Source organism: Triticum aestivum, chromosome 5A, assembly GCF_018294505.1.
Source record: "Triticum aestivum cultivar Chinese Spring chromosome 5A, IWGSC CS RefSeq v2.1, whole genome shotgun sequence".
Classification (NCBI taxonomy): domain Eukaryota; kingdom Viridiplantae; phylum Streptophyta; class Magnoliopsida; order Poales; family Poaceae; genus Triticum; species Triticum aestivum.
The window spans coordinates 362,732,939-362,805,027 of NC_057806.1; the positions used below are offsets into that span (position 1 = coordinate 362,732,939).

The 72,089-nt window shown below is 45.6% G+C and overlaps 1 protein-coding gene across 2 annotated transcripts; it reads right to left on the reverse strand.

Annotated features, from left to right (window-relative positions):
* Positions 1-8,848: 8,848 nt before the first annotated feature.
* Positions 8,849-14,724, reverse strand: LOC123103369 (phosphatidylinositol/phosphatidylcholine transfer protein SFH9). 2 transcript variants are annotated; one of them, XM_044524928.1, is made up of 11 exons: positions 14,437-14,723; positions 14,280-14,308; positions 12,572-12,655; positions 12,400-12,453; positions 12,199-12,276; positions 11,886-11,939; positions 11,570-11,629; positions 11,387-11,482; positions 10,055-10,156; positions 9,881-9,961; positions 8,849-9,606 (listed from the first exon to the last, which is right to left on the reverse strand). In XM_044524928.1, exons 1-11 carry the CDS (start codon positions 14,489-14,491, stop codon positions 9,292-9,294), a joined length of 1,008 nt encoding a protein of 335 aa, XP_044380863.1. In that variant the 5' UTR covers positions 14,492-14,723; the 3' UTR covers positions 8,849-9,291. The 2 variants fall into 2 exon arrangements, with proteins under 2 accessions (XP_044380863.1, XP_044380862.1); XM_044524927.1 differs by having other exon boundaries at positions 12,199-12,453; positions 14,437-14,724.
* Positions 14,725-72,089: the final 57,365 nt, after the last annotated feature.

Genomic DNA, 72,089 nt, shown 5'->3' on the forward strand with positions numbered 1-72,089 from the left:
AGTCTTGTGGGGAAAAGTGCGCAAACCTCTGCAGAGTGTATAAACTGATCATGGTTAGCCGTGTCCCCGGTTATGGACGTCTTGAGTATCTAGTACTTGGATTATCATGTGAATCTCATCATGTTACCTTAATTAATATTGTTGGGTTTTAAAGATGATGCTAAATTGGGATTGAGAGGATGTCTATCTTCTCAATGTTTAACAACCACCATGATAGTTAAATAAAATTTATTCCTTTGCAGTAGGGAAAAATTGGCTTTATGCAAAAACTGTAACCATAGAGCTTTCCACCAGCCATATATGCATGTAGTATAGCATTATTCTTTCATTACTCTCTATGTGTTACATTGACAGCATATTCCATGTGCTGACCCATTTTCGGGCTGCAACTTCATGTTGTAGACTTTTCAGACGACGAGTAAGGTGCCTTTAGGTCGTGGTTCTATATTCAGTGATGCCATTGGAGTTGATGGACTCGCTTATCTTCCAAACCTTCCGCTGTTATCGTTATTAGATGGCCTTAAGCCATATTTATTATAATAAGTTCTCTTTTGAGACATTCGATGTAATAAGTGTGTGATTGCTACTCTGTTATAAATCTTTCAAGTACTATGCATGTCAGCATTACTGATCTAGGGATGACACTGATGCACATAGATCAGACTGGTTGAGGTCTGGTCGCTACAAGATGGTATCAGAGCACACGTTGACTGTAGGACACGACCACTAAACTAAAGCCCTAGATCACTACTCACTCTTCTCATTTCTGACTCCTCATCTTTTTTACTCTTTTAGGATGGCGGATGCAAGGAATAAGTTTACACAACCGGATGAAGATACACCCTTTGGACGTCTCTTAAAGGAAGTCACTAGATACCTGAACATCGGAGTACCAAGCTTCACCGGAACCTACAACGCCACTTTACCGGAAGAGGAGCGCTGGATGATTCAAGTTCAAGTTCCAGGAAGGACGTTCATGCCAGTCACTGAGCCCATAGAATTTTCCTTTGATGCACCAACCTCGAGTCTAGGAAAGAGCATGGCAGCTCACATCGTCATGGGACGTATTGGAGAAGTTTACCGCAATGATCTCAAGGATACTATCTACCAGATTTGTGGGCGTCGAGATGAGCACTGGGAGATGATCAGCACCAAGAAGGATAGAACAATCACAACTTTTATCCAGGAGTTAAACCAGCACATTCGACGTCAGGAGAACCAGATGTGTGCAGACATGATAGATCTGAAGAAGGCGAGGACAAAAATCACGGAACTGGAGGAAGAACTCAAGGCTACACGTGAAGATTATGAGGACGCAATCGTCGTACTAATGGAGAAGAATGACGACCTGATCAAGAAGATCAGAATATTCATGGGAGACCCTACACCAGTAGAAGAATACGAAGAACCCAAGGAGATTCGCCTGGAAGACTACATCATCATCGACGACACTGACTCGGACCCAGACGATAGCGGTGATGACTATGTTGATGAAGCTGGAGCAGATATCATGGAGTCTGCAACCGAAGAATATTTCTAGTAGACCACCCCATCAGTAGTAGTATTCCACCATGTAAATAGAGTGGTCCGAGCACTTTTGTGATAGTTAGACCGATTGTATGCCCTTGTTTGATTGAATGAAGTGAATTGTTTGCTTTTGCCTCATGTGCATATGGGTAGTGTTTTCTCTCTAGACCCCTCTCTATTCTTAAATCTCATCTTTTCTAAACCCATCAGATGCCTCCGAGACGTGACAATGGATTTGCATTCCCACCGGAGCTCACTCAGTTGATCCAGCAGCAGAATACCTTGATGCAGTTGCTAGTCCAGAATCAGAACTAGGGGAACAACAACAACAATCCACCACCACCACCACCACCTGTGGATCACTTAACCCGTTTTCTTAGGCTAAATCCACCGGTGTTCTCTAGTAGCACCGAGTCTATAGTAGCAGATGATTGGCTCCACAAGATTGGAAGGGAGTTAACCACTACAGGATGTACTGATGCTGAGAAGGTGCGCTTTGCCGCACATCAGTTGGATGAACCAGCAGCATCATGGTGGGAGAATTACACTGTCACCTATCCTATAGCCACGGTGACATGGGATCAGTTTCAGCAGGCTTTCCGTACTGCCCATGTTTCAGCAGGAGCTATGGCCATGAAGAAGTTTGAGTTTCGCAACTTGCGCCAAGGAAGACGAACAGTTGGCCAGTATGTGGATGACTTTAGTAAGCTAGCACGTTATGCCCCAGATGATGTTGCTACGGATGCAGCTAAGCAGGAGAAGTTTCTGGAAGGACCGAATGATGAGTTGAGCATGCAGTTGATGGTAGCAAGCTTCAACAACTACCAGGAGTTGGTAGATCGCGCTCTTATGATTGAAGGGAAGCACCAGCAGATTGAGAACCGCAAGAGGAAGTATGGACAAGTGAAGTACAATTCAGGAGCTCAGCAGAAGCCACGTTTTACCCCTAAACCAGGAGGACATTTTCAACATACCCATGAAGGAGGTAGCTCGCACAATCATAATGGCCCCAAGAATGGTAATGGGAATGGAGGAAGCAACGGCCAGAATCGTACCAACCCGTCAACCCCAGCTAAGAGAGACCTGAGCCAAGTCACTTGCTTTAAGTGTCAGAAGACCGGATAGTATGCCAATGAATGTCCTGAAGCCCAGAATGGAAGTGGCAATGGAAGCTCTGGGAAGAAGCCGAACCCTTTCAACAGGGGACAGGTGAACCACGTAAACGTGGAGGAGGTTGAAGACCAGTCGGATGCAGTAATCGGTAAGTTTTTGGTTAAGTCTTTTACTGCAATCATTCTTTTTGATACTGGTGCATCGCATTCATACATATCAAGGGGGTTCGCGGATAAGTATAACCTGCCCACCAAGGTTCTTAGAACATCTATGCTAGTGAGCTCACCAGGAGCGGAGTATATGGCCAGCCGAGGATGTTTTCAAGTGCCATTGACTATAGGTAGGCATGTGTTTCCCTCGGATTTGATCATTTTGGAATCGCAAGGTTTGGATGTAATTCTGGGTATGGATTGGCTGTCGATGTATGAAGGAAACATCGATTGTGCCAGTAAGTCGATTTTGCTTACCACCCCAGAAGGAAGAAGGATCAAGTATGTATCCCGACATGTGCCTAAGAGGACTCAAGTAAATTCCTTATCAGGAGTTGTGCAGGAGGAAGTACCAGTGGTAAAGGATTTCCCTGATGTATTTCCAGAGGAGTTGCCAGGCATGCCACCGGATAGAGACATCGAGTTTTTTATTGAGCTTTTGCCAGGCACTGGGCCAATATCTAAGAGACCATACAGGATGCCTGCAAAGGATTTGGAGGAGATTAAGAAGCAGATTAAAGAGTTATTGGATAAAGGATATATTCGCCCAAGTTCTTCGCCTTGGGGATCGCCAATACTTCTAGTGGAGAAAAAGGATGGATCGTTAAGGATGGTTGTTGATTATCGAGGATTGAATGAAGTAACAATTAAGAACAAATACCCACTATCGATGATCAATAATCTGTTTGATTGATTGCAAGGAGCTAAGGTATTTTCCAAGATCGATCTGCGATTAGGATACCATCAGTTGAAGATTCGAGAACAGGATATACCTAAGACGGCTTTTACCACAAGGTATGGGCTGTATGAGTATACCGTTATGTCATTTGGTCTGACTAACGCACTTGCATATTTCATGAACATGATGAACAAGGTATTTATGGAGTTTTTAGATAAGTTCATCATAGTGTTCATTGATGATATTCTAGTTTACTCGAAGAATGAAGAGGAACATAAAGAACATTTGCGTTTGGTACTTGAGAAGCTCAGAGAATATCAGTTATATGCCAAGTTCAGCAAATGTGAGTTTTGGTTGAAGGAAGTTGGATTCCTTGGACACGTTATATCCGGAGAAGGAATAGCAGTAGATCCCACCAAAGTTTTCACTGTGACAAATTGGGAAGCACCAACAACAGTTGGAGAGATCCGGAGTTTTCTTGGACTTGCAGGATACTACCGGAGATTCATTGAGAATTTCTTAAAAATTGCGAAGCCTATGACGTAGTTGTTAAAGAAGGATACCAAGTTCAAATGGATTGAGGAATGTGAGGCCAGTTTCCAGGAGTTGAAGAAACGTTTGGTTACATCACCAGTGTTGATTTTGTCAGATCAGAACAAGGATTATGAGGTGTATTGCGACGCTTCACGCCGAGGACTTGGAGCAGTGATTATTCAGGAGGGAAGAGTTGTTTCATATGCCTCACGACAGCTTAAGCCTCATAAGTTGAATTATGCCACGCATGATTTGGAGTTAGCAGCCGTAGTACATGCATTAAAGACTTGGAGACATTTTCTCATTGGAACCCATTGTGAAGTGTACACGGATCACAAGAGCTTGAAGTATATTTTACGCAGAACGAGTTGAATCTCAGGCAAAGGAGATGGTTGGAGCTCATCAAGGATTATGATATGAGATTGCATTATCATCCCGGGAAGGCTAACGTAATAGCTGACACATTGAGCCGTAAAAGCCATGTCAACACACTAATGTCGAGAGAATTACCAAAGGAGTTAGCCGAGGACCTTCGTGAGCTATGTTTGGAGATAGTTCTGAGAGGCTATGTAGCAGCATTGGAGATTCAGTCTACTTTGATGGATAAGATCAGAGAAGTTCAGAGGACTGACAAGGAGATTGCTTCTATTAAAGAGAAAATGAGCAAAGGAAAAACTAAAGGATTTCGTGAGGATAAGCACGATACCTTATGGTTTAAAGACCGTGTTTATGTGCCCAATGACCGGAGATCAGGAAGTTGATTCTGCAAGAGGCCCATGACTCACCATATTCGATTCATCCAGCTATAAGAGAGAAATCTCCCCAACCACCCAGCTATATTCTTGATAATCCTGTCTATAATGGGTTGCAAGTCTTCTTTTCTAAGTTTTTTAAAGTGCAGAGGCACACCTAAGTACTTAAAGGGGAAATCCCCCAGCTGACAGCAAAACACCTGAGCAAATTCCTTAGCCATTTGATCAGGTACATTGATAGTATGTAGGTCACTTTTGTGAAAGTTAATTTTCAAACCAGAAGGTTTCTCAAAGCAAGTTAATATCCACTTCAGGTTCTTGGCACACTCTACAGAATTGTCAAGGAACGGGATAGTGTCGTCAGCATATTGCAGGCTGACCACTCCCCCAGGAATTGCATTAGGCAGAAGCCCACATATCAAGTTATTATTAACAGCTTTCTGCAGCATTTTAGAAAAAACATCAGCCACCAAATTAAACAGCAGGGGTGAATGGGGTCGCCTTGTTTTAAACCTTTACCACCAGCAAATTGAGGGCCATTGGTGTCATTAATTCTGACATGGAATGTCCCCTGGTGAATAGTAGACATCACCCACCCCACCCATTTACTGCCAAAGCCTCTAGAAAGAAGCATTTCCTTCAGAAAATCCCAACTTACTCTATCATAGGCTTTCTCATAGTCTAGCTTAAGGATTAAACCACTGGAACCAGACCTATGAATCTCATGAATGACCTCATGAGCCATAACCACACTTTCCAAAATGAACCTACCTTTAATAAAGGCAGTTTGGTTAGATGAAATAAGTTTGTCACACAAAGGGGAGACCCTAGTGGTCATGGCCTTGGAGAAAATTTTAACAGCACAATTGCTTAAACTAATAGGTCTAAAGTTTTTCATATCTCTAGCCATAGGAACTTTAGGAATGAGGGTAATGATGGCATAGTTCAGCTTATACATATCTAGAACACCAATCTCAAAATCTCTAACCATCCACATAAAATCCTCTTTAATTAAATCCCAGAAAGTTTGGTAGAATAAAAAAGAAAGGCCATCAGGGCCAGGAGCACCACTGGCAAAAGAACTCATTATAGCTTGTTTGATTTCATCTTCAGAAAAAGATCTCTCTAGGGTAGGGATGGCAATGGGTCGGGTTTGGGGCGGGTGGAGTTGGTCCAAATCCAACCCATGACCCATCTTCCTACCCTCAGCCCATCCACCAAATTATCCATGGGCACAACTTGTGCCCATGCCCAAACCCGCTGGATACCCACATACCCATGCAGCTCCATGGGCATAAAAAAGTCAGCGTGAAGCCTTTCCAAAGATCAAATTAACTCATCATCATTCACTCACAAATGATAACATAAGCTACATGCATAATTAGGCGACAAGTAATACGATGAGTCCTTAAGTGTGACATACTAGAGGTTGATTCTACAGCATATGGCTCATGGCACAAGTTGCATATTTCTTGCCATTTCCCTTTGATTTGCTCTTTCTACTGTCACGGCATATGGCCCCACATGTCATACAAGTATCCATTGGATATCCATGGAGCACAAACTATAACCATGCCCAACCCGGCTGTTCGTGGGTATCCATATCCACGGACCCATGGGCAGAAATGTGCTCCATACCCTTGCCCAACCGGGTCGGGTATCTAGATCCATGGATAAAATTGCCATCCCTACTCTAGGGCTTCTCTTTCCTCATCATAAACCATTTCATCCACCTCCCAGAAATCAGCATCTAAATGAATGTCAGGTCTAGGTTCAAAAGCAAACAGCTCCTTATAAAAGGAAGTAGCCACATCAAGCATATCTTTGGTGGAAGTAACCACCCCCCCTAGGCTGTTCAGTTCAGTAATATGGTTCTTTCTATGTCCATGGTTAGCAAGAGCCTGAAAATAGGCATTGTTCCTATCCCCCTCTAAGATTTTCCCGTCCCTCGATCTCTGCCATAAGGCAGTCTCTTCTTTTTTCCAAATATCATCAAGCTCCTATTTGACATTTTTCATCCTCTCAGAATCATCCGCAGAAAGCTGTTGAGATTCAAAGAGGACATCAAGGGCATCAAACTCCATAAGGAGTGCCTTTTTTTTTTTTTTCAAAGCAGCTTCTCTGTTAATGTTCCAACCCTTGATTTTTTCCTAAGCACTTTAGCTTTAATCATCCAATTGTCAGCAGAAGACTTAGAGGAGGCCACAGAATTCCAAGCTTTTGTAACCACCTGGTGGAACCCAGGTTGGGCTAACCACCATTTCTCAAACCTGAATGGTTTTGGGGTTAGTTGGAGCCCTAGCACCAGTATCAAGTACTAAAGGTGTGTGATCACTCCCAACCCCGGGAAGAGCAGTCAAGGTAGAAAAGGGAAAATGAGCATCCCAGTCCACAGAAGTGAACACTCTATCAAGGACAGCAAAAATTGGAGAGCTCTGATTATTAGACCAGGTGAAGACTCTATTAGAAATAGAAATTTCCATCAGGGCCCATCTATTGACCCAATCATTAAAGAGGAAGGTAGTTTGTTGATTAACATGCCCACTGCTTTTCTCAGTTTCATTCCTAACTAAATTGAAATCCCCACACATCATAATAGGATAAGAAGCAACATTCAAAGTATCATGCAACTCAGCTATAAAATCCATCTTAAATTCTAAGTAAGCAGAACCATAAACCAACACCATCTGCCAAATAAATCCATCAGTCTTATTTTTGATAGTAGCTACAATAGAAAATCTTTGGTTAATAAAACCAATAATCTCAAAAACATTTTCTTTAAAGCCCAAAAGGATCCCACCAGCAGTATTATCAGCAGGTAAAAAGTGCCAAGCATAGTCATTAAATTTGTCAATAGTTTTGAAGAAACCCTCAGCAATAACTTCTCTTTTAGTTTCTTGGAACCCAATAAAGTCAGGGTTAGTTTTGGCAATAGTATCACATAGGCACTGAATTTTCCCAGGTTGTCCAAGGCCCCTAATATTCCAAATTAGACCTATCATAACTAAGAAATTTTAGAAGGGTGAGATAAGCCACAAGTCTTGGCCTTAGTCAGTACGGTGGGTGTTCTTCTGCAAGCATTAGCAGTGCCCACTGGCTTACAGAAAGAAGCACTCACAGGTGTGCTAACTAAATCATTAACCTCAAGATCAAGATTCTCAGGGAGAACATTTCCGTAAGGGTCTGTCTAGGACACATATAGATGTGACATAGTTATGCCACATCTAAACTGATTTTCACTCTGTTTGTGGTCTATTTTTTTTGTCCTAGTTTTTTTTGTTTCTTGTTGATGCATTATATACTTGTGGAAGGTTAGATGTGACATCCTTAAAAAACATCTAGATGTGAATTAGACACTGTTTCCGTAATTTGTTTGTACAAGCTGATAGTAGGAATATTAATTTTGTTTCCATAATAAGCATATGTATATATACGTACACCCGGTAAAACAAGAACATGCAGTCACGTACATACTGCATATGGCTCAATCATCCATCCATCCACAGTGAACACCTATCTCTCTCTTTCTGTTAGAACAGAAAATTCCATAGAAAAATATCACTCCTGTGCAGCCTGACGTTTCCACGGCGCTACGACCGGCCTGGCGGGGCGGCGGCTAGGGTGGCGGAGACAGTCGCAGAGCCGCCGGAAGAAGTCGACGACCGGCTGGATCCGCGACAGCAGCACGAAGACCGGCCCGAGCACGCCGCCGGTAACCGTCATGATCGCCATCGGCTCCATCGCCCCCCCGCTTCTGGTGAAAGAAAGCTCGCCGCAAGATGCAGAGATTTGGTCTCTGTTGCTAGCTAGGTGAGATGAGGTGAGGTGAATGGAAGGTGACACATCTTATATGCTGCCTTGCTGCGGTAACCGCGGGCAACCAAAACGCAAGTCTATTTATGGAGGCAGGGAGCAGTTATCAGTGCTTGGCCAAGATCCGACTCAGTGCATGCAAGTTGAAACAGACAGCAGATTCTTTTTCAGGTAAACACCAAATACATAATGGTAATACCAGTTGCAACATCAGAGGGCGATTACATATACATACATATACTATATACTGATGATTGATACGATACATAGAGATGGTGCTACTCATGTCTGGGAGCATGGTAATTTCCCTGCCATGAGAAGCATGGATGGAAACAGTAAAACGCAAATGGTACATCCATTAGCCAGGTTAATCAAACTAATTACTACCATCCTCGACAACACGATACAGACTCACTCGGTTATTAGAATCCGTTGTTTTACTACTACTATTACTACTACTGCTGCTTCCTCTACCGATATGATCCTAGTCGAGCTTTTCAGCCAGCGGTTACAATGCAAGCAAGAACTGCTATAAACCCCAGAATAATTTCCTGGCGTCAAATAAGATAAAATAAGCGATTACCTGCTCCGCGCATCTCGAGGCACTCCGATCATCATGGGTCACATCCATGGCGATCTTGGATATGAGCAGGAAATAATACCATCATGGTCCTTCGATGGTGATCCTGCTGAAGGAGCGGGAAATGCCGTCGCCTCCCTTGAGGCTGTGGAGCTCCGACTGGATCGTCTCCATGATCTTGGCCTCTTCCAGGTCCGGCGTCGGCACCCTCACATGCATCGACCCTTGCTTCGCGGGGCCGACGCTGTCCTGGTTCCTCAGAGCTTGCTGCTTCACATAGTTGTACAGCTCCTGGTGGAATGGATGGTCGTACGAGTAGCAGTCGACTTCATCCGACGACGAGCCTGAACCGGACCCTTCCCTCTTGCAGAAGTGCGGGAGTGACGCGTAGTCCATAACCTGCGCGATTGCCAGCAAATACAGTGGGTTTTAATCAGAAACTCGCCAGTGTATCATGTATCATGGCTGGATGGGGCTCATCAGCAGCTACAAAGTCAGATCAGCTGGACCACCCAAAAATCAGGAAGCCAGTTGTTAGCACTACTTTCCGGTCAGTTTATTCGATTTTGCACCGATAGGAAGTGTGTTCTATTCTATCAGAGAATATAAGATGGGCGTGTGTAATGTTGGGCCCACTACCATAAAGAATATAAGATTAATTAAGAATATATACCTTCAGTAATTCATCTCTTCCAGGGCCATACAAGACTTTGATCTTCTTTTTAGTTCGCTCTTGTAAAAGAGGCTTCACAACCTGGCCATCAGTGAGCAGAAACTCCAATCAGTTTACTGGAAAGATGTAGCTGTGGCAACAGCCAAAAAATAAATCAAGTATACGTGCACTGACCTTCCAACATGCCGAAAAAACATATGGAGCGTTCACGATGTAATACGTCTCGGTTTTCTCAGGATAATTAAGGTCATCAACAGCTGTTATCGTGCTCAACATCTGTATCATGCACAAAATATTGATAAAGCACATTAAAATATTTATTTTCCTCGAAAACTAAATGCACTTGGCAGGCAAAAATTCAATGCGTAAACACAAACAAGCGCAGCCCATGGGTTGCTCGATCAAATACAGCAGTGTAACTGGCAACCAGCAAAGATGCAGATCTCAGTCTGATATCAGGTAATTTCCATCCTAGATTCATGTTATTGAGGTTCTGGCATGCACATATGGCACCTTCAGCACATGAATCTTGATCAGTACTAAGGTTGGACTGGATCTCAAATTCTGTAAAACACATCTCTTAGACAAATAAAATCTGGCATAGCTAGGCCAAATGTTCTGTGTTTTAAAATGCTCTTAACTTATAAGGCTGTGTATCTTTGTGGTCCAAATATATTCATTGACATTACGTAATAAATACTATATGTCGTCGTGTTCGAGAAAGAAAAACGATGTCATTCCATGACACCACATCTGACAAACAGTAATTAGGTAGTCCAACACTATCACTGGCCCCATTAAGCAACATGCACATAACTTTCTGACCAGCTGACACCTCACTCAGAATAGACAACTCCGATGTCAAGGATCGGGACAGGATGACCGAAAGAAACCAAATCATATCAGAAATGATAATAGAAGGAGAAGCAAACGAGGGAACAAAAGTATGAGATATTTTATCAGGCCCACAGATGACTTGATGGAGGGAACAAATGTATATGAGAGATTGTATCAGGTCCAAGACAACTGTGAGCAGTGCTTCAGTCTTCATGACTCCATATCTTTTAGTTAAACAATTGGACCACTAGTTCTAATAACGGAGGAATATATTAATAATGTTACTTCCTGTTATCTCAGTAATTATGCAGTTTGGCAGAACTAGAAAAGTACTGTCAACTGTGCCAAGAATTCGGTCTTCGACTAACAGAAACAAGAGGCCTAATGTATTCCTTCAAAGTTCATACCACTCATTGCGAATTGTCATTACAAATGAACTCGATTCTAAACATGATATTGTATTCTTGATTCTATTTCCCCTTCAACTCCTATTATTTCAGACAGCTTGATGACATGTAGATGAATTCTAGGACTGTTGCCAAATGTTTACGCTCAGATATGTTATAAAAAAAACACAGATGCAAGAAACTTATGGAGACTTCAGTTCAGATCCTTCAGAAGTTATACAAAAATTCTGATCAAAATTTAAGAATGCAAGAAATAGCCTACCTTTATTTGGTTCAAAGCAGAAAGCTTCAGGCCAGTCATATCCATAACTTTCAAGCAGGTGTTAATCTGTTTTCCGGACATCTCAGATGCACCTGGCTAATGAAGAGAAACAAATATACTTAGTACTATATGTTTATGTAAATCTGTTCAATGAATATGAATAATGAATAAAAAAGCACTCACCAGGACAACACGATCTCGATACTCATTCATCTGTATGTGAGACTGCAAATAGTAGTTCACCTGCAGCAAAATGAGATATTTTAGAAGAAAAAAGGTCAAAAAATAGTATTGTGTGTCCCTATTAGTTAATTGGTCTAATTAGTAGCTAACTGACAGTCCTGTGTCTCAAGAAAAAAAATCATTTATCTGATCATTAATCTTGGTAGTACTTGATTACTGCAACTCAGTCTCAGAACTAGTGGTATAATCCCTTGCAATATTTTGGATTTAAACCCAAAGACTGTGAATTCCAAGACAGTTAACACTTAACACCTACCGATGCTCTGTCAAAGGTACTGAGCCCAACACCGAATGCATAGACAGGTTGACCCTGCAAAAGGCAACCATAAGAAATTAGAGCAAGGGCATCACCTAGTACAGACGATGCAAACTTCTTGAAAATGGAAAGAATGGTTTATGAACATCTTCAGACTAGTTGCCCGACTAAAGGAAGGCATATTATTACCAGTATTAATTAAATATAATCAGAGATGTAATGTTTGCTCGTAACCAGCTAGTCAGCAGGAACTGATCAAATGGCACCATCAAAAGCATGGAAATAAAGACAAAACTGGGCCTGATTATTGTACCTGCTTGGAATATCCTGTTAATCCAACAAGTAGTGTATCACGAATAGATCTATACAAATCAGCGGGCAATATTGGTTTCTGCATCGAAATAAAATGGTGGTTGCTGGTCAGAGGAATAACATATGCTAAAACAATAGTAGTACTACAGTGCTGTACAACTATAAAAAAAACAAGACTTTGTTGACGGTAAAAGGCAATTACGGCTAGAACGCTGTCAATCTCATTCTGAAGCCTCCAATTCAAGCAATCCATTAGCTGCACCAAACGATCAAATGCTTTATATTGCAGATAACAAGTTGCTTCATCAACAGTACATCATATAAGCTTCTGTAATAAGCTTTTTTTAAGGAATCTGTAATAAGCTTTTATTTACCATTTTATATGCTTTAGGAACGTTCCATTCTCTGGCCTTGAGAAAACGCAGCAGAGTCCCTCGTGGATATCCTTGGTGCACATTCTGTACACATAACAGTAATTAAGCACTATTTGTTACCCACTAGCAAGAAGTTTAATCTCAAACAACAGTGTCAGAAACTAACTGGTCGGCAACGCAACACTATACGGTATAAAAATCATGAAAAAGGCGGTGCTGATATCGTGATTCCACCGCGCAGAAGAGATAAAGAAGATAAGAAACTGTTGTTTCTCAGTGGAGCTATCGAATTGCGATCCATCATCAGTGCTTGCGCGGTGCGCATCCAAACGGTTCCACCCGAGAGGTCCACGACGGCGATGATACTCGTCAGGACAAGGACTCGTCATGGACCGAGTAAAGGTCCAAATCGCAAATTGAGACCCCTCTCTCTCTCCCCTAGAACAGTCAAGACGACATAAAAACAAGGTGTGTCAAGATCAGACGACGGCAACTTCTCCGGCCATAACTCGCGCTCGCCGAGCTCCACACGCTGCCTGGATAGGTGGCCCAAGTTCAGCTTAGTTTAGTCCTCGCGTGTGGAGTGGTAAACGGCGCAGACTGCAGAGTCCAGCTCTCCTACCGGTGTGATCATGGGCTCATGGCGTGCTTGACCTTACAAGGTCTTTGTCACTCTAGAAGCGTGCTTGGAAGCAACACTCCAGCAAGCCGTCAGACACGACTTGAAGTATTGAAGGAGTACGAAGGAAAACAGCGTTGGAGCTACAAATAACGAACATGGGAGGCGCCGCGCCGACAAAACAGTTGTGGCTGATGTACCAAAGCTCCTTTTTTTTCTTTCTTTCTTTCTTTCTTCTTCTTCCCAACCACGGCACGAGTGCCGAAATTGCAATTAGGACCTGACCAAAATACTAGTGCTTTTTTAGATCAAGGAAAGTGCTGGCGCCTCCAACATCTAATGAGGAAAAAAGAATATCTCTATGCGAATAAAAAATAAAATAAGAAGTGATCGCGTATAGCCGAAAGCATAGTTTAGCTACGGATCTCTATCATGGTGACGAACGGCACACAAACGTCAGCTGTATGGGTGGGGGGAAAGGAAAGGGTCATTCCTAAGAACACCCCAAGTGATAATAACAAGAGAATTTCAAGCAAGAGATGCCAGAACCACAATTAAGCTCAAAATCACATAGTATAAGCTGTTAAAGATCCAAAACGTTTCATCGTCTACTAACAAGTAGTAGGACAGCTTTCAAAAAAAAACAAGTAGTAGGACATGATGTTTTTTTGTTTTTTTGTTTTTTTTTTACGAACGGGAGCAAGGAATGAGCTAGGAGAAAGTCACATGGCAAAGAAAATCTCGGATTTGATCAAAATTTGAGCCAAGAACAAGGCAAATCGAAACCTCAGCTGAGCTCGGGCGAAGAAGAGAACCTGCAAGATCCAAACATTATCAAGCTACGAAGTCAGCGAAGTAGGGCGAATCTGCCTAACCACGAACTGAGCAAAATAAAAAGCTTGAGCAAGCAAACCCCCAAAATCCACCAGAAATGGAAAGCAGCACGCGACAACAGAGGCAAAATCTAGACGCAATTCAGCTGCGGCCGACGATGACAACACCAAAACAAGAAATTATGCACAGGAATGCACAGGACAGCAGCGAGAGAACAGAGATCCAGCAAGGGCGGAAGGCGGAGCAGATCGGTACCTGGAATGTGGTCTTGAGCGGCTCCTCAACTGCAGGAAGCAAGGAAGAAAGCAAGGGCGCATCTCAGCGAAACAGGAATGGACGGGGGAGAAGAAAGGTGTGCTTTCATTCCCTTCTCTGAAACGAACAATGGAAAGAAGAGCAAGAGCTGACTCACGCTGCTCCATGAGCACGGAGAACTGCTTGATGGCCTCCTCCGAGGCGGCCGCCATTGCCGGCGACGGTCGTCGCGAGGGGAGGAGAAGGGGGAGACTTGCGGGGCTGGAGCTGGAGGCGAGGTCAAACCTCAAACGGGGAGAAAGCAGAGAGATAGAGAGTCTTGTTTGCCTTTTGAGCTCCCCCTGCCAGCTGCCCTCGCTGGTCCGAGGTGACGCTGCTGCGCTCTGCTCCCGCACGCTGCGTATGTGCGTATGTGTGGGGTGGGAGGGGGAGGGGAGGAGGAAGGCGCTGCTTAAGAAGAAGGAAAGGGACAGCAAAAGCCCGTTTTATTTTCGTCTTCTCGTTTGTTTATTTGGGGTTTAACTTGGTTTAGGTTTGGTTTGGTGCTTTTGTGTAAAAGCTGCTGGTAACCACTGTTACTGCCACGGGGTCTCGTTACTTAGGCTGGCGCTTTTCTGCTAGTACCGATGCAGTGCTGTCTAACCTTGCGAGGCAGAGTATAAACACGTGGAACTCACTGTTCCACTGTTAGGCCGAAAGCTGCACACTCCTTCGTCACAAGATTTTGGGACCAAGGTACTCCCTCCTTTCCTAAATATAAGGCACGTGTTGACTTTTCTGAACTTCGTCACACAATTTTGATTATAATTTTCATTTAGTGTATGCCTATGGAACTAAAATAATTCTATAAAGACAAATACAATGATGCTATTGATGCATGTATATATTAATGATCAAAGTTATGCATCAAAGACCGTACAAAATCAAACGCGCCTTATATTTTGAGAAGGAGGAAGGAATACTTTGCATTATGTTTTGAGATAGATCTGACCATATGGACCGACACAGCCCGACCCACCTACAAAATGGCTTGGCACAACATGGTCTATGTTGGCCCTTTTATAAAAGGGTCGCACGATGCCGGCCCGAATGCCTGGGCTCAGAAGGGATCAGCATGGCACGCGACTTAAAAAGTCAGCCCGACATGACACCGTTGTGGGCTGGCCCGCGTTAGAAGTTGTAAACAATACACGCTAAAAGGACCAAAATTGCTCTAACAAGACCAAAATATTACTAAAAGGGCCTAAATATTTAGATTAAAAAGGTCAAAACAACCCTAAGAAGTCATGACAGTACTAAAATGATAAGGCTTGGCTTTGGGGATCAACATTGATCCATGGCGGCCGAAGGCCGGCCCTTATTCGCATCACGTGCCGGGCCAAAAAACCCTGCCCGCGGGTTGGCCTTACAAGTGCGACCCATATCGCCAGGTTTGTTTCAAGATATATTCACCTTCGTTGCAAAAAATGAAATTTTGGACATACACTTTGTTCATGTATTTGGAATACTAGTAAGGTGGTACTTGCATGGCAAAATTAAAATTCAAAGAAACTCTGTAATAATGATCATAGGAACACTCACTATAGAACTATCGACAAATTGTAGGAAGTTTCATATCCCCCCTTCAAAATATTGAGGACGCTCCAAAACTTTCGGTACTTGGCTGGAAGATATTTTCTACACACCCACCTCCTTCGTACCCCGCTTCCTTTGTCAACGACTCACCATCAAAATGTTTGTCTATCGTCCCTTCCAAATCATCGAGCTCAATTGATGTTGTGAGACACCGCCAAGCTCAACCTCCGCCTACCAACCACGTATGTGACCAGGGACATTGGGTGAGTGATGACCCACAAGTATAGGGAATCAATCATAGTCTTTTCGATAAGTAAGAGTATCGAACCCAACGAGGAGCACAATGAAATGACAAACGGTTTTCAGCAAGATATTTTCTGCAAGCACTGAAATTATGGATAATGGATAGTTTGATAGCAAGGTAATTTGTAACAAGCAACAAATACCAATAGTAACAAAGGTACAGCAAGGTAGCTGTGACGCCCCCGATTCAACCGTACACTAATCATACACGCAAATGTGTACGCTCAAGATCAAGGACTCACGAGAAGATATCACAACATAACTCTAGACACAAATTAAAATAATACAAGCTTTATATTACAAGCCAGGGGCCTTGATGGCTCGAATACATAAGCTCGAATACACAAGAGTCAGCGGAAGCAACAATATCTGAGTACAGACATAAGTTAGACAAGTTTGCCTTAAGAAGGCTAGCACAAAAGCAACAACGATCGAAAAGGCAAGGCCTCCTGCCTGGGAGCCTCCTAACTACTCCTGGTCATCGGCGGTCTCTACGTAGAAAAAGGCACCCTTGGTGTAGTAGTAATCGTCGGTGGTTTCGTCTGGCTCCTGAGCTCCACCATCTGGTTGCGACATCCGGAAATAAAGGAAAAGGAGGAAAAGAGGGAGCAAAGCAACCGTGAGTACTCATCCAAAGTACTCACAAGCAAGGATCTACACTACATATGCATCAGTATCAATGAAATGGGTTGTATATGTGGACCGAACTGCAGAATGCCAGAAGAGAAGGGGAAAGCCTAGCCTATCAAAGACTAGCATCTTCTAGCATCTTGCAGCATCAGAAGAGATAAGAGTAGAATAAAGTAAAGTAGTAGTAGTGTTATCAACCTCGCCCAGAGATCCTTTTTCGAGTCCCTGCGAGAAAGCAATCCCAAAGCCATACTGTCCAGTTATCACCTCAAGTATCCAGTTCTAGTTGTATCGATCGGGATACAACTCCAAGTGTCCGTTACCGTAGGACAGGCTATCGATAGATGTTTTCTTCCCTGCAGGGGTGCACCAACTTACCCACCACGCTCGATTAACTCCGGCCGGACACACTTTCCTGGGTCATGCCCGGCCTCGGCCAAACAATACGCTGCAACCCGACCTAGGCTTAATAGAGAGGTCAGCACGCCGGACTAAACCTATGCCCCCAGGGGTCTTGGGCCATCGCCCCGGGAACTCATGCACGTTGCGAGGGCGGGCGGTGAGCAGACCTAGCTACCTCCTTAAAAAGGCAGGTGCTTACGCAGTCCAACCCGGCGTGCCGCTCAGTCGCTGACGTCTATTAAGCTTCGGCTGATGCATACGATGCAGAACACCCATACAATGCCCACGTGATGGTTAGTGATATCAGGCCAGAGGCCCCTCAAATCAAATATCCAAATCGTAGTGGATTAGGAACGCGCGGTAACAAGCAGAGACTCATGAAAGATGTGACCTCGTCGCCCCGTCTCGAGGACTTTTTTTGACACCTGAAACAGTAGGAGAGGTTCCTACTGTATATATTGGATTGAAGTATATATTTGATTGCGCAAGGGCTAGGAATGCCCGGCCACGCCTCGTAATTATCTCATGGGCACCCTCCAGGTCAACCCGTCTCCACGTCACTCACGGGTACCCCTAAGGGTCGACCCGCCTTTCCAAGTAACAGTTGTAAAGTCCAAGTATCCGTGTGTCCAAACATCAAGGGGAAAACCCGAGGAATCACCCCCGGTGAATTCCACTCGATGTAATCATCAAGGTGAACGTAGGAGGATCCACCCTCGAGGTTAACACTTGAGGGGTTGCACGACAAAGCCGTATCGGAAGTGGTTAAGGATGAAATCACCCTCGATGACCACGACCGGATAGCTACACTACAGAGATCTTATCAGGAGTGATGTATGAGGTTCCACCCTCGGCATTCGATGGTAACTCTGCAAAGTCGAGCAACAAAAGGGGCGTGTTGTGATGTGAGGTGTCGGGCTCTGGTCGTCAATCACACTGATCGAGTCGTCGGTGATGAAGCAGGGGCAATAAGGAACCAGGTGGGGGTCACTGATGGATCACTAACCAACCTATACTAAGTAGTTTAGGATAAGCAGGTAGGTAACAATAAGCAGGTTATAAAAGCAGGCTATGCATCAGAATAGGAGCAATCAATTACAGTAGCAAAATCTAATGCAAGCATGAGAGAATGGAATGGGCGATATCGAGATGATCAAAAGGGAGGGGCTTTCCTGGAAGCTCTGCTGAAAAGGAAGAAGTGTCATCAGTGACCAGGTCAAACCTAACCAGTGGGTCCCACATGTCATACACAGAGGGCTAACAGTGGATTATTTTAATTAAACATGGTTAATTAGCAGCTGGGCCCCACATGTCAGTGACTAATTAGCTTAACTAATTATTTTAATTTTAAAAAATGTTTATTTAACAAAATATGCAGTGGGGCCCGCGTGTCAGTGACACTGTGTGCCCAGTCAGCACAGTTGACCACGATCAACATGGTCAACTGGGGCCAGGGGGCCCATGGGCAGTGACCCAGAGGCGGGCCCTAGGTGTGCCACGTCGGTGGCGTCGAGGTTTCGCCGCCGGCGACCAAAACAGCGGCGGGGCTCGCCGGACTTCGCCGGAAATCACGCAAGGGGGGGGGGTCCTTAGTCGCGGGACTTGGCGCGTTCGAACGAGCAGAGAGTGTCGCGTCCATCTAGGCTAGCGAGAGGCGCCGGGAACGACCGGAGCAGCGTCGGCAACGAGCTAAAGCGGCGTCTGATACATCTCCGTCGTATCTACTTTTCCAAACACTTTTGCCCTTATTTTGGACTCTAACTTGCATGATTTGAATGGAACTAACCCGGACTGACGCTGTTTTCAGCAGAATTGCCATGGTGTTATTTATGTGCAGAAACAAAAGTTCTCAGAATGACCTGAAACTTCACGGGACATCATTTCGGAAATAATAAAAAATCCTTGCAAAAGATGAAGACCAGGGGCCCACACCCTAGCCACGAGGGTGGGGGGCGCGCCTGCCCCCCTAGGGCGCCCCCTACCTCGTGGGCCCCCTGGAGCTCCTCCGACCTCGACTCCAACTCTATATATTTGCTTTCGGGGAGAAAAATCAAGGAGAAGGATTCATCGCGTTTTACGATACGGAGCCGCCGCCAAGCCCTAAAACCTCTCGGGAGGGCTGATCTGGAGTCCGTTCGGGGCTCCGGAGAGGGGAATCCGTCGCCATCGTCATCATCAACCATCCTCCATCACCAATTTCATGATGCTCACCGCCGTGCGTGAGTAATTCCATCGCAGGCTTGCTGGACGGTAATGGGTTGGATGAGATTTATCATGTAATCGAGTTAGTTTTGTTAGGGTTTGATCCCTAGTATCCACTATGTTCTGAGATTGATGTTGCTACGACTTTGCTATGCTTAATGCTTGTCACTAGGGGCCGAGTGCCATGATTTCAGATGTGAACCTATTATGTTTTCATCAATATATGTGAGTTCTTGATCCTATCTTGCAAGTCTATAGTCACCTATTATGTGTTATGATCCGTTAACCCCGAAGTGACAATAATCGGGATACTTACCGGTGATGACCGTAGTTTGAGGAGTTCATGTATTCACTATGTGTTAATGCTTTGGTCCGGTACTCTACTAAAAGGAGGCCTTAATATCCCTTAGTTTCCGCTAGGACCCCGCTGCCACGGGAGGGTAGGACAAAAGATGTCATGCAAGTTCTTTTCCATAAGCACGTATGACTATATTCGGAATACATGCCTACATTACATTGATGAATTGGAGCTAGTTCTGTGTCACCCTAGGTTATGACTGTTACATGATGAACCGCATCCGGCATAATTCTCTATCACCGATCCATTGTGTTGGGGAACGTTGCAGAAAACAAAAATTTTCCTACTCGTTTCACCAAGATCATCTAGGAGTTCATCTAGCAACGAGTGATTAGATGCATCTACATACCTTTGTAGATCGCGCACGGAAGCGTTTAAAAGAACGGTGATGATGTAGTCGTACTCGACGTGATCCAAATCACCGATGACCAGCGCCGAACGGACGGCACCTCCGCGTTCAACACACGTACGGGACGGGAGACGTCTCCTCCTTCTTGATCCAGCAAGGGGGGAGGAGAGGTTAATGAAGATCCAGCAGCACGACGGCGTGGTGGTGGATGCAGGGCGTCACAGCAGCAGGGCTTCGCCGAGACTACGAGGGAGAGACGTAACGGGGGGAGATGGAGGCGCCAGGGGCTGGTGTGAAATCCCTCCTCTCCCCCCACTATATATAGGGGTGCCAGGGGGGGCGCCGGCCCTAGTAGATGGCATCTACTAGGGGGGGCGGCGGCCAAGGGGAGGTTTCCCTCCCCCCCAAGGCACCTAGGGGTGCCTTCCACCACATGGACTCTTCCATGGTGGAAACCCTAGGCGCATGGGCCTATAGGGGCTGGTGCCCTTGGCCCATCTAGGCCAAGGCGCACCCCCTACAGCCCATGTGCCCCCCCGGGACAGGTGGCCCCACCCGGTGGACCCCCGGGACCCTTCCGGTGGTCCCGGTACAATACCGATAACCCCGAAACTTGTCCCGATGCCCGAAATAGCACTTCCTATATATAATTCTTTACCTCTGGACCATTCCGGAACTCCTCGTGACGTCCGGGATCTCATCCGGGACTCCGAACAACATTCGGGTTTCTGCATATACATATCTTCATAACCCTAGCGTCACCGAACCTTAAGTGTGTAGACCCTACAGGTTCGGGAGACAAGCAGACATGACCGAGACGACTCTCTGGTCAATAACCAACAGCGGGATCTGGATACCCATGTTGGCTCCCACATGCTCCACGATGATCTCATCGGATGAACCACGATGTCGAGGATTTAATCAATCCCGTACGCTATTCCTTTGTCTATCGATATGTTACTTGCCCGAGATTCGATCGTCGGTATCCCAATACCTCGTTCAATCTTGTTACCGGCAAGTCACTTTACTCGTACCGTAATGCATGATCCCGTGACCAGACACTTGGTCACTCTGAGCTCATTATGATGATGCATTACCGAGTGGGCCCAGTGATACCTCTCCGTCATACGGAGTGACAAATCCCAGTCTTGATCCATGTCACCCAACAGACACTTTCGGAGATACCCGTAGTCTACCTTTATAGTCACCCAGTTACGTTGTGACGTTTGTCATACCCAAAGCACTCCTACGGTATCCGGGAGTTACACGATCTCATGGTCTAAGGAAAAGATACTTTGACATTGGAAAACTCTAGCAAACGAACTATACGATCTTGTGCTATGTTTAGGATTGGGTCTTGTCCATCACATCATTCTCCTAATGATGTGATCTCGTTATCAATGACATCCAGTGTCCATAGTCAGGAAACCATGACTATCTGTTGATCAACGAGCTAGTCAACTAGAGGCTCACTAGGGACATGTTGGTGTCTGTTATTCACACATGTATTACGATTTCCGGATAACACAATTATAGCATGAATAAAGACAATTATCATGAACAAGGAAATATAATAATAATGCTTTTATTATTGCCTCTAGGGCATATTTCCAACAGTCTCCCACTTGCACTAGAGTCAATAATCTAGTTACATTGTGATGAATCGAACACTCATGGAATTCTGGTGTTGATCATGTTTTGCTCTAGGGAGAGGTTTAGTCAACGGATCTGCTATATTCAGGTCCGTATGTATTTTACAAATCTCTATGTCTCCATCTTGAACATTTTCACGAATGGAGTTGAAGCGACGCTTGATGTGCCTTGTCTTCTTGTGAAACCTGGGCTCCTTGGCAAGTGCAATAGCTCCAGTGTTGTCACAGAAGAGCTTGATCGGCCCCGACGCATTGGGTATGACTCCTAGGTCGGTGATGAACTCCTTCACCCATATTGCTTCATGTGCTGCCTCCGAGGCTGCCATGTACTCCGCTTCACATGTAGATCCCGCCATGACGCTTTGCTTGCAACTGCACCAGCTTACTGCCCCACCATTCAAAATATACACGTATCCGGTTTGTGACTTAGAGTCATCCAGATCTGTGTCGAAGCTAGCGTCGACGTAACCCTTTACGACGAGCTCTTCGTCACCTCCATAAACGAGAAACATTTCCTTAGTCCTTTTCAGGTACTTCAGGATATTCTTGACCGTTGTCCAGTGTTCCTTGCCGGGATTACTTTGGTACCTTCTTACCAAACTAACGGCAAGGTTAACATCAGGTCTGGTACACAGCATGGCATACATAATAGAACCTATGGCTGAGGCATAGGGGATGACGCTCATCTCTTCTATAACTTCTACCGTGGTCGGACATTGAGCTGAGCTCAATTTCATACCTTGTAACACAGGCAAGAACCCCTTCTTGGATTGATCCATATTGAACTTCTTCAATATCTTATCAAGGTATGTGCTTTGTGAAAGACCTATGAGGCGTCTCGATCTATCTCTATAGATTTTGATGCCTAATATATAAGCAGCTTCTCCAAGGTCCTTCATTGAAAAACTTTTATTCAAGTAGGCCTTGATGCTGTCCAAGAGTTCTATATCATTTCCCATCAAAAGTATGTCATCTACATATAATATGAGAAATGCTACAGAGCTCCCACTCACTTTCTTGTAAACGCAGGCTTCTCCATAAGTCTGTGTAAACCCAAACGCTTTGATCATCTCATCAAAGTGAATGTTCCAACTCCGAGATGCTTGCACCAGCCCATAAATCGAGCGTTGGAGCTTGCACACTTTGTCAGCATTCTTAGGATCGACAAAACCTTCCGGCTGCATCATATACAATTCTTCCTTAAGGAAACCATTAAGGAATGCCGTTTTGACGTCCATTTGCCATATTTCGTAATCATAGAATGCGGCAATTGCTAACATGATTCGGACGGACTTCAGCTTCGCTACCGGTGAGAAAGTCTCATCGTAGTCAACCCCTTGAACTTGTCGATAACCCTTAGCGACAAGCCGAGCTTTATAGATGGTCACATTACCATCCGCGTCTGTCTTCCTCTTAAAGATCCATTTATTTTCTATGGCTCGCCGTTCAACGGGCAAGTCAGTCAAAGTCCATACTTTGTTTTCATACATGGATCCTATCTCGGATTTCATGGCTTCTAGCCATTTGTCGGAATCCGGGCCCGCCATCGCTTCTTCATAGTTCGAAGGTTCACCGTTGTCTAACAGCATGATTTCCAAGACAGGGTTGCCGTACCACTCTGGTGCGGAACGTGTCCTTGTGGACCTTCGAATTTCAGTAGGGGCTTGATCAGAAGTATCTTGATCATTATCATTAACTTCCTCTCTAGTCGGTGCTGGCACCTCAGAAACATTTTCTTGAGTTGCGCCATTTTCCGGTTCAAGAGGTAATACTTCATCAAGCTCTACTTTCCTCCCACTTACTTCTTTCGAGAGAAACTCTTTCTCCAGAAAGGACCCATTCTTGGCAACAAAGATCTTGCCTTCGGATCTGAGGTAGAAGGTGTACCCAATAGTTTCTTTTGGGTATCCTATGAAGACGCATTTTTCCGACTTGGGTTCGAGCTTTTCAGGTTGAAGTTTCTTGACATAAGCATCGCATCCCCAAACTTTTAGAAACGACAGCTTAGGTTTCTTCCCAAACCACAATTCATACGGTGTCGTCTCAACGGATTTCGACGGTGCCCTATTTAAAGTGAATGCGGTAGTCTCTAAAGCATAGCCCCAAAAAGAAAGCGGCAAATCGGTAAGATACATCATAGATCGCACCATATCTAACAGAGTGCGATTACGACGTTCGGACACACCATTACGCTGAGGTGTTCCAGGTGGCGTGAGTTGTGAAACTATTCCACATTTTCTTAAGTGTGTGCCAAACTCGTGACTCAAGTATTCTCCTCCACGATCTGATCGTAGAAACTTGATTTTCCTGTCACGTTGATTTTCAACCTCACTCTGAAATTCCTTGAACTTTTCAAAGCTTTCAGACTTGTGTTTCATTAAGTAGATATACCCATACCTACTTAAATCATCAGTGAGGGTGAGAACATAATGATAGCCACCGCGAGCCTCAACACTCATTGGACCGCACACATCAGTATGTATGATTTCCAATAAGTCGGTTGTTCGCTCCATTGTTCCTGAGAACGGAGTCTTGGTCATTTTACCCATAAGGCATGGTTCGCATGTGTCAAATGATTCATAATCAAGAGACTCTAAAAGTCCATCAGCATGGAGCTTCTTCATGCGTTTGACACCTATGTGACCAAGGCGGCAGTGCCACAGGTATGTGGGACTATCATTATCAACCTTACTTCTTTTGGTACTCACATTATGAACATGTGTAGCATCACGTTCGAGATTCATAAAGAATAAACCATTCACCATAGGAGCATGACCATAAAACATATCTCTCATAAAAATGGAACAACCATTATTCTCAGATTTAAAAGAGTAGCCATCTCGAATTAAACGAGATCCCGATACAATGTTCATGCTCAAAGCTGGCACTAAATAACAATTATTAAGGTTTAAAACTAATCCCGAAGGGAGATGCAGAGGTAGCGTGCCGACGGCGACCACATTGACCTTGGAACCATTCCCGACGCGCATCGTCACCTCGTCCTTTACCAGTTTCCGCTTATTCCGCAGCCCCTGCTTTGAGTTACAAATGTGAGCAACTGCACTGGTATCAAATACCCAGGAGCTACTACGGGCACTAGTAAGGTACACATCAATTACATGTATATCACATATACCTTTTGTTTTGCCGGCCTTCTTATCCGCTAAGTACTTAGGGCAGTTCCGCTTCCAGTGACCGCTTCCCTTGCAATAAAAGCACTCAGTCTCGGGCTTGGGTCCATTCTTTGGCTTCTTCCCGGCAGCTTGCTTGCCGGGCGCGGCAACCTCCTTGCCGTCCTTCTTGAAGTTCTTTTTACCCTTGCCTTTCTTGAACTTAGTGGTTTTATTGACCATCAACACTTGATGTTCCTTCCTGACTTCTACCTCTGCTGATTTCAGCATAGCAAATACTTCAGGAATGGTCTTTTCCATCCCCTGCATATTGAAGTTCATCACAAAGCTCTTGTAGCTTGGTGGAAGCGACTGGAGGATTCTGTCAATGACCGCATCATCCGGGAGATTAACTCCCAGCTGAGTCGAGCGGTTATGCAACCCAGACATAGTGAGTATGTGCTCACTGACAGAACTGTTTTCCTCCATCTTACAGCTGAAGAATTTGTCGGAGACTTCATATCTCTCGACCCGGGCATGAGCTTGGAAAACCATTTTCAGCTCTTCGAACATCTCATATGCTCCATGTCTCTCAAAACGCTTTTGGAGCCCCGGCTCTAGGCTGTAAAGCATGCCGCACTGAACGAGGGAGTAGTCATCGGAACGTGCCTGCCAAGCGTTCATAACATCTTGTTCTGCAGGGAGAACGGGTGCGTCACCAAGCGGTGCTTGTAGGACATAATCTTTCTTGGCAGCTATGAGGATGATCCTCAGGTTCCGGACCCAGTCCGTATAGTTGCTGCCATCGTCTTTCAGCTTGGTTTTCTCTAGGAACGCGTTGAAGTTGAGGACTACGTTGGCCATTTAATCTACAAGACATATTGTAAAATATTTAGACTAAGTTCATGATAATTAAGTTCAACTAATCAAATTATTAATGAACTCCCACTTAGATTAGACATCCCTCTAGTCATCTAAGTATTACATGATCCGAGTTAAACTAGACCATGTCCGATCATCACGTGAGACGGACTAGTCAACATCGGTGAACATCTTCATGTTGATCGTATCTTCTATACGACTCATGCTCGACCTTTCGGTCTTCTGTGTTCCGAGGCCATGTCTGTACATGCTAGGCTCGTCAAGTCAACCTAAGTGTTTGCATGTGTAAATCTGTCTTACACCCGTTGTATGTGAACGTCTGAATAAAACACCCGATCATCACGTGGTGTTTTGAAACAGCGAACTGTCGCAATGGTGCACAGTTAGGGGGAACACTTCTTGAAATTAGTATGAGGGATCACCTTATTTACTACCGTCGTTCTAAGTAAACAAGATGCAAAACATGATAAACATCACATGCAATCAAATAATAAACGTGACATGATATGGCCATTATCACATAGCTCCTTTGATCTCCATCTTGGGGCTCCATGATCATCTTGTCACCGGCTTGACACCATGATCTCCATCATCATGATCTCCATCATCGTGTCTCCATGAAGTTGCTCGCCAACTATTACTTCTACTACTATGGCTAACGCGTTTAGCAATAAAGTAAAGTAATTTACATGGCGTTTCTTGATGACACGCAGGTCATATAAAAGAATAAAGACAACTCCTATGGCTCCTGCCGGTTGTCATACTCATCGACATGCAAGTCGTGATTCCTATTACAATAGCATGAACATCTCATACATCACATATAGATCATTCATCATTCATCACAACTTTGGCCATATCATATCACGAACCACTTGCTGCAAAAACAAGTTAGACGTCCTCTAATTGTTGTTGCAAGTTTTACATGGCTGAATTAGGGTTCTAGCAAGAACGTTTTCTTACCTACGTTAAAGCCACAACGTGATTTGTCAACTTCTATTTACCCTTCATAAGGACCCTGTTCATCGATTCCGCTCCAACTAAAGTAGGAGAGACAGACACCCGCCAGCCACCTTATGCAACTAGTGCATGTTAGTCGGTGGAACCGGTCTCACGTAAGCGTACGTGTAAGGTTGGTCCGGGCCGCTTCATCCCACAATACTGCTGAAGCAAGAAAGGACTAGTAACGGCAAGAAAGTTGACAAATCTACGCCCACAACAAATTGTGTTCTACTCGCGCAAGAAGAACTACGCATAGACCTAGCTCATGATGCCACTGTTGGGGAACGTTGCAGAAAACAAAAATTTTCCTACTCGTTTCACCAAGATCATCTAGGAGTTCATCTAGCAACGAGTGATTAGATGCATCTACATACCTTTGTAGATCGCGCACGGAAGCGTTCAAAAGAACGGTGATGATGTAGTCGTACTCGACGTGATCCAAATCACCGATGACCAGCGCCGAACGGACGGCACCTCCGCGTTCAACACACGTATGGGACGGGAGACGTCTCCTCCTTCTTGATCCAGCAAGGGGAGAGGAGAGGTTGATGAAGATCCAGCAGCACGACGGCGTGGTGGTGGATGCAGGGCGTCACAGCAGCAGGGCTTCGCCGAGACTACGAGGCAGAGACGTAACGGGGGGAGATGGAGGCGCCAGGGGCTGGTGTGAAATCCCTCCTCTCCCCCCCACTATATATAGGGGTGCCAGGGGGGGCGCCGGCCCTAGTAGATGGCATCTACTAGGGGGGGGCGGCGGCCAAGGGGAGGTTTCCCTCCCCCCCAAGGCACCTAGGGGTGCCTTCCACCACATGGACTCTTCCATGGTGGAAACCCTAGGCGCATGGGCCTATAGGGGCTGGTGCCCTTGGCCCATCTAGGCCAAGGCGCACCCCCTACAGCCCATGTGCCCCCCCGGGACAGGTGGCCCCACCCGGTGGACCCCTGGGACCCTTCCGGTGGTCCCGGTACAATACCGATAACCCCGAAACTTGTCCCGATGCCCGAAATAGCACTTCCTATATATAATTCTTTACCTCCGGACCATTCCGGAACTCCTCGTGACGTCCGGGATCTCATCAGGGACTCTGAAAAACATTCGGGTTTCTGCATATACATATCTTCATAACCCTAGCGTCACCGAACCTTAAGTGTGTAGACCCGACGGGTTCGGGAGACAAGCAGACATGACCGAGACGACTCTCCGGTCAATAACCAACAGCGGGATCTGGATACCCATGTTGGCTCCCACATGCTCCACGATGATCTCATCGGATGAACCACGATGTCGAGGATTTAATCAATCCCGTACGCTATTCCCTTTGTCTATCGATATGTTACTTGCCCGAGATTCGATCGTCGGTATCCCAATACCTCGTTCAATCTCGTTACCGGCAAGTCACTTTACTCGTACCGTAATGCATGATCCCGTGACCAGACACTTGGTCACTCTGAGCTCATTATGATGATGCATTACCGAGTGGGCCCAGTGATACCTCTCCGTCATACGGAGTGACAAATCCCAGTCTTGATCCATGTCACCCAACAGACACTTTCGGAGATACCCGTAGTCTACCTTTATAGTCACCCAGTTACGTTGTGACGTTTGGCATACCCAAAGCACTCCTACGGTATCCGGGAGTTACACGATCTCATGGTCTAAGGAAAACATACTTTGACATTGGAAAACTCTAGCAAACGAACTATACGATCTTGTGCTATGTTTAGGATTGGGTCTTGTCCATCACATCATTCTCCTAATGATGTGATCTCGTTATCAATGACATCCAGTGTCCATAGTCAGGAAACCATGACTATCTGTTGATCAACGAGCTAGTCAACTAGAGGCTCACTAGGGACATGTTGGTGTCTGTTATTCACACATGTATTACGATTTCCGGATAACACAATTATAGCATGAATAAAGACAATTATCATGAACAAGGAAATATAATAATAATGCTTTTATTATTGCCTCTAGGGCATATTTCCAACACATTGCCTACGAGCTTTCCATATATTGTTCTTCACTTATTTACCTTTCCGTTGCTATTGCTATCGTCACTACAAAATACCAAAAACATTACTTTTGCTATCACTACCTTTTGCTACCGTTACCACTACTATCATATTACTTTGCTACTAAACACTTTGCTATAGATATTAAGCTTCTAGGTGTGGTTGAATTGACAACTCAGCTGCTAATACTTGAGAATATTCTTTGGCTCCCCTTGTGTCGAATCAATAAATTTGGGTTGAATACTCTACCCTCGAAAATTGTTGCGATCCCCTATACTTGTGGGTTATCAAGACTATTTTCTGGCGCTGTTGCCGGGGAGCATAGCTCTATTCTTTGAGTCACTTGGGATTTATATCTGCTTATCATTATGAAGAACTTGAGAGATCCAAAAACCAAGATTTATCCCTCCACTACGAGGGGAGGTAAGGAACTGCCATCTAGCTCTGCACTTGATTCACCTTCTGTTTTGAGTAAGCTTGCGACACCTAAATCTGCTTCTGCTATTCGTTCTGATATGTCATATGTTATTGATGATGCCACTTCTGCTATGCATGATACTTATGATGAAACTACTTCTATGCTTGATACTACTGTGCCACTTGGTGAATTTCTTGATGAACAACTTGCTAGGGTTAGAGAGAATGAAAATATTGAATCTGATAATATTGATGAAAGTGATGATGAAGACTCTCCCTCTAATGAATATGAATCACTTGTTATTCCTGAGGGTTATGTTTTTGAAAAAGAAGCTGCTCTAGCTATTTTAGCTTGCAAAGATAGATATGAACTCAAGAGGTTATTAGCTAAATGGAAGCAGCAATCTCTTAATGCTAGAATGAAACCTGACCCTACTTTTGCTACTTCACCTATCTGTGTTACTGATAAGGATTATGAATTCTCTGTTGATCCTGATATAATTACTTTGGTTGAATCTGATCCTTTTCATGGCTATGAATCTGAAACTGTTGTGGCACATCTTACTAAATTAAATGATATAGCCACCCTGTTCACTAATGATGAGAGAACTCGTTATTTTTATATCCTTAAAATATTTCCATTCTCATTAAAGGGTGATGCTAAGATATGGTTTAGTTCTCTGGATCCTGGTTGTGTGCGTAGTCCCCAGGATATGATTTATTACTTCTCTGCTAAATATTTCCCTGCTCATAAGAAACAAGCTGCCTTAAGGGATATATATAATTTTGTGCAAATTGAAGGAGAAGGTCTCCCACAAGCTTGGGGGAGGCTTCTCAAGTTACTTAATGCTTTGCCTGATCATCCTCTTAAGAAAAATGAAATACTTGATATCTTTTATAATGGACTAACCAATGCTTCGAGAGATTACCTGGATAGTTGTGCTAGTTCTGTTTTCAGGGAAAGAACACCGGATGAAGCTGAAATTCTATTGAATAATATGTTGACAAATGAAAATAATTGGGCACTTCCTGAGCCTATTCCTAAACCAACTCCGAAGAAAAGAGGTGTTCTATTTCTCAGTCCTGAAGATATGCAAGAGGCAAAGAAATCTATGAAATAAAAAGGTACTAAAGCTGAAGATGTTAAGAATTTACCTCCTATTGAAGAAATACCTGGTCTTAATTTACCGCCTGTTAAAGAAACATATGATCTTAATCCTTCACCTATTGAAGAAACTCATGGTCTTGATAACCCGACACGGGTAGTAAAGGTAAATTCTCTCTATAGATATGATAAAGCTGAAATCCCATTTACTAATATTGCTAGCCCATGCTTAGATGAGTTTGATAAATTTATGGTTAAGCAAGAAGATTTTAATGCTTATTTTGGTAGACAATTGAAATACAATTCAAATATGCTTGAACACTTGGGTGATTATATGGCTAATGTAAAAGGTGAACTTAAACTTATTAGTAAACATGCTTCTATGGTTACCACTCAAGTAGAACAAGTACTTAAGGCTCAAAATGATTTGCTCAATGAATTGAATAGTAAGAATATTGATTATGCTGTTAGAGTGGCTACTAGAACTGGTAGAATGACTTAGGAACCTCTGTATCCTCAAGGCCACCCTAAGAGAATTGAGCAAGATTCTCAGAGAAATAATATAGATGCACCTAGTCCTTCTAATAGGAAGAGAAAGAAAAATGATAGGACTTTGCATGCTTCTAGTAAACCTATCGCTGAACCACCTGAGAATCCAAATGATATTTCTATCTCTGATGCTGAAACACAAACTAGTAATGAACTTGAAACTAGTGATAATGTTAATGATAATGTTCATGATGATGCTCAACCTAGTAATGATAATGATATAGAAATTGAACCTGATGTTGATCTTGATAACCCACAATCAAAGAATCAACGTTATGATAAGAAAGACTTTGTTGCGAGGAAACACGGAAAAGAAAGAGAACCATGGGTTCAGAAACCCATGCCTTTTCCTCCCAAACCATCCAAGAAAAAGGATGATGAGGATTTTGAGCGCTTTGCTGAAATGATCAGACCTATCTTTTTGCGTATGCGATTAACTGATATGCTTAAAATGAATCCTTATGCTAAGTACATGAAAGAAATTGTTACAAATAAGAGAAAGATACCGGAAGCTGAAATTTCCACCATGCTTGCTAATTATACTTTTAAGGGTGGAATACCAAAGAAACTTGGAGATCTAGGAATACCCACTATACCATGCTCCATTAAAAGAAATTATGTTAAAATTGCTTTATGTGATCTTGGAGCCGGTGTTAGTGTTATGCCTCTCTCTTTATATTGTAGACTTGATTTGAATAAGTTGACACCTACTGAAATATCTTTGCAAATGGCTGATAAATCAACTACTATAACTGTCGGTATTTGTGAGGATGTGCCTGTTGTCATTGCAAATGTTACTATTTTAACAGACTTTGTTATTCTTGATATTCCCGAGGACGATAGTATGTCTATTATTCTTGGAAGACCCTTTTTGAATACTGCAAGGGCTGTTATTGATTGCAACAAAGGCAATGTCACTTTTCATGTTAATGGTAATGAGCATACGGTACACTTTCCGACGAAACAACCTCAAGTTCATAGTATCAACTCTATTGGAAAAATTTCATCAATTATATTTGGAGGTTTTGAATTTCCTCTTCCTATTGTCAAGAAGAAATATGATATTCTTATTATTGGAGATGTGCATATCCCTGTTGAGGTAACATAGTGTTATTCGAAATTTCTCCGGTTCCATGTTATTCGGAATGAGTTCGTTAACAAGACTTGATCAACCTTGTTAGTGGATTCCTCTTGATGAGCATGAGATGGATGAAACTAGAAGGCACAACCTTCTGTACCCTCCTTTTACTTTCTGTTATTTATATTAAATAAAATAAAAATAAGTATTTTCCATCTGTTATCTGAATTATCCGTGTAATATAAAAATACCTCGAAAATAAAAGTTCTCCAAATGTCCGGAAATTGAAATATGATTTTTTCTAGAATATTTGAGAATATTTGGCACTGAGAACACAACACGGGGGGCATCCACCTGGCCACGAGGGTGGATGGCACGCCCCCTGCCTCATGGGCCCACGGTGGCCCTCCTCCACTTATTCCTGCGCCCACACACTTCTTCTTCCTCCCACAAACACGAATATCCAGCTCAAGCACGAGTTCTAGCTCATTTTGCTGCGATTTTCGATCTCCTTGCTCAAAGCACCTCTCACAAAACTACTTGGGGAGATTGTTCCTTGGTATGTGACTCCCCCATTGGTCCAATTAGTTTTTGTTCTAGTGCTTTATTCATTGCAAATTTGTGCTGCCTAGGTGACCATGTTCTTGAGCTTGCATGTCAAATTTATATGGTCAAAAGTAGTTTTGATGCATGATATAGGCTCTAGGCACTTGTAGGAGTAGTTGCTATCAATTTTGTTAAGTTTGGTTTACTTTTATTTGAAGTTACTAAAAATTTCAGAAATTTTTCAGAGAAAGAAATATGCTTAGGAAAATGTACCAAGGTGGTTCTTCAAGGAAGCAAGGACCCAGACTTGCAATGCGTGATGCTGATGAAGAGCCACCAAGAGACGCTCCAGTGCGTCCTTGTGAATGGCCTTCGGAAAACTTTATGGATCGAGCAGGAATTAAGGAAGAATTTAACGCATATTTGTGTAATGCTGATCTTGTTAGATTCGAGGAAGAAAAGTGCAGCCAGTATCACTATCTCACTAGTTCCTTTGTGAGGAGGTTTGAATTTTCATCTTCACATAATTCTCCAACTGTCCTGTTTGATCTTTATGAAAATTCTTACATTATGGACTTAGAGGATTTTACCACCGCTTGCAAACTTCCACAATGGGGTAGTGTCAGGGAACCTCGCAAATCTGAATTTAGAGATTTTCTTGCTAGTATAACTGTGGGGGAATCTAGAGATATAACACAAGCTACCATTGGGAGCATTCACTTTCCTTCTATACATTATTTTTCTCTCTTCATAGGTAGATGCATTAATGGTAAAGATAAGACATGTCACATGTGTGTCCCTGACCTCAGTATTCTTAGGAGTGCTGTGTTAGGAGATAAATCTTATAATTTGAGAGCCATTGTTGCACGTAGGTTGCATCTGAATAGATTTAATGGAGATTTCTTTGGTGGAATTTATGCAACTCGCATAGCTAATTTTGTTGGTATAGCCATACGTGAAGATGATATTGAGTTGCCTCCTGCTTATTTGGATTATGAGGCTATGGTTCACCACCAATTTGTCGAGAGGAATAAATCACCTCTCCAGTATCGCTAGCTGCTGCATCTTATTACGACCCCAACTATTATTATGGATATCCGCCAGGCCAGCCGTGGCCATAGACCAACTTAGGCCAAAAGCCTAACCTTGGGGGAGTACGTATTTCTCACCGACATTATATTCATGTTCACACACTCATTGCTAGATGTCGGTGCTCATACTTTTTCACTGTAATATCCATGCTAGTTTATTTTCCTTTTTATGCTTTCTTCTTGTGTGTTTAATAAACCTTAAGGAAAAACCAAAAAAACTAGTTGTAGTTTTTAATTAGTTTACTTTCTATGCTTGTAGTAGTAACTAAAAAGAAAACCCAAAAAGATTTCATGTTCTTCTTTTGCTTGTTGGGAGCTTTTCCGTGTAAATAGTTTTATTTATTTTCTTTTCTTTGGGGGTCGATAGGAGAAGACCATAATTAAATTGTTGAAGTGGCTCTTATATGCATTATTGTTGATCTAACAAAAGAGCCCATATTGCCTTATCCTCTCCTGTTTATTGAATGCTTGCAGATCCCAGCTTAGTTCAATGCACATGCACTATTATTATTATCCACATTGTTCGGTCGTCCAAGTGAAAGGCAATTATGACGATATATGATGGACTGACTGAGATGATAAAAGCTGGTATGAACTCGACCTCTTTTGTTTTTGTAAATATGATTAGTTCATCGTTCCTGATTCAGCCTATTATGAATAAACATGTTTGCAATGATAACTAGAGATCATAGTTTCTTGTGCCATGCTTGATTAGCTAGGAGCCTATAATGGTTTACCTTGTGTGCCAACATGCTATTAAAATGGTTGTGATGTGGTATGATAGGGCGGTATCCTCCTCTGAATGATTTAAGTGACTTGACTTGGCGCATGTTCACGCATGTAGTTGAAACAAAATCAACATAGCCTTCACGATATTTATATTCATGGTGGGTTATATCCTACTCATGCTTGCATTTGATGTTGATTAATTTTAATGCATGTTCATGACTATTGTCGCTCTCTAGCTGGTCGCTTCCCAGTGTTTTGGTAGCCTTCACCTGTACTAAGCAGGAATACTGCTTGTGCATCCAACTCCATAAACCCCAAAGTTGTTCCATATGAGTCCACCATACCTACCTATATACGGTATCTACCTGCCGTTCCAAGTAAATTTGTATGTGCCAAACTCTAAACCTTCAAATAAATATCCTATTTTGTATGCTCGAATAGCTCATGTATCAACTAGGGATGTCCGTATCTTCCATGTTAGGCGGGTTATTCTCAAGAGGAGTGGACTCCGCTCCTCACTCACGAGAAAGTGCCTGGTCACCGGGATGCCCAGTCCCATGCTTTATGCAAACTAAATCAAAATAATTGCAAACAAAACTCCCCCTGGGACTCTTGTTAGTTGTAGGCACTCGTTGTTTCGAGCAAGCCATGGATTTATGCTTGTTGGTGGAGGGGGAGTATAAACTTTACCATTCTGTTTTGGAACCGCCTATAATGTGTGTAGCATGGAAGATATCGCCATCTCTTGGTTGTTATGTTGACAATGAAAGTATACCGCTCAAAATATTATTCACCTCTATTTCAAAACCGAGCTCTGGCACCTCTACAAATCCTTGCTTCCCTCTGCGAAGGGCCTATCTATTTACTTTCATGTTGAGTCATCATCCTCTTATTAAAAAGCACCAGTTGGAGAGCACCGCAGTCATTTGCATTCATTACTGTTAGTTTACATTGAGTATGACTTGACTGGATCTCTTTTACCATGAATTACAATGTCTAGTTAGTCCTTGATCTTTAAAGATGCTCTTCATTTATGTTTTGCAGTCTCGGAAAGGGCTAGCGAGATACCATCTTGTTATATCATATTATGATTGTTTTGAGAAAGTGTTGTCATCCGAGATTCATTATTATTTCTCACTATTTGATTATGCCATTGATATGAGTAAACATGAGACCTATGCGTTATTGTGAATATGGTTAGTTCATAATCTTTGCTAAAAACTTGAATGTTGGCTTTACATATTTACAACAACAAGAGCAAACAGAGTTTGCAAAAGTTTTTCTTTATCACTTTCACTTTTATCAACTGAATTGCTTGAGGACAAGCAAAGGTTTAAGCTTGGGGGAGTTGATAGGTCTCCGCCATATCTACTTTTCTAAACACTTTTGCCCTTGTTTTGGACTCTAACTTGCATGATTTGAATGGAACTAACCTGGACTGACGCTGTTTTCAGCAGAATTGCCATGGTGTTATTTATGTGCAGAAACAAAATTTCTCAGAATGACCTGAAACTTCATGGAACATCTTTTCGGAAATAATAAAATATCCTTGCAAAAGATGAAGACTAGGGGGCCCACACCCTAGCCACGTGGTTAGGGGGGCGCCTGCCCCCTAGGGCGCGCCCCCTACCTCGTGGGCCCCCTGGAGCTCCTCCGACCTCGACTCCAACTCTATATATTTGCTTTCGGGGAGAAAAAATCAAGGAGAAGGATTCATCACGTTTTACGATATGGAGCCGCCGCCAAGCCCTAAAACCTCTCGGGAGGGCTGATCTGGAGTCCGTTCGGGGCTCCGGAGAGGGGAATCCGTCGCCATCGTCATCATCAACCATCCTCCATCACCAATTTCATGATGCTCACCGCCGTGCGTGAGTAATTCCATCGCAGGCTTGCTGGACGGTAATGGGTTGGATGAGATTTATCATGTAATCGAGTTAGTTTTGTTAGGGTTTGATCCCTAGTATCCACTATGTTCTGAGATTGATGTTGCTACGACTTTGCTATGCTTAATGCTTGTCACTAGGGCCCGAGTGCCATGATTTCAGATGTGAACCTATTATGTTTTCATCAATATATGAGAGTTCTTGATCCTATCTTGCAAGTCTATAGTCACCTATTATGTGTTATGATCCGTTAACCCCGAAGTGACAATAATCGGGATACTTACCAGTGATGACCGTAGTTTGAGGAGTTCATGTATTCACTATGTGTTAATGCTTTGGTCCGGTACTCTATTAAAAGGAGGCCTTAATATCCCTTAGTTTCCGCTAGAACCCCGCTGCCACGGGAGGGTAGGACAAAAGATGTCATGCAAGTTCTTTTCCATAAGCACGTATGACTATATTCGGAATACATGCCTACATTACATTGATGAATTGGAGCTAGTTCTGTGTCACCCTATGTTATGACTGTTACATGATGAACCGCATCCGCCATAATTCTCTATCACCGATACATTGCCTACGAGCTTTCCATATATTGTTCTTCACTTATCTATTTTTCCGTTGCTATTGCTATCGTCACTACAAAATACCAAAAACATTACTTTTGCTATCATTACCTTTTGCTACCGTTACCACTACTATCATATTAGTTGGTACTAAACACTTTGCTGCAGATATTAAGTTTCCAGGTGTGGTTGAATTGACAACTCAGCTGCTAATACTTGAGAATATTCTTTGGCTCCCCTTGTGTCGAATCAATAAATTTGGGTTGAATACTCTACCCTCGAAAACTGTTGCGAGCCCCTATACTTGTGGGTTATCAGCGTCGGAGTTCGAGCGCTAGTGGAAACAGAGCTAGGAGGAACGAGGAGGCGCGCTAATGGGGGCGTTGGACTCGCACGAGCTCCCGGAGCTCGATGCGAGGCTCAGCCGTGTGTTATAGTGGCGAAGGCCACGACGGCGAGCTCGTCGGTGGTGATGCGTGCGGGTGCTAGCGGAGCGGCGGCTACGGCGGCGGAATAGCTTAGGAGAGAGAGGGGAAAGAAGCGCAGGCTCACGATGCTCCTGCAGATGTGCTCAAGCATGCTCGAGGAGGGGTCGGTGCGGCGAAATCGACGGCGAAGCTTGTCGGAGCAGAGGAGGAAGACGGCGACATAGGGGACGATGCAGAGGCGCTCCTGCTCGGGTGATTCGTCGGGGCGGAAGAGGAGGTCGAGGCGGTCCTTCTTGGCGCGGAGGTGAGGTGAGGCGGTGTTGGGGACCGCATGTGTTACAGCGGCGGGGCCACAACGGCGCTCGGATGCGGTGAGGGATGGGAGAGGCGGAGAGGGCAAGCAGCAGCTCATGGGGAAGGGGGGAAAAGATATCTTCGGGGGGCAGGGTGTCGACGCTGGCGTCCTTATCCTCCCCGCGGCGCCTGCAGCGACATGGCCGGCGAGGTGGGTTCGGCAGCAACGCCCCTGTTGCGGTCTGAGACCGAGGAACAGAGCGGGGGGATAGACCGGTGCGAGGGGGGCAACTGGGCTGGCTCGGGTGGGTTAGGTGGGCCGGCCCAGGTGGGTTCGGTCCAGGGAGGGGGTTGCTCTTTCTCTCTCCCTTTTATTTTTATTTTTTTTCTTTTTCCAGTAGCTTTTGCATTTTATTTTGCCACAAATGACTTTGCAAAAATATGCCACTGGCCAAAACAAATTCAAAGAAGTACTGTGCACTGCCACAAAAATGTTGGGAATGTTTTGAATCCCTTTGGATTTATTCAAAAATAATAGGGCATTTTAAAAGGCTGTTTTTGCTCTGTTAAAAAGCATTAGGCCCATTTAGAGTTGATGATGATGTTGTGTTCCTTAACAGCAAATAGTTTTGGATTATTTGCTAAAAGGTGAACATTTTTCCAACAAGTTTTGATCAACTTCATTTTGCACTTTGAAGTTGAATGGAATTCAAAGAAGGAATTTGAAATGATATATTTATCCCAACATGATTATCATTACAAATCTCAATAGCTTAGCATCATCATGATGGATTGCTGTAGCTCCATTGCATAGGGGTGTTACAATATCCCAATCCTTTTTATAGCTAAGGACAGGCTAGAACTCTCTCTTATAGCAAGCAAAGAGTTCTTGAGGACACATGGGAATTCATCTAGTCACTTTCATCATGTTTATTTGATTCGTGTTCGTTACTTTGATAATTTGATATATGGGTGCACCGGTGCTTGGGTGTTGTTCTTACTTTAACAAGCCTACCACTTATGATTACCCTCTCTCGCAAGCATCCACAACTACGAAAGAAGAATTAAGATAAATCTAACCATAACATGAAACATATGGATCCAAATGAGCCCCTTACGGAATAGCGCATAAACTAGGGTTTAAGCTTCTGTCACTGTAGCAACTCATCATCTAATTACTACTCCACAATGCTTTCCCTTAGGCCCAAGTATGGTGAAGTGTCATGTAGTCGACGTTCACATCACACCACTAAAGGAAGCAAAGACATACATATCATCAGAATATCAAATGAATACCAAATTCACATGATTACTTATAACCGGACTTCTCCCATGTCCTCAAGAACAAAAGTAACTACTTGCAAAAGATATTGATGTTCAAGATCAGAGGAGTATTGAATATCATTAAGGATCTGAACATATAATCTTCCAGCAAATAAACCAACTAGCATCACCTACAAGATGTAGTCAACACTACTAGCAACCCAGAGGTGCCAATTTGAGGTTTTGAGACAAAGATTGAATACAAGAGATGAACTAGGGTTTGAGATGAGATGGTGTTGGTGAAGATGTTTATGAAGATTGGTCCTCCCATGATGAGAGGATCGTTGGTGATATCGATGGCTTCGATTTCCCCCTCCTGGAGGGAAGTTTCCTCGGCGGAATCGCCTCGCCGGAGAGCAAAAGTGCTCTGATACGTCTCCAACGTATCTATAATTTTTGATTGTTCCATGCTATTATATTATCTGTTTTGGATGTTAATGGGCTTATTTATACACTTTTATATTATTTTTGGGACTAACCTACTAACCCAAGGCCCAGTGCAAATTGCTGTTTTTTGCCTATTTCAGTGTTTCACAGAAAAGGAATATCAAACGGAATAAAATCTTCTGAGAGTTATTTTTGGAACAAACGTGATCCAGGGGACTTGGAGTGGACGTCAAGCAACCAACAAGGAGGCCACGAGGCAGGGGGTGCGCCTACCCCCTGGGCGCGCCCTCCCCCCTCATGGGTCCCTCGTGGCTCCACCGACCTACTTCTTCCTCCTATATATATATATATATATATATATATATATATATATATATATATATATATATATATATTCACATACCCCGAAAACATCCAGGAGCACCATGAAACCCTATTTCCAACACCGCAACCTTCTGTACCCAAGAGATCCCATCTTGGGGCCTTTCCCGGAGCTCCACCGGAGGGGGAATCGATCACGGAGGGCCTCTACATCAACTCCATGGCCCCTCCATGATGTGTGAGTAGTTTACCTCAGACCTTCGGGTCCATAGTTGTTAGCGATATGGCTTCTTCTCTCTCTTTGGATCTGAGTACAAAGTTCTCCTCGATCTTCTTGGAGATCTATTCAATGTAATTCTTTTTGCGGTGTGTTTGTCGAGATCCGATGAATTGTGGGTTTATGATCAAGTTTATCTATGAACAACATTTGATTCTTCTCTGAAATCTTTTATGTATGATTTGTTATCTTTGCAAGTATCTTTGAATTATCAGTTTGGTTTAGCCTACTAGATTGATCTTTCTTGCAATTGGAGAAGTGCTTAGCTTTGGGTTCAATCTTGCGGTGTCCTTTCCCAGTGACAGCAGGGGTAGCAAGGCACGTATTGTATTGTTGCCATCGAGGATAAAAAGATAGGGTTTATATCATATTGCTTGAGTTTATCCCTCTACATCATGTCATCTTGCCTAATGCATTACTCTGTTCTTATGAACTTAATACTCTAGATGCATGCTGGATAGCGGTCGATGTGTGGAGTAATAGTAGTAGATGCAGAATCGTTTCAGTCTACTTGTCATGGACGTGATGCCTATATACATGATCATGCCTAGATATTCTCATAATTATGCACTTTTCTATCAATTGCTCGACAGTAATTTGTTCACCCACCGTAATACTTATGCTATCTTGAGAGAAGCCACTAGTTAAACCTATGGCCCCGTTTATTCTCCTTTATATTAATCTCCCATCAACAAGCTATTTCTGGCACCGTTTATTTTGCAATATTTACTTTCAATCTATATCATAAAAATACCAAAAATATTTATCTTATTATTATTATCTCTATCAGATCTCACTCTTGTAAGTGACCATGAAGGGATTGACAACCCCTTTATCGTGTTGGTTGCGAGGTTCTTATTTGTTTGTGTAGGTACGAGGGACTTGCGTGTAGTCTCCTACTGGATTGATACCTTGGTTCTCGAAAACTGAGGGAAATACTTATGCTACTTTGCTGCATCGATATCACCCTTTAATCTTCAAGGGAAAACCAACGCAGTGCTCAAGAGGTAGCAAGAAGGATTTCTGGCACCATTGCCGGGGAGATCTACGCACAAGTCAAGACATAGCAAGTACCCATCACAAACTCTTATCCCTCGCATTAGATTATTTGCCATTTGCCTCTCGTTTTCCTCTCCCCCACTTCACCCTTGCCGTTTTATTCGCCCTCTTTTTCCACTCGCCTCTTTTTCGTTCGCCTTTTGTTTTCCTTTTGCTTGCTTGCATGTTGGATTGTTTGTCATGATGGCTCAAGATAATACTAAATTGTGTGATTTTTCCAATACCAACAATAACAATTTTATTAGCACTTCGGTTGCTCCTCTTACGGATGCCGGGTCTTGTGAAATTAATGTTGCTTTGCTGAATCTTGTCATGAAAGATCCGTTTTCCGGCCTTCCTAGTGAAGATGCCGCTACCCATCTAAACAACTTTGTTGATTTGTGTGATATGCAAAAGAAGAAACATGTGGATAATGATATTGTTAAATTGAAGCTTTTCCCATTTTCACTTAGAGATCGTGCTAAAACTTGGTTTTCGTCTTTGCCTAAAAATAGTATCAATTCATGGAATAAGTGCAAAGATGCTTTTATCTCTAAGTATTTTCCTCCCGCTAAGATCATCTCTCTTCGAAACGATATTATGAATTTGAAGCAACTTGATCATGAACATGTTGCACAAGCTTGGGAGAGGATGAAATTAATGATACGTAATTGCCAGACACATGGTTTGAATCTTTTGATGATTATACAAAAAAATATGCCGGATTGAATTTTGCTTCTAGAAATCTTTTAGATTCGGCCACGGGAGGCACTTTTATGGAAATCACCTTAGGAGAAGCTACTAAACTCCTAGATAATATTATGGTTAATTTTCTCAATGGCACACTGAAAGATCTACTAGTAAAAAGGTGCATGCTATAGAAGAAATCAATGTTTTGAGTGGAAAGATGGATGAACTTATGAAATTGTTTGCTAATAAGAGTATTTCTTCTGATCCTAATGATATGCCTTTGTCTACTTTGATTGAGAATAATAATGAATCTATGGATGTGAATTTTGTTGGTAGGAACAATTTTGGTAATAACGCGTATAGAGGTAATTTTAATCCTAGTCCGTTTCCTAGTAATTACTCTAATAATTATGGTAATTACTATAACAATTGTTATGGAAATTATAATAAGATGCCCTCTAATTTTGAATCTAATATTAAAGAATTTATTAGTTCGCAAAAGAGTTTCAATACCTTGATTGAAGAAAAATTGTCTAAGATTGATGAGTTGGCTAGTAACGTGGATAGAATTTCTCTTGATGTTGATTATTTGAAACTTAGATCTATTCCACCTAAGCATGATATCAATGAGTCTCTCAAAGCTATTAGAATTTCCATTGATGAGTGCAAAGAAAGAACCGCTAGGATGCATGCTAAAAAAGATTGCTTTGTGAAAGCGTGTTCTTCTAGTTTTGATGATAATAAGGATGAAGATATAAAAGTGATTGATGTGTAGCCTATTAAAACTTTGTTTTGCAATATGAATCTTGATAATGATGGGACTGGAGATGAGTCAACTTTAGTTAAAAGGCGTCCCAATGATTCAGAGTTTTTAGATCTTGATGCAAAAATTGGTAAAAGTGGGATTGATGTGGTCAAAACTTTACATAGCAATGAACCCACTATTTTGGATTTGAAGGAATTTAATTATGAGAATTGTTCTTTAATATATTGTATTTCCTTGTTGCAATCCGTGCTAAATTCTCCGCATGCTTATAATCAAAATAAAGCTTTTACTAAACATATCATTGATGCTTTAATGCAATCTTATGAAGAAAAGCTTGAATTGGAAGTTTCTATCCCTAGAAAACTTTATGATGAGTGGGAACCCACTATTAAAATTAAAATTAAATAACATGAATGCTATGCTTTATGTGATTTGGGTGCTAGCATTTCCACGATTCCAAAAACTTTGTGTGATGTGTTAGGTTTCCGTGAATTTGATGATTGTTCTTTAAACTTGCACCTTGCGGATTCCACCATTAAGAAACCTATGGGAAAAATTAATGATGTTCTTATTGTTGCAAATAGGAATTATGTGCCCATATATTTCATTGTTCTTGATATTGATTGCAATCCTACATGTCCCATTATTCTTGGTAGACCTTTCCTTAGAACGATTGGTGCAATTATTGATATGAAAGAAGGGAATATTAGATTCCAATTTCCGTTAAGGAAAGGCATGGAACACTTTCCTATAAAGAAAATTAAATTACCTTATGAATCTATTATGAGAGCCACTTATGGATTGCATACCAAAGATGATAATACCTAGATCTATTTTTGCTTTTATGCCTAGCTAGGGGCATTAAACGATAGCGCTTGTTGGGAGGCAACCCAATTTATATTTGTTTAGTAATAAATAATTCATCTAGCCTCTTTTTATATGTGGTTTTGTGCTTTTAATTAGTGTTTGTGCCAAGTAGAACCTTCAGGAAGACTTGGGGAAAGTCTTTGCGATCTTGCTGTAAAAAACAGAAACTTTAGCGCTCACGAGATTTGCTGCCATTTTTTTACTGGGGAGTGCGATTAAGTTTATTCTTTTAAATTCCTCATGTCCAGCAATTTATTTTAGAATTTTTGGGGTTACAGAAGTATTCGAAACCTACAGATTACTATAGACTGTTCTGTTTTTGATAGATTCCATTTTTTGTGTGTTGTTTACTTATTTTGATGAATCTATGGCTAGTATCGGAGGTTATGAACCATAGTGAAGTTGGAATACAGTAGGTTTAATACCAAAATAAATAAATAATGATTTCATTGCAGTACCTTAAGTGTTGGTTTGTTTTCTTTTACTAACGGAGCTCATGAGATTTTCTGTTTAAGTTTTGTGTTGTGAAGTTTTCAAGTTTTGGGTAAAGATTTGAGGGATTATGGAACAAGGAGTGGCAAGATCCTAAGCTTGGGGATGCCTATGGCACCCCAAGGTAAAATTCAAGGATAACCAAAATCCTAAGCTTGGGGATGCCCCGAAAGGCATCCTGTCTTTCGTCTTCTTCTATCGGTAACTTTACTTGAGGCTATATTTTTATTCACCACATGATATGTGTTTTGCTTGGAGAGTCTTGTATGATTTGAGTCTTTGCTTTTTAGTTTAACACAATCATCCTTGCTGTACACACCTTTTGGGAGAGACACACATGAATTGAAATTTATTAGAATACTCTATGTGCTTCACTTATATCTTTTGAGCTAGATAATTTTGCTCTAGTGCTTCACTTATATCTTTTAAAGCACGGTGGTGGTTTTATTTTATAGAAATTATTAATCTCTCATGCTTCCCTTATATTATTTTGAGAGTCCTTTATAACAGCATGGTAATTTTCTTTGGTTATGAAACTAGTCCTAATATGATAGGCATCCAAGATGGGTATAATAATGTCACACCCTAGCTAGTTCAAGCATTAGAGTGTGCATCATGTTTAATTTTCTCTTAAATTTGAAATGGGGAAAGCAAAAACCCCCAACACCCCCTGGAAACAACTAGGGTTTACTAAAATTATTTTCAATGAACCTGAAATGCCCTTCTAAAAAGTTCACCCTCCTTGTCTTGGGTTAAAACCTCTGGCAAAATTGGTGCACAATTTTCAGGGTCAACAGAAGGTCATTGAATTAAATCATAAGTATTTGAATTGGGCATTTAAATGCTATAAAATAATTTAAATGCTCAAATAATCCTGGAAATAAATGTTTGCTGTTGGAAATAATCTAAACAGAGCCCACAATTATTTTCAGAATTTTTGGAAACGTTTTAGTATTTTATTTAAAGCCCAACAGTTGTAGTTAATTAGAAAAACAGAAACAAATAAAGAGAGAGAGAGAGAGGGAAGCCCACCCGGGCCTTACCTGTGCTGGCCCAGCCACCTGGCTCGGCCCAGCCTACTGGCTCCGCCAGTCGTCGTCCTCCTCGCGCCAGAAGGACGCGGAGAGCGTGGCCGGCGCCCGCGGCCACACGCCGGCCACCTCCTGCTTCCGCCGACGCCTGGAGACGCCTAGGGGTGCCACGCGACCCCCACGTCCCCCTCTCATCCTCGCTCACTCTCCCTTCGTCTCCCTCACCCTCTCCCGCACCATGGCCGACGAGCTTGTCGCCGTCTCACCGCCGTAGTCGCGCTCTCCGTCACCCCCTCGCCTCTCTGACCTGTCCAGAAGCTCCGCCGCGACGCCCTCGCCCTCCCCACCGAGCCACGCATCGCCGGAGGCCCTGCATCGCCGCCATCGGATCGTCTTCAATCTCGGTACCCGCCAGATGCCGTTCATCGATTCGCCTCGCTCCGTTCGCCCCTGAGCCCACTGACTGCTCATCGACCTCCCTGTGAGCTCCACCGCCTTTCCCCTCTTCTTTCCGACGTGTTTTCACCCTCTAGTCCATAGTTCCACCATGGCCGAAGCTCGTCTCCGCTCGAGCTCGTCGCCGGCGTCGCTCCGGCGACCATTTGGTCCTCCCGTGCTATGCAACGTGCTTGCCGCATCGCGTAGTGCCTCACTAGCGCTTCAGTTTCCGTGTTTGCAAGCCGCAGCCCACTCCCCGCACATGGCCGAACTCCGGCCGCCGCCTTGGAGCTCGCCGTCGTTGCCTCCGGCCACCGTAGGCCCGGCCTCCACCACCACTAGATGCGCAACTGCAAGAGCTCTCCAACGAGCCCAAGAACGGCCTTGCCCGTGCCCTGTGGGCGTTTTCCGAGCTGCGCCACCGTCTCGGGCCTCGCCGGCGTCGAGTCACCGGCGAGTTTGACCTAGTTTGACTCCTGGGTGGGTCCAGGAAGACCCCCCTGAGTCTATGACAGGTGGGGCCGGTCTGCTAACTAATTTAGGATTAGTTTTAATTAATTTTAATTAAATCAGTCACTGACATGTGGGCCCAGGCCCCACTGACAGCTAATTAGTGTTAATCTAATCCTGTTAATTAGCTGAGAGGCTGACAGAAGGGGCCCACCAGTCAGGTTTGACCTGGGCTGGTGCCTTTGACCTGCTGAGGTCAGCATGACGCAATGCTGACGCAGTAATGCATTTTCTGGATTTATTTTTATTCAGGAATTTCCAAAAAATAGTTAAAACTTCTAAAAATCATAGAAAATCAACCATAGCTCCAAATGCAAAGATTTATATATGAGAAATGATCAGAAAAATTCAATCTATCCATCTGTAATGGTTTCATGCATGAAAAAACAAGTTTACCTTGCTGTTTAAGCAGAATAAGGAAATGCACTATTAAGGCCATGTTTAATGAACTAATATTTGAATCTTTGATTCAAATGAGTTCATTCCTTTCTGTTATAGCTTGCATTAGGCCAAGACACATTCATATTGCCATGTCATAGCATGCATCATATTGTTGCATATCGTCATGTGTTGATTGTGTTTCGATGTGTTCTTCGTGGTAGGTTCTGCCTCCGAGGATATTCACGAGTATCCAATTGAAGGGCAGTATCCCACTACCACTCCATCAAGCAAGCAACCATTGATCATTCCGATACAAACCCATGTTCTCGCTTCTGCTCTTGTTTACTGCATTAAGACAACGCGATTCAAACTGCTGTGTGCTACGGTAGTTGAACCCTTATCCTCTGCATGACCTGTCATTACCACAGTAACTAGATGAAACCCACTAGCATGTGTAGGAGTTGATTGAGCCATGTATGTGATTCCTACCTTGCTATGCCTGCTATGCCTAGAGTTGTGTCAGGTCTGGTTCATCTGGGTGATGGGCCAGAGTGAAATGCTTATGCCGGTAATGTGAGGGATGTGTTGAACATGTTTTGGTAAAGGTATCGATGAGAGGCCATGTAGGAGTACATGGTGGGTTGTTTCATTGAGGCCATCCCTAAGAACTGAGATATGTATGTGTGATTTAAGATTCAACTACTACCATGCATTGGGATCCTTAATTGACCCTCTCGGCTTCTTAACCACCCTAGTACTCTGTCCAGGAGTTGCAAATAGTTTCTGGTGTTTGTAGGTTATGTGTTGGCGGCCGTGCGTAGCGCTGACCCTAGGGGTGGGCTATGTTGCGGTAGATACACCGTGGCACGGTGTACCGAGTCACCCGTTTGGTGTCTCGGGAACCCTGTTCACATCGTTCGGGGCCGTATGTGGAAACCTCGGCCGGACTCCCTGCGGATGGAACCTGGATAGGCGATAAACCTGGACTAGAGACTTAAGTGTTTAGGTAGGCCGTGGCCGACACCCTCGCTGGGCTTCCGCTTGAAGGTTGCCGAGTACATGTCGTGTAAATGGCGGTAAGTGGTGAAAGCGTGTATGAAGAAGTACACCCCTGCAGGGTATAAAACTATTCGAATAGCCACGTCCGCGGTAAAGGACTACTTGGTTGCCTATACAGTTCATAGACAAGTTAATGGGTACTAATAAAATACTCAAGATAAGTGTGAGTACCGAGGATGGCCCTCTCGTAGGATGACGAGGGAGGATCCCCGGTGGAGTATTGTGTTGGTGAGTAGTGGACTCATGTGCGAAAACTATTTTACTGGTGAAGTTCCGTAGGATAGCTTAGCCAAGAGTCAAAGCTGGCTTGCTGCATTAACCCCACCACCTTCTTGAGAATAAGCATGTATAGTAGGTTCTGATGTAAGACTTGCTGAGTACCTTTGTACTCATCTTTGCTTAATTACTGTTTTCAGACAACAACACCACCCCCTCCGATGGGTTCTACATTGACCTTGACGTCGACGAGTGACTAGCCACCCAGGTGGTGATCCTGGCCATGGAGGGCCCTATGTAGATAGACAGGCTTCGAGAAGCCTTCTTTCTTTCTAGAGTCTGTACTCAGACTAGTTGCTTCCGCATGTGCTTGTATGTTTGTATGACTTGAGTGTCGGGTCATGTGACCCCTCTCTATATGAACATGTTATGTATGGCTCCCTGGAGCCTTTAAATAAAGTACTTGAGTTGTAGAGTTTTGTTGTGATGCCATGTTGTATGTACTCATATCGGGCATATTGTGTGTATGATTGAAATGCTTGGTATGAGTGGGATCCGACAATCTAGTTGTTTATCCTTGGCAGCCTTTCTTATGGGGAAATGTAGTCTAGTGTTCCTCGAGCCATAATAGTCCGCTACAGCCCGGTTCACTGGAGTCCTGCTAGCCTAGCACTACTGTTCAGGACACTTGACTGGCCGTCATGTGTTTCACTTCGTTCCTATGTCTGTCCCTTCGGGGAAATGTCACGCTGTGACTTCCGGAGTCCTGCCTAGCCTGCTACAGCCCGAGTTCCCCGGAGTCCTGTTAGCCTAGTGCTACAGCCTGTAATCAATCGCTGATGACCGACATGCTCGATGTGATTCATGTATGCCTGTCTACATAGGTCTGTGCCGCTTTGGGTTCATGACTAGCCATGTCGGCCCGGGTTCTCTGTCATATGGATGCTAGCGACACTATCATATACGTGAGCCAAAAGGCGCAAACGGTCCCGGGCCATGGTAAGGCGACACCCGTGGGATACCGTGTGTGAGGCCGCAAAGTGATATGAGGTGTTACCGGCTAGATCGATGTGACTTGGAATCGGGGTCCTGACAGCGTTGGCATCAGAGCTGGACTGCCTGTAGGTTTGTTGAGCCAAACTGGTCGATGTCGAGTCTAGAAATGCTTTAGTTATATGTAGGGGAATTGATTGTGGGAGGGAACGTAAGGCTCTTTTACTCCTTTACCCTAAGCCTCTGATCTGAGTCATTCTCTTCTCATTCAACGTGGGTTAAGGACTAGGCTCTCTCCTTCTATCAGGTTCACGTGTTACTAATCCGTAGTAGCTTATAGAATTGATGCTACAAGCCCCAGTTTAGTTTTTACTATTTTAGTATGTTGCTAATTGGATCAGAATCTTGATATGATGTTGTTGAGTGGTATTGCGAACTGTTGTGGATGTCTCAAATCTTTTTCTGAGCATTTACAACGGTTATGCTGTCCAATTTTTCCCTAGAAATTCTTATGTCTTTGCTTTGTGGTTGTGCTTTCAGATGGCCAACCGTGTTCAAAACCAAGTGGTTCGCCTGACCTGGTGCCTCGACGTGCCCGGTCATACTGCTATGTTAGTCCAGGTAATGATCGAGACGAGCTACCGTTGGTATCCCGAATACACCGTCGAAGAGCAGTTCCGCGAATTTAATCAAAGCCAATATCTCTGCACCGTCAGGATATTTCCTTCTTATCCTGGATCTACCGAGCCCCTTCACTGTTCCTATGGACTCGGGGTTACTGTTGAGATGGCTGTGCAGGATGCTTCCTATTCCATGATGACCATCTTGCGAGTCCGGATTGGCCTGCTTCGGAACACCGACTTTCGTTACATGCGAGCTTCACTTCCGGGAGCGCAAGGGTATCTTCAGGCTATCTATGCTGACTCCACTCAGGAGGACTCATTAACTCGTACCACTGCCGAGATGCTCGAAGGTAAGGACCGAGAGAATCGGGCCTTGAGGCTGGAGCTTTTCAATACCCGTGCTGATCATTGGGCCACATTGACTCGGTTTGCACCTGCGGTGCAAGCTGGATGTATGGATACAAGGGATCTGTATCCTGTGAGATCAGCTCTGCCAGACATGGTGGATTGGCGTGATGTGGGAGGCATCACCCCACTCCGTGGTCCCCGCAGGCCACCGTTTGTTGGTCCAAGACCTCATCCTAGCCCCTATGGTCCATAGGCTCCTCAGGACCATCTGTTCCCGGATGGTCACGTTGAACTTCCAGGCTATGGAGGTGACTTCTATGAGGACTACTACAGAGCTGTCTGAGTTAGTAGTAGTACCACTAGTATTGTAGTAGTTGTATCTCCACTATCCTGTGAGACTTGTGGAATATGACTTTGTGTGTAATCAAATCCGGAGGTGTAGACAAATACTGTATAGGAGCTTGGAATGCCTCCGATGAGATGTAACATCTTTCATCATAGTTGTACTGTAGTCTGGGCTTGTACTAAACTATGTATGATGTGTATGACCTTTGGTATATATATGGCAGTTTTATATTACCATGACATACGGATGAACATCTCTGCATTCCGCGTTATCCATTACATTCTGCACTCCTTGCTAAGTTTGAGCCATCCTTATCTAAACCATTGTCTTGTTTTCTCCTAGGATGGTCAACACCCGCAGCAACCCTGCTGCCTCGGAGCAGGGGGAAGCCAGTGCAACTAGAGGTGAAAATTTGCCTCACCCGCCTTCTCTAGCCGAAGTAATGCTGGAGGCGGAAAGAAACAAGCGTGAGACTAACCGCCTGCTAGAGCGGATTGAGCAGAACACTGCACGCCACCCACGAAATGACTTGGTGTCAATCAATGACTTTATCAAGCTGTACCCACCAAAGTTTAATCATTCCGTCGAACCCCTCGACGCAGATGACTGGCTTCGCAGCATCACTCACAAGCTACGTTCTGCCAACATAGCCGAAGCCGACAAGGTTACCTATGCTGCCTATCACCTCGAAGGCCCTGCTAGCCTTTGGTGGGAAAACTTCGAAGCTATGCGCCCGGTCGGCCAAGTTGCTACTTGGGCTGAGTTCAGTGAGGCTTTCCGCGAGCATCACATTCCGGAAGGTCTCATGGATCGCAAGAGGGAGGAGTTCTGCAACTTCACCCAAGGAAGACTGACTGTGGATGCTTATAGTCGTGAATTTGGAAATCTGGCATGCTATGCTCCCGAAGAGGTATCTATTGACGCTAAGAAGCAAGCAAGGTTCCGCAAGGGACTTAGCCCTGAGCTTCGCCGCGATCTTCGTCTGCACGAGTGCACCTCCTTTCAGAAGTTGGTCAATAAAGCCATCAATGCTGAGACAGGCCAGACTGATTATGACGCTTCAGGCAAGCACTCCCGTGACTTTGGCTCTTCATCCGGCTCTGGAGCTCAGAAGCGCCGGGTGTGGATCCCAAGCACGGCACTGCCACCCAGGTTTATCCCGAGGCCATCCTTTGAGGCGCCTCGTCCCAACTAGCAATTTACACCGCCCAAGCCCTATGGTGGCCCCGCTGCTAATGCTGCTCCATGCCCCAATGTGGTGACATGCTTTAAGTGTGGAGAGCCGGGTCACTATAGCCGAGAGTGTCCCCAGAACAACAACCCCAATCAAACTGGAAAGTCCGTTGGCTGTGGTAAGCCCGCGGGAAAAACATTCTACGCCAAGCCGGCCACCACTGCACATGGCCATGTCAACTATGTTTCAGCCGAGGAGGCTCATGAGGATCCCAACGTCGTCCTTGGTACGCTCCTTGTTAACTGCCATCCGACATCTGTTCTTTTCGATACTGGAGCATCTCATTCATTCATATCCGAGAGCTATGCTCGATTGCATAACACGACATTCTGTGACATGCCCACTTCCATGGTAATTCAAACTCCGGGTTCCAAATGGCAAACTTCTAGAGTAAGTCATGGGAACGAAATTCTTGTCGATAGACTTGTCTTCCTTGCATCCTTGATAGCTCTCAAGTCCACGGACATAAACATCATCTTGGGTATGGACTGGATGTCAGCTCATTACGCTAAGATTGATTGTGCCACTAGAACCGTTCAGCTTACTCACCCATCGGGCAAGACAGTCAATGTCTTAACTCGAGTGGCCAAGCGCCAGCTTTACTCCCTAAATGCCAACCCCCTTCCAGACCTTGAGGATGTTCCGATAGTCCGAGACTTTCCGGATGTCTTTCCAAAAGAACTGCCAGGTGTTCCACTTGACAGGGATGTCGAATTTGTGATAGACCTTGTTCCAGGAACCATGCCAATTTCTAGAAGACCCTACAATATGGCACCCTTAGAACTAGCCGAGCTTAAAAACCAACTCGATGAGTCCTTGAAAAAGGGTTTCATCCGTCCTAGTTCCTCACCTTGGGCTTGCCCCATCCTCTTCGTCAAGAAGAAGGATGGAACGGACCGAATGGTTGTGGACTACCGCCCTGTCAACCTGGTCACCATCAAGAACAAATACCCGCTTCCTAGGATTAACGATCTATATGATCAGCTCGCTGGATCCTCAGTCTTTTCCAAGATGGATTTGAGGTTGGGCTACCATCAAATCAAAATCAGAAATGGGGACATTCCCAAAACGGCCTTTGTTACTCGTTATGGTCAATACGAGTACACCGTCATGTCCTTTGGTTTAACCAATGCCCCAGCTACCTTCTCTCGGTTAATGAACTCGGTTTTCATGGAGTACTTGGATAAATTCGTCATGGTATACCTCGATGACATACTCATCTACTCCAAGAATGAAGAGGAACATGCCGAACATCTAAGGCTGGTATTGATGAAACTTCGAGAGCATCGCCTTTATGCCAAATTCTCCAAGTGTGAATTTTGGTTGCCAGAAGTGACCTATCTAGGCCATGTAATCTCTGGCAAGGGTATTGCTGTCAATCCCGAGCGAGTTCAAGCCGTCCTTGATTGGACTCCACCTGAGACGGTCAAGCAAGTTCGGAGTTTCCTTGGCTTAGCGAGCTATTGCCGCCGCTTCGTCGAGAATTTCTCCAAGGTTGCTAAACCTCTAACTGAACTCCTCAAGAAAGATAAAAAGTTCGAGTGGACTCCGCAGTGCGAGTTCAGCTTTCAGGAACTGAAAAGATGCCTGACATCTGCTCCCGTACTGGTACCACCAGATTTCTCCAAGGACTTTATTATCTATTGCGACGCCTCGCGACAAGGACTAGGTTGCATACTCATGCAGGATTGTCAGGTAATTGCCTATGCTTCACGGCAATTACACCCACATGAGGAAAATTATCCCACACATGATCTAGAGCTTGCAGCTGTAGTCCATGCACCTAAAACCTGGCGACATTACCTCCTCGGTAATCGTTGCAAGATCTTCACTGATCACCAAAGTTTGAAATATATCTTCACCCAACCAGACTTGAATCTCAGGCAAAGACGTTGGGTTGAGTTGATCTCGGCTTACGACTTAGGAATAACTTACACCCGGGCAAAGCCAATGTCATGGCTGATGCACTAAGCCGTAAATCCTATTGTAACAACCTGATGTTACAACAGAGTCAACCACCTCTCCATGAGGAATTCCGTAAGCTTAACCTTCACATTGTTCCTCGAGGATTCCTATCCACCCTAGTGGCGAAACCTACCCTTATGGATCAAATCATAACCGCCCAGCGGTATGATAAGGGCATATCCCGGATTAAGGAAAACATCGCTAGCGGAGTTGCTAAATGTTTATCCATGGATGAGCGAGGTGCTGTCTTCTTCAAGAACCGTTTGGTGGTTCCCAAGAAACAACATCTGCGCCAGTTGATCCTTAAGGAAGCTCATGAATCCCCTCTCACCATTCATCCCGGTAGTACTAAAATGTATCAAGACCTACGCCAGAGGTTTTGGTGGACTAGGATGAAGAGAGAAATCGCTCAATACATTGCTAATTGCGACATTTGTCGTCATGTTAAAGCAGAGCATCAACGACCTGCTGGCACTCTTCAACCTTTGGCTATTCCCGAATGGAAATGGGATAAAATCAGTATGGATTTCATCACTGGGTTTCCCAGGACCAAGAGAGGGAATAATGCCATCTTCGTCGTGATCGACCGTCTTTCCAAAGTAGCCGACTTTCTACCTGTTCGTGAGAGTATCACCGCTAGCCAGCTAGCCGATTTATACATCTCCGGAATAGTGTCTCTTCATGGTGTTCCATTGGAAATTAACTCAGACCGTGGGAGTCTCTTCACCTCTCGATTTTGGGAAAGTTTCCAAAATGCTATGGGAACTCGTCTCTCTTTTAGTACTGCCTTCCATCCTCAATCAAGTGGTCAAGTAGAGCGAGTCAATCAAATTCTGGACGATATGCTCCGAGCTTCTGCATCTCGTTCAGAATGAGTTGGGAGAAATGCCTTCCATTCGCGGAGTTTGCTTATAACAATAGTTATCAAGCCAGCTTGGGCAAGGCTCCTTTCGAAGTTCTCTATGGACGAAAATGTCGAACGCCTCTTAACTGGTCGGAAACCAGGGAAAGACAACTCTTTGGCCCGGATATGATTCAGGAAGCAGAAGAGCAGGTTCGCGTTATTCGTGAGAAATTGAAAACAGCCCAATCTCGTCAAAAGAGTCAATATGATCGTAAACATAAGCCTATGACTTATGAAGTCGACGAGAAGGCTTACCTTTGGGTTACTCCGTTAAAGGGAACCCATCATTTCGGTATCAAAGGCAAATTGGGCCCTCGTTACATTGGACCCTTTCGCATTCTTGCCAAACGAGGAGAAGTTGCCTACCAATTGGAACTACCTCTGCATCTTTCCAGAGTTCACAATGTCTTCCACATTTCACAACTCAGGCGTTGCTTCGCGGATCCTATCCGTGGAGTGGACCACAAAACGCTTGATCTACAAGATAACCTCTCCTATCGGGAATATCCCATTCGTATCCTTGATCAGGCCGAGCATACCACTCGATGTCGGAATATCAAGTTTCTCAAGGTTCAATGGTCACACCATTCCGAGAAAGAAGCCACTTGGGAAAGGGAGGATCGTCTTCGACTTGAGTACCCCACCTTCTTCCCGGAGGATCCTAAATCTCGGGACGAGATTCTTTTGAGTGGGGGTGAGTTGTCACACCCTAGCTAGTTCAAGCATTAGAGTGTGCATCATGTTTAATTTTCTCTTAAATTTGAAATGGGGAAAGCAGAAACCCCCAACACCCACGCCCTGGAAACAACTAGGGTTTACTAAAATTATTTTCAATGAACCTGAAATGCCCTTCTAAAAAGTTCACCCTCCTTGTCTTGGGTTAAAACCTCTGGCAAAATTGGTGCACAATTTTCTAGGTCAACAGAAGGTCATTGAATTAAATCATAAGTATTTGAATTTGGGCATTTAAATGCTATAAAATAATTTAAATTCTCAAATAATCCTGGAAATAAATGTTTGCTGTTGGAAATAATCTAAACAGAGCCCACAATTATTTTCAGGATTTTTGGAAACGTTTTAGTATTTTATTTAAAGCCCAACAGTTGCAGTTAATTAGTAAAACAGAAACAAATAAAAAGAGAGAGAGAGAGAGGGAAGCCCACCCGGGCCTTACCTGTGCTGGCCCAGCCACCTGGCTCGGCCCAGCCTACTGGCTCTGCCAGTCATCGTCCTCCTCGCGCCAGAAGGACGCGGAGCGCGTGGCCAGCGCCCGCGGCCACACGCCGGCCACCTCCTGCTTCCGCCGACGCCTGGAGACGCCTAGGGGTGCCACGCGACCCCCACGTCCCCCTCTCATCCTCGCTCATTCTCCCCTCGTCTCCCTCACCCTCTCCCGCACCATGGCCGACGAGCTTGTCGCCATCTCACCACCGTAGTCGCGCTCTCCGTCACCCCCTCGCCTCTCTGACATGTCTAGAAGCTCCGCCGCGACGCCCTCACCCTCCCCACCGAGCCACGCATCGCCGGAGGCCCTGCATCGCCACCATCGGATCGTCTTCAACCTCGGTACCTGCCGGACGCCGTTCATCGATTCGCCTCGCTCCGGTCGCCCCCGAGCCCACTGAGCTGCTCATCGACCTCCCCGTGAGCTCCGCCGCCTTTCCCCTCTTCTTTCCCACGCGTTTGCACCCTCTAGTCCATAGTTCCACCATGGCCGAAGCTCATCTCCGCTCAAGCTCGTCGCCGGCGTCGCTCCGGCGACCATTTGGTCCTCCTGTGCTATGCAACGTGCTTGCCACATCGCGTAGTGCCTCGCTAGTGCTTCAGTTTCCGTGTTTGCACGCCGCAGGCCACTCCCCGCACATGGCCGAACTCCGGCCGCCGCCTTGGAGCTCGCCGTCGTCGCCTCCGGCCACCGTAGGCCCGGCCTCCACCACCACTAGATGCGCGACTGCAAGAGCTCTCCAACAAGCCCAAGAACGGCCTCGCCCGTGCCCTGTGGGCGTTTTCCGAGCTGCGCCACCGTCTCGGGCCTCGCCGGCGTCGAGTCGCCGGCGAGTTTGACCCAGTTTGACTCCTGGGTGGGCCCAGGTAGACCCCCCTGAGTCTATGACAGGTGGGGCCGGTCTGCTAACTAATTTAGGATTAGTTTTATTTAATTTTATTTAAATCAGTCCCTGACATGTGGGCCCAGGCCCCACTGACAGCTAATTAGTGTTAATCTAATCCTGTTAATTAGCTGAGAGGCTGACAAAAGGGGCCCACCAGTCAGGTTTGACTTGGGTTGGCGCCTTTGACCTGCTGAGATCAGCATGACGCAATGCTGACGCAGTAATGCATTTTCTGGATTTATTTTTATTCAGGAATTTCCAAAAAATAGTTAAAACTTCTAAAAATCATAGAAAATCAACCATAGCTCCAAATGCAAAGATTTATATATGAAAAATGATCCGAAAAATTCAATCTATCCATCTGTAATGGTTTCATGCATGACAAAACAAGTTTACCTTGATGTTTAAGTAGAATAAGGAAATGCACTATTAAGGCCATGTTTAATGAACTAATATTTGAATCTTTGATTCAAATGAGTTCATTCCTTTCTGTTATAGCTTGCATTAGGCCAAGACACATTCATATTGCCATGTCATAGCATGCATCATATTGTTGCATATCATCATGTGTTGATTGTGTTCCGATGTGTTCTTCGTGGTAGGTTCTGCCTCCAAGGATATTCACGAGTATCCAACTGAAGGGCAGTATCCCACTACCACTCCATCAGGCAAGCAACCATTGATCATTCCGATACAAACCCATGTTCTTGCTTCTGCTCTTGTTTACTGCATTAAGACAACGCGATTCAAACTGCTGTGTGCTACGGTAGTTGAACCCTTATCCTCTGCATGACCTGTCATTGCCACAGTAACTAGATGAAACCCACTAGCATGTGTAGGAGTTGATTGAGCCATGTATGTGATTCCTACCTTGCTATGCCTAGAGTTGTGTCAGGTCTGGTTCATCTGGGTGATGGGCCAGAGTGAAATGCTTATGCCGGTAATGTGACGGATGTGTTGAGCATGTTTTGGTAAAGGTATCGATGAGAGGCCATGTAGGAGTACATGGTGGGTTGTTTCATTGAGGCCGTCCCTAAGAACTGAGATCTGTATGTGTGATTTAAGATTCAGCTACTACCATGCATTGGGATCCTTAATTGACCCTCTCGGCTTCTTAACCACCCTAGTACTCTGTCCAGGAGTTGCAAATAGTTTCTGGTTTTTGTAGGTTATGTGTTGGCGGCCGTGCGTAGCACTGACCCTAGGGGTGGGCTATGTTGCGGTAGATACACCATGGCACGGTGTACCGAGTCACCCGTTTGGTGTCTCGGGATCCCTGTTCACATCGTTCGGGGCCGTATGTGGAAATCTCGGCCGGACTCCCTACGGATGGAACCTGGATAGGCGATAAACCTGGACTAGAGACTTAAGTGTTTAGGTAGACCGTGGCCGACACCCTCGCTGGGCTTCCGCTTGAAGGTTGCCGAGTACATGTCGTGTAAACGGCGGTAAGTGGTGAAAGCGTGTATGAAGAAGTACACCCCTGCAGGGTATAAAACTATTCGAATAGCCGCGTCCATGGTAAAGGACTACTTGGTTGCCTATACAGTTCATAGACAAGTTAATGGGTACTAATAAAAGACTCAAGATAAGTGTGAGTACCGAGGATGGCCCTCTCGTAGGATGACGAGGGAGAATCCCCGGTGGAGTATTGTGTTGGTGAGTAGTGGACTCGTGTGCGAAAACTATTTTACTGGTGAAGTTCCATAGGATAGCTTAGCCAAGAGTCAAAGCTGGCTTGCTGCATTAACCCCACCACCTTCTTGAGAATAAGCATGTATAGTAGGTTCTGATGTAAGACTTGCTGAGTACCTTTGTACTCATGTTTGCTTAATTACTGTTTTCAGACGACAACACCGCCCCCTCCGATGGGTTCTACATAGACCTTGACGTCGACGAGTGACTAGCCACCCAGGTGGTGATCCTGGCCATGGAGGGCCCTATTTAGATAGACAGGCTTCGAGAAGCCTTCTTTCTTTCTAGAGTCTGTACTCAGACTAGTTGCTTCCGCATGTGCTTGTATGTTTGTCTGACTTGAGTGTCGGGTCATGTGACCCCTATTTGTATGAACATGTTATGTATGGCTCCCTGGAGCCTTTAAATAAAGTACTTGAGTTGTAGAGTTTTGTTGTGATGCCATGTTGTATGTACTCATATCGGGCATATTGTGTGTATGATTGAAATGCTTGGTATGAGTGGGATCCGACAATCTAGTTGTTTATCCTTGGCAGCCTTTCTTATGGGGAAATGTAGTCTAGTGTTCCTCGAGCCATAGTAGTCCGCTACAGCCGGGTTCACCGGAGTCCTGCTAGCCTAGCACTACTGTTCAGGACACTTGACTGGTCGGCATGTGTTTCACTTCGTTCCTATGTCTGTCCCTTCGGGGAAATGTCACACTGTGACTTTCGGAGTCCTGCCTAGCCTGCTACAGCCCGGGTTCCCCGGAGTCCTGTTAGCCCAGTGCTACAGCCCGGAATCAATCGCTGATGACCGACATGCTCGATGTGATTCATGTATGCCTGTCTCCATAGGTCCATGCCGCTTTGGGTTCATGACTAGCCATGTCGGCCCGGGTTCTCTGTCATATGGATGCTAGCGACACTATCATATACGTGAGCCAAAAGGCGCAAACGGTCCCGGGCCATGGTAAGGTGACACCCATGGGATACCGTGCGTGAGGCCGCAAAGTGATATGAGGTGTTACCAGCTAGATCGATGTGACTTGGAATCGGGGTCCTGACAAATAAAAACTATCATAGAAAGTGCATTGAATACTATGATAAGTTTGATACTTGATAATTGTTTTGAGATATAAATGTGGTGATATTAGAGTTGTGCTAGTTGAGTAGTTGTGAATTTGAGAAATACTTGTGTTGAAGTTTGCAAGTCCCGTAGCATGCACGTATGGTAACCGTTGTGTAACAAATTTGAAACTTGAGGTGTTCTTAGATTGTCTTCCTTATGAGTGGTGGTCGGGGATGAGCGATGGTCTTTTCCCACCAATCTATCCCCCTAGGAGCATGCGTGTAGTGCTTGGTTTTTGATGACTTGTAGATTTTTGCAATAAGTATATGATTTCTTTATGACTAATGTTGAGTCCATGGATTATACACACTCTCACCCTTCCATCATTGCTAGCCTCTTCGGTACCGTGCATTGCCCTTTCTCACCTTGAGAGTTGGTGCAAACTTCGCCGGTGCATCCAAACCCCGTGATATGATACGCTCTATCACACATAAACCTCCTTATATCTTCCTCAAAACAATTTCCATACCAACCTATTATGGCATTTCCATAGCCATTCCGAGATATATTACCATGCAACTTTCCACCGTTTCATTTATGACACGCTTCATCATTGTCATATTGCTTTGCATGATCATGTAGTTGACATCGTATTTTTGGCAAAGCCACCATGCATAATTTTTCATGCATGTCACTCTTGATTCATTGCCCTTCCCGGTACACCGCCGGAGGCATTCATATAGAGTCATATTTTGTTCTAGTATCGAGTTGTAATCATTGACTTGTAAATAGATAGAAGTGTGATGATCATCACTAATAGAGCATTGTCCCAAATAAAAAATGAAGGCCAAATAAAAAATAAAGGCCCAAAAAAGGAAGAAAAAAAGAAATAAAAAGGGGCAATGCTACTATCCTTTTTTTCCACACTTGTGCTTCAAAGTAGCACCATGATCTTTATGATAGAGAGTCTCTTGTTTTGTCACTTTCATATACTAGTGGGAATTTTTTATTATAGAACTTGGCTTGTATATTCCAACAATGGGCTTCCTCAAATGCCCTAGGTCTTCGTGAGTAAGCAAGTTGGATGCACACCCACTTAGTTTCTTTTGTTGAACTTTCATACATTTATAGCTCTAGTGCATCCGTTGCATGGCAATCCCTACTCCTTGCATTGACATCAATTGATGGGCATCTCCCTAGCCCATTGATTAGCCTCGTCGATGTGAGACTTTCTCCTTTTTGTCTTCTCCACATAACCCCATATCATTATTCTATTCCACCCATAGTGCTATATCCATGGCTCACGCTCATGTATTGCGTGAAAGTTGAAAAAAGTTTGAGATTACTAAAGTATGAAACAATTGCTTGGCTTGTCATCGGGGTTGCGCAAGATGAGAGCATTCTTGTGTGACGAAAATGAAGCATGACCAAACTATATGATTTTGTAGGGATAAACTTTCTTTTGCCATGTTATTTTGAGAAGACATGATTGCTTAGTTAGTATGCTTGAAGTATTATTATTTTTATGTCAATATTAAATTTTTGTCTTGAATCTTTCAGATCTGAATATTCATGCCATAATAAATAAAATTACATTGAGAATTATGCTAGGTAGCATTCCACATCAAAAATTCTGTTTTTATCATTTACCTACTCGAGGACGAGCATGAATTAAGCCTAGGGATGCTTGATACGTCTCCAACGTATCTATAATTTTTGATTGTTCCATGCTATTATATTATCTGTTTTGGATGTTAATGGGCTTATTTATACACTTTTATATTATTTTTTGGACTAACCTACTAACCCAAGGCCCAGTGCAAATTGCTGTTTTTTGCCTATTTCAGTGTTTCACAGAAAAAGAATATCAAACAGAATACAAACGGAATAAAACCTTCGGGAGAGTTATTTTTGGAACAAACGTGATCCAGGGGACTTGGAGTGGACGTCAAGCAACCAACGAGGAGGCCACGAGGCAGGGGGGGCGCGCCCTCCCCCCTCGTGGCTCCACCGACCTACTTATTCCTCCTCCTCCCTCGTGGTATATATATATACCCCGAAAACATCCAGGAGCACCACGAAACCCTATTTCCACCGCCGCAACCTTCTATACCCAAGAGATCCCATCTTGGGGCCTTTTCCGGAGCTCCGCCGGAGTGGGAATCGATCACGGAGGACCTCTACATCAACTCCATGGCCCCTCCGATGATGTGTGAGTAGTTAACCTCAGACCTTTGGGTCCATAGTTATTAGCTAGATGGCTTCTTCTCTCTCTTTGGATCTCAACACAATGTTCTCCTCGATCTTCTTGGAGATCTATTTGATGTAACTCTTTTTGCGGTGTGTTTGTCGAGATCTGATGAATTGTGGGTTTATGATCAAGTTTATCTATGAACAATATTTGATTCTTCTCTAAAATCTTTTATGTATGAGTGGTTATCTTTGCAAGTCTCTTCGAATTATCAGTTTGGTTTGGCCTACTAGATTGATCTTTCTTGCAATGGGAGAAGTGCTTAGCTTTGGGTTCAATCTTGCGGTGTCCTTTCCTAGTGACAGCAGGGGCAGCAAGGCACGTATTGTATTGTTGCCATCGAGGATAAAAAGATGGGGTTTATATCATATTGCTTGAGTTTGTCCCTCTACATCATGTCATCTTTCCTAATGCATCACTTTGTTCTTATGAACTTAATACTCTAGATGCATGCTGGATAGCGGTCGATGTGTGGAGTAATAGTAGTAGATGCAGAATCGTTTCAGTCTACTTATCACGGACGTGATGCCTATATACATGATCATGCCTAGATATTCCCATAATTATGCACTTTTCTATCAATTGCTCGACCGTAATTTGTTCACCCATCGTAATACTTATGCTATCTTGAGAGAAGCCACTAGTGAAACCTATGGCCCCCGGGTCTATTCTCCTTTATATTAATCTCCCATCAACAAGCTATTTCTGGCACCATTTATTTTGCAATCTTTACTTTCAATCTTTATCATAAAAATACCAAAAATATTTATCTTATTATTATTATCTCTATCAGATCTCACTCTCGTAAGTGACCGTGAAGGGATTGACAACCCGTTTATCGCGTTGGTTGCGAGGTTCTTATTTGTTTGTGTAGGTACGAGGGGCTTGCGTGTAGTCTCCTACTGGATTGATACATTGGTTCTCAAAAACTGAGGGAAATACTTACGCTACTTTGCTGCATCACCCTTTCCTCTTCAAGGGAAAACCAACGCAGTGCTCAAGAGGTAGCATGCTCCTGCCCAGGTTCCGCCTCGAGATGGCGGTGCTTCCTCCCGAAACCATCCTTCTGATTTTCTATGTCAAATGGCATCATATAGTAGAAGATGGGCTCCGGAGGCCTGCCAGGGGCCCCACAAGTCCAGGGGCGCGCCCTCAAAGGTGATGTCAACAATAATAACTCATGCTTCCCACATCCAACTGGATATATGTGCCTAGATCTTTCCTCACCTCAAAGGTGATGTCAACAATAATAACTCATGCTACCCACATCCAACTGAATATATGTGCCTAGATCGTTCTTCACCACATGATGCTTTCCAAAAGAGAAAATAAAAAGGAATAAAGAAAAATACGTTGACTCTTGCATAAAAGTAAATACATGAAAGTAAAAGATAGGCCCTTCCCAAAGGGAAGCGGAAGTTGCCATGTGCTTATTTGTTTGTATGCTTAATCTCTTAGTGCAAAAGAACGTCATGTTATATTGCCCCTTATGCTAGCAACCTTTATTATGCAGTCTGTCGCTTTTATTCTTTGCCAACACAAGTTCGTACAATGCTCAATTTTCTCTTACACTAAATGATCCAACACTTTTAGAAGCAATTTTTATTGCCTTATTGCACCGAAGACAACTTACTTGAAGGATTTTACTTAATCCTTAGGTAGGCATGGTGGACTCTCATAATAAGATTTGGGTTTAAGGGTTTTTGGATTGACAAGTAGTATCTCTACTTAGTGCGGACTAGCAAAGATAGGGGCAAGCACCACATGTTAAAGGATCTATGACAATATAACTTCTATGTGAATATGAATAAACATAAATCATTACGTTGTCTTCCTTGTCCAACGTCAACAATTTCGGCATACAATAATTTGATGGGGGCTCACAATCACAAAAAGATGTCCAAGATAGTGTATTTGCATGTGAATCTTATCTTCCCTTATTAATTCTTTCATGAATTGCATCATTGACCAATGTTATGTTTGTAAATCTCCAATAAAATTTTCTACTTATGCTCTTCCTTATGTGATGTCATTACTTACCATAAGATTAGCATATGACCTTTTTCAATTATTTCCTTTCTTTTTATTGAAACATGAAAGTAAAGAAAGAAAAACTCAAACTAGACTTTATTATATATCTCGCACACAATTACAAGGATAGATCACTAAGCAAACTCTCAAAAAGAAAGGATTGAACTAAACTTTTATTCATCTAAAGCAAAAGATAGCTATGGATTGAACTAAGATAAGTAAAGGCAGAAGATGGTGGAGGTGATACGGTACCGGGGCACCTCCCCCAAGCTTGGCACAAGCCAAGGGGAGTGCCCATACCTGATACTCAAGTTTCTTTTGGTGATGAAGAAGGAGGTGGTGGTGACATAACTCCCAATATATCCATGAGTGCCTCCTTCAGGACTTGAATCTCGTGAAGGGCTTTATGAAGCAACTCAGTTTTGTTCTCCACTTCAACCATAATATGTTTATTCTCTGCCCCAAAAACTTGTTCCTGCATCACTTTCTCTTGGACATGATATGTCCCAATTGGACGGTATATGCATACGAGGAGTATTTTCGAACCCATAATTGTGAATCAAATTGTGAAAATTGTTATGATGCAACCTATGTAAAGGCCTCCTTGGTGGGAGTTCTTCTTGAACTTCAGGGTTCTCTTGGCTGTTTGATGATCTTATGGTCTGATGAGGATTAGGACGAGTGGAGATGCCAGCCAATGTGCCCCTCTCAGAAGCCGGAGAGTGAACTCTAGGAGAATTTCCTTCATCTTCCTCCATGGACGGCAGGGCTTGCTCGACCTCCGATGCTTGATGTCCGATGGATTCCTTGCTCTTGCCCCCTTCGAGAGGTTCTTCGGGCTCCTCTCTCTTCAGCTCGATCTTCATCAACCAAGCATCCTCTTCTACATTGTTGGAGGAGGGAGAAGACATGTCGGAGTAATGGGCCACAGGTAGGCCAACCCGAGTCCCAGAACCTTTCAAGACACTGGGGCAGGCTGCGCCCCTCAAGACCCCACGACAAAGAGCCGCCTCCCGAGGAGTCGACGGCAGGGCGGCTGACTGCCTGCTCACGGCCGAGTCCCAGGGACGAATTCTAGAGAAGCCAGCTTTGGGGAGTCGACCTGCGACTCCAACAAACCCCATGACCTCATCAAAGGGGACGAGGCAGGGGCGTGGCTACAGCGAAGCCCACCCCCGCCCCTCACCAAGGGCAGGCATGGACACAACACGCCGTACCCCGGAAGATCTCCGCGCGGCGTGGCACTGTTGCCATGCCGACCCTGACATCAGCGCCGCAGGGCCGAATCCTGCACCCACGATAGCTTGTCTGTACGGCCTGGAGGCAGCAGGTCCCACCAGTCAGTGAGATCTCGGGGGACGGCAGGAGAACCACCAGTAGGACCCGGCAGGAGTCGGCCCGGGGGAGTCGGCCGAGCCCTCCCTCGGGGCCCACGCGCCATTAATCAAGATGTGATGGGGAGTGGCAACAGTGATCGCCCGCCAGGCGGCGGGGCTGTTGCCACGACCTCATGATCAAGCCCGCGTCATCAGAAGCACGACTACAATAATCAGCAGCTGGCAAGACCCGCCCGCTGCGGACGCGGCCTGTCGGCTCCGTACCAGGCCAGTCGGCGGGGCCCGCCAGTCGGCGGGCCCCAGCGGTCGGCAGAGAAGACGGAGGCCAGAGGCACTGACAGCTGGGCCCGTCTCTAGCCGGTTTACCATTGTACCCCTGGGGGCTAGGCCTATATAAACCCCCCAGGGCACCCATGCAAAGGGTTGGAACCCATTAGCTCTAGACCAGATCATATAGAAGGGAGAGAGCTAGCCTTGCCCTCTCCTACCACCAGAAAACAGCTCAAGGAGCAACCGTGTAAACACTTTGCCATAGTGATCATGCGGAGACCCCGCAGAGCAGCAGTAGGGGTATTATCTCCCCGGAGAGCCCCGAAGCTAGGTAAGATTCGCCGGCATGCATGTCTTCGCCTCATCCCGTTTCCAGGCACCGGCAACGTTCTACTCACCCCCACCATGATAAGCCATCCGTTGGCATATGTCGCACCAAACCCCCGACATTTGGCGCCCACCGTGGGGCCTGGTGCACCGCCGTCCGGAGATCTGCTCTGGACGGGAACCCTTTTCCTCCCTGGCGAGCACAGCCATCCAGGCACGCCAGACGGAGTTTGCACCGACACGCTAAGCGGCGTCGAGATCGCCTGCGCGGTCAGCTCCTTGGCCGAACTTGTCGGCGAGGTCCGCCTCTCCGACGAACCTGCATCCAATGCAGGCACGGGCGGCCCCGAGAACATCCTCACGTTTCCGGCGAGCCTGCTGTAGACTTGGAGTCCGTAGGCTCCACCGACCCGATGCTGGTCGACTCTGACACCATGTCGCTCGACGCGTTCCCCACCAATGTGGTGGTCTATGACGAACCTCTCCCCCACGTAGAGAGCAACGGAAGCACCGTCATCGAGGTGCTAGTCATCAGTCATGACGAGCTCCCCGGTGGAGGAGCGCACGACTCGCTCGGTGCGGCGCTGCAAGACCTAACTGCGCCCATTCCAGAAGACGCTGACGCAAAGACGTTGGAGGCGCGCCGCCTTCAGCTCGTTGAAGGCGCGAAGAAGCTGGCCAGCATGAGGCGCTTGTCAGAAGCCTACCAGCGGGAGATGGATCGCGCCATCAGTGGCTCGCCGGCCCCGGCGGGGCCCAGCCGCCTTGGCGCGGTCCGGCAGCGCGGCGTAGCCATCGCCAACCTGTTTGGGGCAAGCCGCCCTATGTACGCTACACCAGCGGAGAACATCCGAGCCGCCCAGGCAGCGGCGGACGAGCTAGACAATTTTGAGGGCGAAGAATGCCGCCTTATGATGGAGCGAGTCCAGCAGCTTCTCGACGCGGCCGCCACGTAGAACGAGGCCGGCTGCCGCATGGAGGCGCCTCAACGGCCCGTCGACGACCTTCACCGAGATCAAGGCGTGACGTCTCGGACGCCGACTAGCGGCGCCTGAGGAAGAAGAGACAAGGAGCCGACTGTCAGCCATAGTCGGACTCGCATTACCATAGAGCGTGACCGAGACGGTCGCCCAAGAGCAGTGGAACGACGGGATGACTATCCCCCTCCCCCTCCCCGCAAGGAGAGGCGAGTCTCCCCGCCTCCTGTTGGCCATCCGACTCTCGGTGACCACCTTGGCCGCCGAGAGGGAGTTGGAGAGAACGACGCCCGCCACCGGATCGACCGACTCCACCGATCCTTAGCGCTGGAAGAAGAAGACGAGCTAGGTTTGCCTTGTTTCGGGCCCCGCATTCAGGACAAACCCTTTCCCAGAGGGTTCACGCTCCCAAGAGACACGCCCAAGTATACCGGCTCCGTGAAGTCGGAAGACTGGCTAGTCGACTACTCCACGGCTGTCAGCATAGCAAACGGCAACAAGCGTGTCGCCGTAAAGTACGTTCCGCTCATGCTCCAGGGCACGACCCGGACATGGCTGAACAGCCTAAAGCCCCGCAGCATCAACAGCTGGGTCGACTTCACCGAAGCATTCGTCCGCAACTTCACCAGCACGTACAAGCGTCCTCCCAAGCCTCGTCAGCTCTCCTTGTGCGTGCAAGGCCCCGACGAGTCGACTCGCGATTACCTCACGTGTTGGGCCGAGCTCCGGAACTCCTGCGAGGGCGTGCACGAGGTGCAGGCCATCGAGTACTTCACGGCCGGGTGCAGAGAAGGACCCCTCCTCAAGCACAAGCTCCTTTGCGATGAGCCAGAAACCCTCAACGAGCTGCTGATCATAGCGGACAAGTACGCCACAGCCGACTCCTCCATGAAGGCGGAAATTCAAATCAACACAACTGGCAAAGTGGCTCCTCAAGCTCCAAGAACTCCGCCGGCAGATGCCGTCCGGCGACAACAGCAGGGCGACAACAAGCGCAAGGCCCCGCAGCCGGCTTCCAGTAGCCGGCAGGTCGCGACCATTGAAGCCCAGCAGCCAGATGAGCAGCCCCCGCCTAAGCGACAGAAAGGCGGCAAGCCAAACTGGTTGCCTGCCTTCTCCTATGAGCAGACCTTGGATGGACCTTGCAAGTTCCACAGCGGCACAAAGCCGTCGAATCGCACCACCCGGAAGTGCCACTAGCTCACCAGGATCGCCAAGGGAGATGGCCTCCTGCCTCCCCCGCCTGCTGGGCAGCCGCCTCCGCCTCCGCCCCAGCAGCCGGCTGTCAGGCCAGTCGGCGCGGTACAAGACGAATACCCTGAAGAGGATGGAGCCTATGTGGTGTTCACCAGTGTGGCTGATGATCGACGCAGCAGGCGGCTGCAGCGACAAGAGGTGAATGTAGTAGCGTCAGAGACGCCAGAGTTCATGCACTGGTCTGAGAAGCCCATCAGCTGGAGCAGGGCTGACCACCCAGAAGTGATGCCGAGTCCGGGCTCCTATGCCTTGGTCCTGGACGCCACCTTTGCTACAGACAGACGAGCCGCGTGTTTCTCGCGAGTTCTGATAGACGGGGGCAGCAACATCAATATCCTGGACAAGGATACCATGGAGAAGTTAGGAATCAAGCAAAGACAGCTTCAGAACAGCCGAACTGTGTTCCACGGCATTGTTCCTGGGCTTTCCTGCTCGCCAATCGGCAAGATCCTGATGGACATTCTCTTTGGGGACAAAGATCACTTCCGTAGAGAGCCCGTTTGGTTTGAGGTGGTGGATCTTGAGAGCCCATACCATGCGCTGCTTGGACGACCTTCCTTGGCCAAGTTCATGGCGGTCCCCCACTACGCCTACCTCAAGATAAAGATTCCCAGTTCCAGGGGAATTCTGACTGTGGCTGGCGACTGCCGGAAGTCGTTTGCTTGCGCAGCAGAGAGCAGTCAGCTGGCCGAGTCCCTGGTAATCGCGGCTGAGAAGCGGCTCCTTGAGCGAGTTGTGGCGATGGCCGGCAAGCAGCCTGAGGTATCGCCCAACCCAAAAGAGTCGGAGGCTGAGGGTTCGTTCAAGCCGGCCAAAGAGACAAAGAAGATACCCTTGGACCCGGAGCACCCAGAGAGGTACACCGTCGTAGGTGCAAACCTCGACGGCAAATAGGAAGGCGAGCTCGTCGATTTCCTCCGTGAGAATCGGGACATCTTTGCATGGTCCCCCAAAGACATGCCAGGTGTACCGACGGAATTCGCCGAGCACAAGTTACATGTCCGATCTGATGCAAAGCAGCCAGGCAGCCCCTGCGCCGCTTGTCAGAAGAGAAGAGAAGAGTTGTCGGAGAAGAGATAGCCCGACTCCTAGCAGCCGACTTCATTATGGAAGTGTTCTTTCCAGAATGGCTAGCAAATCGTCCTGGTACTAAAGAAGAACAAGCAGTGGCGAATGTGTATTGACTACACGAGCCTCAACAAGGCCTGCCCCAAGGACCCATTTGCTTTACCAAGAATCGATCAGGTGATAGACTCCACAGCCGGATGCGAGCTGTTGAGTTTTTTGGATGCATACTCAGGATATCACTAGATCAAGCTAAACCCGGCTGACAGACTGAAAACTGCTTTCATCACGCCATTTGGAGCCTTCTGCTACCTCACCATGACATTCGGCTTAAGGAACGCCGGCGCCACCTTTCAGCGTTGCATGTAGAAGTGCCTCCTCAAGAAGCTCAGCAGGAACGCCCACGTTTACGTGGACGACGTGGTGGTGAAGACGGAAAAGTGTGGAACACTGCTGGAAGACCTCAAGGAGACTTTTGAGAACCTGCGCCGGTTCCAGATCAAGCTCAACCCCGAGAAGTGCGTCTTCGGAGTACCAGCCGGCCAGCTCCTAGGTTTCCTGGTCTCTGAATGCGGCATAGAATGCAACCCAGTAAAAATCAAGGCCATTGAGAGTATGGAGGTACCCAGCCGACTACTGGATGTGCAGAAGTTCACCGGCTGCTTAGCATCCATCAGCCGATTCATCAGTCGACTGGGCGAGAAAGCTCTCCCCTTATACCAACTCATGAAGAAGACCACTTTTTTCGAGTGGAACCATAAGGAGGACGAAGCTTTTAACCAGTTGAAGAAGATGCTGACTACTCCACCCGTCCTGGCGGCTCCGACTCCCAAGGAACCTATGCTCCTATACATCGCCGCCACCAGCCGAGTAGTCAGCACGGTCATTGTAGTGGAGCGCAAGGAGGAAGGCAAGGCGCTACCTGTCCCGAGGCCGGTATATTACCTGAGCGAGGAACTGTCGACCTCCAAGCAGAACTACCCCCACTACCAGAAGATGTGCTATGGCGTACACTTTGCTGCCAAGAAATTGAAGCCTTACTTTCAAGAGCATCCAATCACGGTGGTCTGCACGGCCCCACTTGCCGAGATCATCGGTAGCCGAGATGCTTCTGGTCGAGTGGCCAAGTGGGCCATAGAACTGGCTCCTTACACCATCCACTACCAGCCCCGCACCGCTATCAAGTCACAAGCACTGGCCGACTTCCTCGTCAACTGGGCCGAGACCCAGTACCTACCTCCAGCACCTGATTCCACCCATTGGCGGATGCATTTCGACGGCTCCAAGATGCGCACTGGCTTGGGAGCCGGCGTCGTCCTCACCTCTCCCAAAGGCGACAAGCTCAAATATGCGTTGCAAATCCACTTTGCCACCTCCAATAACGTCGCCGAGTACGAGGCGCTCATTCACGGGCTCCGGCTTGCCAAAGAGCTTGGCATCCGCCGGATCTTGTGTTATGGCGACTCAGACTTAGTGGTCCAGCAATCATCTGGCGATTGGGACACGAAGGATGCAAACATGGCGAGCTACCGTTTCCTCGTGCAACAACTCAGCGGGTATTTCGAAGGGTGCGAGTTCCTCCATGTGCCGAGAAATGACAACGACCAAGCAGATGCATTGGCACGAATCGGCTCTACCCGCCAAGCAATACCATCTGGTGTCGCCCTTCAACGCCTCCTTATGCCGTCCGTCAAGCCTTCACCAGAATCAGACTCCATTTTTGTGCGGGCTCCTCCCGAAGACGTCGGATCCGACTCCAGAGCTCCGGCAGTCGGAACGAGGATTTTGGCGGAAGACCCCAAAGCTGCCATAGCCAAACCCGGCCCGGGGACTACGGTGGAGGACTCGAAGACTCCAGAACTCGGCCCAAGGACCGCGCCAGTCGGCCTGGGGACTTCATCAACCCAGCAAGCGGTTGTTGACTCCAACCCGCCGCCTCCCAGCCCAACCGCCCTCGTCCAAGTCGCAGTTCTGGCAGTCGAAGAAATAGCAGCACCCTCATGGGCCCAGCCCATCCTCAAATTCCTGGTGAACAAAGAGCTGCCGACTGATGAAACTTCAGCTCGGCAAATACAACGCCGGGCGGCAGCCTACACCATAGTGAACAGAGAGCTGGTCAGGCGCAGCGTCACTGGTGTCTATCAGCGCTGCGTAGAGCCAGAGCAAGGCCAAGCGATTCTCAAAGACATCCATCAAGGAGATTGCGGCCACCATGCGGCTTCAAGAGCACTCGTCGCCAAAGCCTTTCGACATGGTTTCTTCTGGCCAACTGCCTTGGAAGAGGCCAAGGAGTTGGTCCAAAAATGCAAAGGGTGTCAGAAGTTCAGCTCCAAGCCGCACCAGCCAGCTTCTGCACTCAAGACCATCCCCATTGCCTGGCCTTTCGCAGTTTGGGGTCTAGACATGGTGGGACCATTCAAAACAGCACGAGGTGGTTTAACTCACTTACTTGTCGCAGTGGACAAGTTCACCAAGTGGATAGAAGCAAAGCCAATCAAGAAGCTGAACGGTCTGACTGCCGTAACTTTCATCTCCGATATCACAATTCGGTATGGCATACCACACAGCATCATCACCGACAACGGCACAAATTTCGCCAAAGGCGCCTTGGCCCATTTCTGTGCAACACAGGGCATCCACTGGACCTAGCGTCCGTCGCCCATCCGCAGTCAAACGGCCAAGTGGAGCGAGCAAACGGCCTCATCCTGTCCGGCATCAAGCCTCGGCTGATCGAGCCTCTGGAGCGCTCGTCCGGCTGCTGGCTCGACGAGCTGCCAGCCATCCTCTGGAGTCTGCGCACGACTCCAAACAAGTCAACCGGCTTCACGCCCTTCTTCCTCGTCTACGGTGCCGAAGCTGTCATCCCAACGGACATAGAGTTCGACTCCCCACGAGTCACCATGTACACCAAGGAGGAAGCAGAAGAAGCACGACAAGACGACGTCGATTTGTTGGAAGAGGGCCGGCTGTTGGCACTCAGCCGGTCTAGCATCTACCAGCAGAGCCTGCGCCGATACCACAACAGGAAGGTCAGGCCAAGATATTTCCAAGAAGGCGACCTTGTGCTCCGGCTGATCCAGCGAACAGCCGGCCAGCACAAGCTGTCGGCGCCTTGGAAAGGCCCTTTCCTCATCAGCAAAGTATTGGGCAACGATTCCTACTACCTGATTGATTCTCAGAAGCCCCGAGCATGCAAGAGGGACGACTCCGGCAAGGAGACAGAGCGGCCATGGAATGCAAATCTCCTCCGAAGATTTTACAGTTGATGCAGTATGTACGATGCTACCTTTTGTATTAAAGTACCAAGACTTCGGGCCCCCCGAGACGAGCTCGGGGACTGCCCTCTTTTGTCTGTATGATAAAAATTATGCATACAAGTATGATACTCTTTGTCATGCCGCTTGGCACCAGGCTCGACAAGTCGGCCCGGGGACTTGCCGCCTTGCACTATGAAATGCTTCCTGCAGCCGGACAAGTAGTGTGTAACACTTAAACCATCTTCTGTCAGAAGCCGCAGCTCGCAGAGCGACTGTACGGTGGGCAGAGGTAAGGTAGAATGGGTGTTCGCATGAAAAATGGTTAAGGACTCAAAGCATAGAACATAGCTCAAGACGGCTTCCAGCCTTTCTCGCAAACCGACTCTCGGATAGTCGGATTGCCGTCTTCTATCCAACTTGCTCAAAAACTCTTAAAAACGGCTAAGTACTTGCTTTCCCAAAGTAGCCAAGCACTTGATCTAGCAACAGTCCGCAGAGCGGCTATCCGATTGGCAAGGCAGGCAACTAAGAGAAAGCGGCAAAGGAAAAAGCCAAAAGAGCAATGAGCAAGAAAAGATAGAACTCAGATAAATATATTTACATAACATAGGCCCTTGGCTGAATTTTCGAGTAGAGGTTCAAAATACACCCCGCGGGTGGAATTGTGCGAATTAACAAGTTCTTCAAAGACTACTGAAGCAGACAAAACAAAGATACATCGACAGCTTAGGAAGCAGCAGACGGACTCGGAGGGTCGGAGGAGGCGCGAGCGCCAGGCGTCGGGGCGGCCGGCTGGCTAGTCTTGG

Bases quoted from the DNA above. Each gene is read 5' to 3' on its own strand.
- LOC123103369 (XM_044524927.1), bottom strand. From the start codon at position 14,491: ATGGCGGCCGCCTCGGAGGAGGCCATCAAGCAGTTCTCCGTGCTCATG. The intron at 12,656-14,279 runs GTACCGATCTGC...TTATGTGTACAG, and splicing joins CGCTCAAGACCACATTCCAG to AATGTGCACCAAGGATATCC. The intron at 11,940-12,198 runs GTACAATAATCA...TGCCTTTTGCAG, and splicing joins TAACAGGATATTCCAAGCAG to GGTCAACCTGTCTATGCATT.